General features: G+C 34.2%; 5 protein-coding genes and 3 pseudogenes across 12 annotated transcripts; 1 reads left to right on the forward strand and 7 right to left on the reverse strand.

Annotated features, from left to right (window-relative positions):
- Positions 1–1,263: 1,263 nt before the first annotated feature.
- LOC145638706 (ribonuclease S-1-like) lies at positions 1,264–6,734 on the forward strand. Of its 6 annotated transcripts, none has more exons than XM_081689703.1 (7): positions 1,264–1,513; positions 3,646–3,898; positions 4,051–4,244; positions 4,405–4,552; positions 5,808–6,031; positions 6,120–6,306; positions 6,388–6,734. In XM_081689703.1, exons 1-4 carry the CDS (start codon positions 1,461–1,463, stop codon positions 4,427–4,429), a joined length of 525 nt encoding a protein of 174 aa, XP_081545829.1. In that variant the 5' UTR covers positions 1,264–1,460; the 3' UTR covers positions 4,430–4,552; positions 5,808–6,031; positions 6,120–6,306; positions 6,388–6,734. The 6 variants fall into 6 exon arrangements, with proteins under 6 accessions (XP_081545829.1, XP_081545828.1, XP_081545830.1 ...); XM_081689702.1 differs by having other exon boundaries at positions 5,811–6,031; XM_081689704.1 differs by having other exon boundaries at positions 4,433–4,552; positions 5,811–6,031.
- A 724-nt stretch (positions 6,735–7,458) lies between these two features.
- LOC145639784 (putative F-box protein At1g47390) lies at positions 7,459–9,475 on the reverse strand. Of its 2 annotated transcripts, none has more exons than XM_081691108.1 (2): positions 9,315–9,475; positions 7,459–8,730 (listed from the first exon to the last, which is right to left on the reverse strand). In XM_081691108.1, the coding sequence occupies exon 2, from the start codon at positions 8,703–8,705 to the stop codon at positions 7,539–7,541; it is 1,167 nt and encodes a 388-aa protein (XP_081547234.1). In that variant the 5' UTR covers positions 8,706–8,730; positions 9,315–9,475; the 3' UTR covers positions 7,459–7,538. The 2 variants fall into 2 exon arrangements, with proteins under 2 accessions (XP_081547234.1, XP_081547233.1); XM_081691107.1 differs by having other exon boundaries at positions 7,459–8,796.
- A 426-nt stretch (positions 9,476–9,901) lies between these two features.
- On the reverse strand, positions 9,902–12,708 carry LOC145639783 (G-type lectin S-receptor-like serine/threonine-protein kinase At1g34300 pseudogene; annotated as a pseudogene).
- Positions 12,709–14,537: 1,829 nt separating this feature from the next.
- LOC145638708 (G-type lectin S-receptor-like serine/threonine-protein kinase At1g34300 pseudogene) lies at positions 14,538–17,192 on the reverse strand (annotated as a pseudogene).
- A 2,791-nt stretch (positions 17,193–19,983) lies between these two features.
- LOC145640730 (GDSL esterase/lipase At2g23540-like) lies at positions 19,984–25,599 on the reverse strand. The gene is made up of 7 exons (XM_081691958.1): positions 25,180–25,599; positions 24,019–24,246; positions 23,536–23,782; positions 23,071–23,272; positions 21,050–21,374; positions 20,635–20,862; positions 19,984–20,463 (listed from the first exon to the last, which is right to left on the reverse strand). Exons 1-7 carry the CDS (start codon positions 25,597–25,599, stop codon positions 19,984–19,986), a joined length of 2,130 nt encoding a protein of 709 aa, XP_081548084.1.
- A 656-nt stretch (positions 25,600–26,255) lies between these two features.
- On the reverse strand, positions 26,256–28,700 carry LOC145638709 (GDSL esterase/lipase At4g16230-like). Of its 2 annotated transcripts, none has more exons than XM_081689706.1 (4): positions 28,165–28,700; positions 27,077–27,139; positions 26,687–26,927; positions 26,256–26,572 (listed from the first exon to the last, which is right to left on the reverse strand). In XM_081689706.1, exons 1-4 carry the CDS (start codon positions 28,564–28,566, stop codon positions 26,346–26,348), a joined length of 933 nt encoding a protein of 310 aa, XP_081545832.1. In that variant the 5' UTR covers positions 28,567–28,700; the 3' UTR covers positions 26,256–26,345. The 2 variants fall into 2 exon arrangements, with proteins under 2 accessions (XP_081545832.1, XP_081545833.1); XM_081689707.1 differs by having other exon boundaries at positions 27,077–27,307.
- Positions 28,701–29,940: 1,240 nt separating this feature from the next.
- On the reverse strand, positions 29,941–32,032 carry LOC145640731 (GDSL esterase/lipase At4g16230-like; annotated as a pseudogene).
- A 17,881-nt stretch (positions 32,033–49,913) lies between these two features.
- On the reverse strand, positions 49,914–52,238 carry LOC145638710 (GDSL esterase/lipase At5g08460-like). Its single transcript, XM_081689708.1, has 4 exons — positions 51,795–52,238; positions 51,086–51,316; positions 50,635–50,875; positions 49,914–50,284 (listed from the first exon to the last, which is right to left on the reverse strand). The coding sequence occupies exons 1-4, from the start codon at positions 52,203–52,205 to the stop codon at positions 50,049–50,051; spliced, it is 1,119 nt and encodes a 372-aa protein (XP_081545834.1). The 5' UTR covers positions 52,206–52,238; the 3' UTR covers positions 49,914–50,048.
- Positions 52,239–57,837: the final 5,599 nt, after the last annotated feature.

A 57,837-nucleotide genomic window follows, 5' to 3' on the forward strand; every position in this document is an offset into this window, starting at 1 on the left:
GGCTATTTTTCAATAGAAGTCTATGCGACATCATTAAAAGCCAAAAAAGTAGCTTATTTTATTTGACCTTGTAATTACCAAAATTATTTTAAACTCAACTTAAACTATTCGTAAGTCGTAACACGATAAACCTAACTACTAACCTAACAACTCTAACATGTTTATTTATTTGGTGTTTAGAGAGCCACAAGGACAGAGGTGAGAATCGATTTCAGGATCTCCTGAAACCGGGAAGGAAGCTCTAACCACTTGAGTTATTATTCACTTTCCAACTCATCTTGTTTATAATTTTGCTTTATTTTGCTTTTAACTTCAATACAAATTCACATACTTCATATTATTTGGTTTTAACCAATATATATTTATGTAATGTATTACATATATAGAGAGTATGTTGCTAGTGTTTTTTTTTTTTTTTTTTTTTTTTTTAAAAAAAAAACGAGTATGTTGCTAGTTTGGTGACTTTGGTCTCCATCTAAAAAAAAGTACTCAATATTATGAGCTTTGAATTAACAAGTACAGAGTACTACTTAATAGTAATACCAACTAACAAGTACAGAGTATTAATGCCCAGTTTACTTCACTTTATTTTTGCCGAACAAAAAATATTTTTACTGAAAAACTTAAATTAATTTTACTAAATCAAAATTATTTTTGCTGAACTGAAATTATTTTTACAGATTTTCTATTATAAAGGCCCTGTTCTCTTCACCTTAAAAAATTAATATTAAGTAAAAATAATTTCAGTTCAGTAAAAATAAGTTCAGTTCAGTAAAATTAATTTCAGTTCAGTAAAAATAATTTCAGTTCAGTAAAAATAAGTTCAGTTCAGTATAATTCAGTTTTCTTACAGAAGAACTATAATAGAAAATCAGTAAAAATAATTTCAGTTCAGCAAAAATAATTTCAGTTTAGTAAAATTAATTTAAATACAGTAAAAATAATTTAAGTTCAGCAAAAATAATTTCAGTTCAGTAAAAATAATTTCAGCTCAGCAAAATTAAGGTGAATAGAACGGGGCCTAATTTTTCTTTAAGAAAACTGAATTTTACTGAACTAAAATTATTTTTACTGAACTGAAATTATTTTTACTTAATATTATTTTTTTAAGGTGAAGAGAATAGGGCCTTAATATTATTTTTTTTTGTAAGGTGGAGTGAACAGAGCCTTAATACGGAGTAGTAATAACAACTTAACAAGTACAGAGTAATTATTTCAGATGGTTAATTTCTACATTATGAGCTTTGTGTAATAATAAAAAAAAAAAAAAAAAAAATGAATCCCAAAAAAGTATAGAGTAATACGAGTAAGAAAAAGATGAAAGCAAATTGCGGAGGAAGGTTTTTGTAATTTTGTTTGAACATTAGTCACCATCTCACCAACAATTTGAAAAAATTCGGAAACCTAACTAACATGGAACCTCGGCGACGGAGACTTCTCCCGGAGAATATTTTCCGGCGATGGTACCTCTGCTCCTCCGAATTCATTCATCATTTTCCGTCTATCAGCTAAGGTATCTCAATAATCTTAATTTCTTTCCTACTAATTTAGCAATTTTGATTATTGTTTTCAATTTTATTATTTTTATCGCGATAAAATCAACTTGTTGTGTAATTAGGTTGTTTTTCATGATAATTGTGACTGGTACTTTGATTTGTTGTATTAGATTTTTCAACTAATAATATTGCGAAAAAGTTGTTTTTTGTCGTTGACTTTTCGCAACAAAATGTAATTATGAAATTGAAATCTACTGGTAAACTGTAGAAATTAGGGGTTTACTTTGATGAAGTTGCATATAAATGATTAGATGGTTATTTGTGACTCAAGCTATGAAATTATGTACTGGATCCAAGAGCAATTGCTGGTCCAATGTCTGCTGTATTGGATAGTACATTTCACTGATTACAAGCGTATTAGCAAGGAGTGGACAACGAGACAAATAGATTTAAGGAGATAGTCGAGTTTTGAGTGGTTAATGCTCATCAAGAAAGGGAGTGGACACTTAGGCGACTAGATTAAGGAAGATGCTGAGTTTAATGTGATTAGTTCTGTTCAAGCAAGGGAGTGGACAGTGAGACGACTATATTATAGGACATTGTCGACTTTTGACTGATAAACGCTGTTAAAGACTTAAAGCAAGGAGTTTAGACACTGAGATGACTAGATAGATTATATGATATAGTTGTGTTATGAGTGACTAATGATTTTAAAGCAAAAAGCAAACAGTTTGACAACTAGATTATAATTGAATTTTGAGTGACTAATCCTGTTAAAGCAAGGAGTAAACAGCGAGACAACTATATTTTAGGATGTATTTGAGCTTTGAGTGACTAGTGCTGTTAAAGGGTGTATATAGTTTTGAGTAACTACAACTTGATAACCCATTTCTTTACTTGAAAACTAGAAATGGGTTATCAAGTTGTAGTTAATTGATTTGCGTTATTTTTGTATGAAATGTACTCTCTTTCACTTCCTTTGACGATGTTTTTCTGATGAACCATTTGTAACTTTGATCAAACTGCTGAATTATGTAACGTTCAACTTAATAATGACGGTTTGAGAAGATGAGGAGAATACAGGAATTTGATGGGGGGTGGTAATGCTTGTAATGGGAAATTGAGGTGCTTGGTTCTTCTGTTGCTAGGAGCCTAGGAGTAAGAGCTAAGAGGGCCTTGGTTTTTGTTAGAATGTTTCAGTAAGGAAATGGTTGAAGTTGAGGTTTGTGGTTTTAAGGGTGGTGGATGATGTGGTTTTAGATATTAGCGAGGGTGATTGTGGCTCTTGTTCGAGTTTGTCTAAAGATGGGGATGGTAATTCAGGTAGGATGGTTGGTTTTGGGGAGATGGTAGTCTAGGGCTTCTGAATTCTCATGATAAGCCCCTTAGGAGTTAGGACAACAAGAAAGTTTGAGGGTGACATGCTATATAAATTGGTGGGTGAAGAGGTGCATAAGGTGTATTATTTGAAGTGGCTTTGCGGCGAAACATAAGTTCTACGATTGTGATTATTTCTTGTTTGACATGTCGTGTAAGTACAGAATTGTGTGTGTAAAGCTCTATAAAATGTGCTTTAGGGCCCATCAGAACACCTTCTCAATAATTACATTGATTCAAGTAGTAAAATTCAGGGATCTGATAAGCTGGTCCCAAGGAGGGTCTTGGACTAGGAAGCAGTGCAGTTTCATACTTTTATTTATACAAGTAATAACCTGTACTAAGGCGCAGAATGTTAGTTTTCATAGTCAGGTTTCCCCTTTTGATGACTCTAGTACTAAGGCTATCGTGGATAACATTGGAGGTAAAGCTGTAAAGGCAAAAAATGAAGCATCAATTTAATCCATTTATTTCATCTAGAGTTTCTGGAAATCTTGGGACTGATTCTTCCTATGATACTGATGATTCTCTTTGTGTTAAGTGGATGATTGCTTCGTTGTTCATTGTTAGAAAAACTAAGATTCATACATGCCTCTGGAGCGCAATTGGTGACAATAATTCTGTAGTCAAGTTTCATGTGCAATTAATTTGGATTTTCCTTTAATTTTAGACTTGTAGCCTGTATGATTTTATGTTTTTTTCTTTACTTATCTGTAATGTTGCATGTCCTATGTGTTCCATCATCAACCTTATCTTTTGGGTTTGTTTGAAGGTCTTGTGTGAATCAGTGCATAAGCAATGGGAGTATTGGTGAGAAATGCTTTCCACAATGCAATTCTTCTGCAGATGGTGGTTCAGTCCATAATCCATGGTACATGCAAGAGCCTCTTTACTTGAAATGGAAACAATCTGATTGCCTCAGCGATTGCTGCTACTATTGCATGATTGATAGAGAAAGAGAAAGACAATCATTTGGTCTGGAACCTGTTAAATATCATGGAAAATGGCCTGGTCTGGGACTTCAGGTATGTCATACAGTCATACTGTTAAGTTTGTAGATAATCTTTGTATGAAATGTGCACTCAGTAAACCTGCTTGAACAACAAAAGTTCTGGTCAGAACTGGATTTTGCTCAGTTATGTCCGGCTTATCCATTGTCAGCAGTTAATTTTTGCAGGAACTTGTTTCAGTGGCTCTATCTATCCTCAACCTCTTAATGCATTTCATTGGTTGGCTTTCCTTTTACATCCTTCTACAATATAAGCTTCCCCTAAAGCAAGATGGAACTTATTATGAATACACCAATTTGTGGCATATCTATGGCTACCTATCCCTTAATTCTTGGTTCTGGAGTGCTGTTTTCCACAGTCGGTAAGCTTTTTTCTTAAAATTAATTCAAGCTATCTTTTTCAATTTGTTCATTGAACATATCTGTTTAGAGACATGATAATTATTAAGAAAAGTGGGAAGCAAAGGTCCTTTATTCCTGGTCATCTTCATCTTCAATTTGTCTAATGGTCTTTATCTGTAGCTTGAACGTGATGCTGATCGACTGACAGATTGCAGAACTAGGTTGAATTTCTGCCCTCTGGGTGCATGTGCATTGGCTGGCACCGGCCTACCAATCCATAGGTTGTGACTTCTGATGCTTTAGGATTCACTGCTCCCTTGACAAACAGGTAATTTTCAGTATTTGATAGCAAGTATTCATGAATTGTCAGAGTTGCTCAGCATTCTATTTACTAAACATGAAATCTGCTGTCTAGTCTTAACTCCTGAGGGGTCAACAGTGCTTTTCCCTGGACTATTCACCTCTTGTTTTGTTACCTTGTGTATGTCATGTTGTATGGACGTGGCTGGCTGAGCAGCTGAGGGTTTTGTTTTATATTTTGTATGCGATTAATCTAATCTATATATGCCATTATTCTATCTATGCTTGTATGATTAGCAACTTATTCGAATACAAACTGATGATGGGATCTGTTTATAGGTTTAAAACTTAAATAGTGGGCATGCAAATAAATCTAAGTGCATTGATAATGGCTATGTTGCTTGGCTAGTGTGGGACTAATAACAATTAAGATTCAAGATTGTCAACCCTCACGAAATACAGAGAAAAAAATGATGAACAAGTAATAAAAGAGAGAAACTGTCATAAACTTATTGAATCTAATGTATTGAACTATTATAAGGGTGTGTTATCTATTTCCCACCTTTCTCTTGAATCACTCTCCTACGAGCAAGATCTGTCAATCCTTACAATTATAAGGATGTGTTATCTACTGATCCTCAACTTATTTTGATTTGATTTAGAAAAAAAGAAGGTTTAAATCAGTAATTGATTGATTGATTTAGTCTTTGTTATACTCTCCTGCTGTACGTCAAGTTGGTTGATTTAGTCTTTGTTATTCAAATTGTCTGATTGATTGTTTGATGGAATCGATATGTTGTTTGTCAATTTGATTGAATTGAATGATTGTTTGTTTGATATAATTGAATATGATGGATTATTTAGGCTTATAATCAACTAGGAAATAGCAAGTCCACCAACATAGTTTCATTCATGCAATTTAGGTAATCCTTGCTTTAGAATTTTGCCCCATCTAATGCTCTGTGATGCACTATCATATTGCTTTGTCTGGCTGATTTTAGCATAAGATCTATTTCTGCATGAACTCTTTTTATTTAGCTAATGGTGTTATTAGCTTATAAGCTCACTAAGAAACTGCCTTTCCTAACCTTCAATAAAGTAGTTACAAATTGCTTTCAACTTAATAATATTTAGCATATTCAAATCACTTACTCTATATAAATTGAAAACACACATTGATTATATTCTCTAAGCTGAATCTAATCCTTTCCAAAACAAAATGAGGACTATTGTATATTCCTTATGCTTCCTAACATTTCTGATTGTCACCATCGCCCATGTAGCAGCAGCCCCTCCTCCTCCTCCGCCCCACACACCTCCTCCTCCCCCTAGCATTGCCTTTGCAATACTAGCTTTGCAATGGCCTCAGGGCCTATGCAAGGCTAGCACCTGCACTAAAGTACCCTCCTCTGCTCAGTTTACGATCCATGGTGTTTGGCCAATGGATGCAAATCATAAACAGATGCTCTCTTGCGGCTCATCACCTTATAACAACAAACCGTTACAGGTTAATTTTTGTGTTTATTGCTTCTCTAGTCATTTTTTTTTGAATGGTGCTTGGTTAGTTATTTCTTAAACATTTTTTTTCTTAACAGCCTATGCTCCACGACTTGACCACATTGTGGCCAAGTTTTAAGTTTCAAACTGACGATAAATTCTGGGACCATGAATGGACAAAGCATGGTAGTTGCTCAGGTCTAGGGATTGCTGATTATTTTTCTAGAACCATTAGTCTTGCAAAAAATAGTTGCTCTCAACTTCTGATCAATCTTGGTAAAGAAGGTATTGAATCCCTTGAAATATTGCCAACCCCCTTCACTTTTACCTTGAAATTTTCCATGTACTAATTGTTTTTCTTTTCAGGTGTGCATCCTTCTACCACCCAATCATATCCAATTGCAGATTATGAGAAGGGTATATCCATGCTAGCAGGTGGCAGCAACATCATTTACCAACTGCAATGCATGAAGCGTGCCTCCACATACCTTGTGGAGGTACGGTTATGTGTGGACAGCAGTCTGAAGAACTTCATAAACTGCCCTATAACAGCAACTCAAGGCTGCAAAAATTCGGCAGTTTTATATACATAGAATAGAATGTTACTAAAATGTATATGTACTCTAAATATGACCCCAGCAACTCAAGGTCATGTAATAAGTATGTAGGTTTTTGGATTAAGCAATCAAATCCTTCTCTTTTCTCTATCAAAATTCTTCTCTGATCTAAGAACAGATTTCCTCTGCTTTAAATACTTGATTATTGAATTCTACTAGTTATCAATATTACCAGCTAAAATGTATATGTACACCGTATTACACACAATTAGAAATATCACAATATCAAATCAATTATGCTCATCATTTCTGGCATAATTAGAGATGCATAGCAAGTTTACCACATCAAAAGATAGCCTAATATATAGAGTACATCTCTACATAACCACCAACTGTTTAATATCACTATTTGGGAAACATTGATATGAGTCCATTAATGCCAATTTTTAATGGTGTTTTAGTTGTATCACATATTTTATAAGATATTCATATTCTTTGCATTTTACATTTTTTTTTTGTCACATGATCATTTGCACAAGGTTATATAAGTGAAAAAAAGCAGAGAAAACAAATTATTGGATATTTTTGAATCTAGGTCAATAGAGCCTTACAATAGATATGTAAGTGAAAATTGTGTTTGAATAACATAAATAGAAATTCAGTTGTTTCATAAAAAAAAGTTAATGGCATACATTGATGATGGCAAACTTGTTAGGGGATTCAATGCCTTAGTGTTATAAGATCCCAATCCAACCTCCCTCAGTCTTGCACAGTGATCGAATTATGAAAAAGAAGGTATGGAGGAAGGACCAAATGCTACTTTGTTAAACAGAAAAACACACCAATATTATTACTAATTATAATAAAAAGAAGCCAATAATTTTGAGTAATACAATCCAAACCACAATTTAAAGCCACAAATTGTTCTAAGGATCCACCAACATACAACGATAAATGAGCTTAACTCTGGACAACCCTCCTTAATAAAGGGAACAAACTCACTACATATCTGTGACAACATTCAACGATTATACTAAAACTCGAGATATTGTCTGTTGCGGGTTTATATAGGCACAGATCACCATCAATGAGGAGCAGCAGATCACCATTCATACGTGCAGTCTTAACATTTATACCATAAAGTGTAGGAAATGGTCGGGAAGAGAACAAACACTGCCATGCCAATGGGACTCCAAAGTCATCATCAAATTCAGTGGCTACCCAGATGTAAAAACTACCCACTAACTCAGGACGAGATCTGCGGGTGACAAATATTGCAAGACATTCCTTGTACAACCCAATATCATATTTTGTGTCACTAGGGGCAGATAGAAAATCCCAATCCACTTGAGGAAGATCAGAAAATTTAAAAAGTTCGGTGCTCATATTAAATGATAGGACCCAATACAAGTGACGCTGAGCTAGCTTAGGGTGCAAATGACTTCCTATGACACGGGCAATCCAATAATAAACACCATTTATGCATGAATCCATAACAGAATGTTGAATATTGCCAAGACAACCCAATAACAATGGCGGCTCAAGTCTCTTCCAAGAGTTGGTGTTAAAAGAGTAAATATCGTATGCTAATCTTTTGTCAGAAGACACAACAACAGTTTTAGTCATAATCTTCAAATCATTAGACATTGAATGAAACATAAAACCAACTACCACAACATTGCGTCCATGTTGAAGATCAAGATCTGGTGCTTCAGGATAGGCAATCATCTTAAAATCTCTTGTGGCCGGATTCCATAAGCAACAACTAATACAAACCCTCGTCCATTCTTGATCGATGCACCAAAGTTCAAGACAAATGATGCCATTTGCACTGCCATTACAAATAACATAATCTTTTCTATAGGAGGGATCAATTGTGAAAACAGAATTTTTATCACGTTCTAAATCAGAATTCAAATTCAAAACAATGTCATCCCCTTGTTGTTTAGAGAGCAGATACCATTGGCTTGGAGGTAAAGTTGGGCTTACACTTATAGGTGCGCGCATCATAAGAAGGAGAGGCACATCCCCATTTTCTTTGCACATGGCATATTGAGCACGGTGGTGCATAGAAATGAAGCTAGAGTCGTCGATGAGGGCACACCATGACTTACTGACACATCGCATACGCAATAAGTCTTTCACTGGCAGCCTTGAAAGGATACCATCAAACAGATCATCAGGAAGAATGCAGTTTGTTTCCCCAGAATCCATTTTGCTACAAGTAAATAAATTAGGTGAATTTTAACTGTTTTTAACATTAACATACTTCTCCAATGTCTCCTAATTCCAAATTCTACAGATTCTTATCAAAAGTTATCATCTTGCAAGTAATAATATGTAATATGTTCTTCAACTGGATTATTATCAATCACATTGGAAGTAACAAATGTATTAAATTGGAGTGAATTAGTTGATTCCAATTAAAAACAAGCAGATTAAAATTTTGAATATTGAATGATCAATTTCATACGCCAGGGCCTAAATTACTGAGTATACAAGAACAAAACAAATTCTGAAAAAATTATGTAAAACAGGGAATTGAAAAACAATTATCAATTCAATCCAAAGACAACAAAACTCGTTAAAAGGCAATCAATAATATCACAGACAATCATGGTTTTGTAATGAGATTAAATCAGGGTGATACAAACGAAATTCTAAATTGAATAAAATTAACGATAAACCCTAGATTGAGAAATTGATATTCTATAATAAAAAATAAAGATATCTAACCTTAGAAGCTGCTTCAATGGAGAAATCGACCAAAAGTTTGGATGAAATGAGTCTCATTAATCTACAACCCAAACTAGAAAGGGTAGAGAGGAGAGAGAAAAGAGATGAAATTCAGAAACTTCAGGTTTTATGATGAAGGATGCAATTATATTACAAGATGAAATTATAGTGAATTAATACACTAGTTATTAAAGTGAATGCATGGGTTTATTAGAGAAGTGAATGACCCTCGTTTTTTTATTTTTATTTATTTTTTTATATTAAATAATGTGAATATCGCATAATTTTATGCAATTTAATTGACTTAAGTAAAATACTCATACAATTTAAGTGAAGTACTTGGTGTATTAGAAAAGTGTGAAAGAAAAATTGTGGGATAATAGTTTATTAAAAGTAATGATTGTGTTCTTAAAAAAAAAAAAAAAAGTAATGATTGTGGTAAAGAAAATTACGTTCACATTTGGTAATTGGTAAGTGTAACACGTAAATAGACATGAAGGGAGCACTACTTAAAAATTTGCACAACTGTTTTCAAGTTATAATGCATTACCCATAATTTGATATTGATCCCATTTACAACTTGGTAGTGTTCAAGATTTGCACAAAGCAAACAGAGCAATTAACTCGAAGGATAATTACAAAACTTCCATAATTTACAATAACTTGAGTTATAATGGGATTTTAACTACTGTCATACATCTTACATGAGTAACAAAAACACGTTGATTATGAGGTTGTCTCTCTAGAAATAAGGGATGAAGTATGCCTCTCCACACTCATAGAAGATTGAGCTAGCGGAGTTTGGAATGAGGATGATGACGAGGGACCAGGGGCTGAAGTGGCAAATGTGGAGAGAGCGCTAATACTGCCGCTCATATTCAAGCTAGTCCCGCTGATTGAACCTTCCGGGGCTGCCTTTGGGGCCGGAGGCTTTTCAATCGCCATAATCCCTTCTAACATCTGCACTACTTTACCCATCATAGGCCTTTGAGATGGCTGCTCTTGTATACACCAAAAGCTAACTTGAATTGCTCTTGTCACTTGATCCATATCCACATCAAAGTCAGCAAGCCTCCTGTCTAGTATATTTCCCACCTTTCCCTTCTCAAACTCCTCATATGCCCAAATAGAGAACTTCTTCCTGTCTGTTTCGTTTGACACTTCAAAGTTTCTTCTGCCACTCACTATCTCCAACAACACCATACCAAAACTATAAACATCAGATTTTGAAGTTATTGGAAGATTAGCAAGCCATTCAGGTGCCAAATATCCTCTTGTACCTCTTACACTTGTGAGGGTGCGGTATCTATGGTCTTTTGGGTTTACGAGCTTTGCAAGGCCAAAGTCTGAAACTTTGGCATTGTAGTTATCGTCTAAAAGAATGTTTTCTGGCTTTATATCACAGTGTACAATGCAATCCCGACATTCCTCATGAAGATAAGTAATTCCTCTAGCAGTTCCGAGGGCGATATTGAACCGATGCTCCCAACTTAAGAGTCTTCCTGATTCATCCTCTGTTGCAAAGAGGAAACTATCAAGAGAGCCATTTTTCATGAACTCGTAAACCAAAAGCCTATGTTTCCCCTCAGAGCAAAAGCCTATCAACCTAACCAAATTCAAATGGTGGGTGCTACTTATGGTAGCAACCTCCATTCTAAATTGCTTCTCCCCCTGTTCAATACCCTCGAGCTGCTTCACTGCAGCGACAGTTCTATTGGCAAGGATCCCCTTGTAAACTGCCCCAAAACCTCCTGCACCAAGCTTCTCCTTGAAGTTCCTTGTAGCTTGCTGGAGGTCTTTGTATGAAAACTGTACAGGTGCACCTGATGCATACTCGAGAAGGGCATATTGAGCTGACAAACCTCCAAACTTAGGACTCTTTCTACAGCACCACCACCACAGACTTCCTTCTAATAGTATCAATCCAACAAGGGTGCCTAGAACAACCACTGCAATGATCCAACCTTGCAGCTTCTCCTTTCCTCCTCCGTCCTCAGAGGAAGGAGGGGCATTTGGTTCAACTGGGGCACAAACCTTAACATACGAGGTGCTAGGTAGAGCTGCAGACTCATATCCACTCACAAACCTCGATGTCTTAATATAACACTGCCCCGATCCATCAGCTAAAGTAGTCGAAGCCACACAAGAACTACCCGAAAGACAATTACCCCTACAAGCCGAAATACCCACAAAGTAAACATCATTCAAAGTCTCAGGAGCATACGTCAGGAACTTAGTATGCTCCATCTGCAACATCGCGACACTCCCAGGACAATCCTTAATCTCCCTCTTCAACTTACACCCTTTCTTAATATCATTCGGATCAACCGAAACGAAATTCTCCGACGGACAACCACACACAGGACTAGTATCATTGTAACTACAAATTCCCATATTACCACAATAACCAAAAACCTGACATTGATCACTAACAGCAGTCCATCTCACAGTAGCACTCCCACTACCTTTACTAGAACTATAAATCCTCAGATTCCCATCATTATCCAACCTTAAAAACCTCAAAATATCCCCAGATTCAGCATAATCACTCCCATAAGCCATAATCACAGAACCAGTTAAATTGCCATCATAAAGTGACAAAATCCCAATTGATTGAAGCTGTAATCTAGGGTTACTCAAATTACTACTAACAGTATCATTCAACCCTAAACTCCAATAAACAATATCTTTATTCCACTGTAAAGTTAAATTCCCAGTTCTATTCAAAGTAAAAGAATACAACCCAGATGATAAAACCATCCCAACATTAAAATTCTGAGATGGGACAATAGTATCAGTGGGATGATCAAAAGTAGACCAAACAACCGAATTAGACCGATTTTTGAGGGAAAAATTACCAGAATCATCAAGGGTAGCATGGGAAACGCCGGAATTCGAAGTATTCGACTGCCACAACAGATTACCGGCGCCGGAAAGCAGTCGGAGATTCCCGTCGGCGAGAAACGAGAAAGTTGCGGCGGAGTCAGCGACGGCGGAAATAGACCAAATGGGAAGAGAATCATAGGTGATTGAGAGAGAGAAAGAGGAAGAATTTAATGGGAGAAATCGGAGAGAGAAAGAGTCGTTTGGAGAAGGCCATGTTTGATTTGGGGTTGAAGCTGAAAGAGTTGAACCCAGTGGAATATCTGCAGAAGCTGAAAGAGTGAAGAAGAAGATGAAGATGAATGTTGAAGAAATTGTAAGATTTTGCTTCATTTTTATTTGGGAAATTTAAGATTTTGTTCCAAATTGATTTGGGTATATAAGTATTTATTTAGATTTGGGTTTGGATTTGCAAATGAATTTCTGGGTTAATAAGTATTGAATTGAATTTGAGAGTTAGAGCATTTTTGACACGGTAAGTAGACCAGATAGTATGACTGTAGAAAGAACAAGTCAACAAATGCTGTCAAATATCTACTTGTATATTGGATGATTTTTCATAGGTGGAAGGTTTGTTGAATTGTTGTCCAAAACTTTTTGTGGAGTGGGGAACGCATATTAATGGATGCTACTAAAACTAATGTATACTCGTGAATAAACTCGGTCAAAACTTTAGAATTATTTTTAGTTACAGCGAATTAAGTTCTAATACTATTCGTAGTTGACTTATGTATAATACGATTGTTAGCAAATTTTCAATATTTATTTTTATGCTTGATAATTGTTCAAATTTGGTGTGTTAAAATGATTTGTATATTGATAATTGTATTATGATAAATAAAGAAAATTTTAAAACTAAGAGACATGGTCTTATGGAGTACAATATTTTAATTGAAGTATGAGAAAAGCTCATTCCAATTATGTGAGCTTACAGACTTGAGTATACTTTGAAGTCTTTAATGCATAAAATCAAATGAAAGTCTTCTCTATCAGATAAATTTAATCCTCATATTCCTCAAATATTACACTAACAATAGTCTTTTATATAAACCTCCCTTTCAACAAAATTTTTTGATCAATAATTGTATTTATTATCTGTTTAAAATTTTTAGTACCCCTTCCATTAAATTCGATACTAAAAAAGTGAGTAAAACTAACTATTTTCCACGAACTAGGACAAGCTAGTAGAACCATAATGACAAAAATTTTTAAGAGAGTTAATATGTTACTCCTTAGAGTACTTGGATATGTAAGTCGGCACTAATAGTTAGACGGATATAACTTATTAGACTTTTGAAACTTAGACATAAATTTGTAGACATATAAGTTTTTGAAAATTTCATACTCTAGTTAGTGGACATATGTACTCGGAAAGTCGGAATTAGTTTTTGAGTGGTAGAGACTCACGGTAAAACGGACTCACTTAAGATTTTGTGTACTTCGTACTCCGTATTTTGATTTTTTTTTTAATTATTATTTTTTTTACCCCAAATCAGGGCAAGCTGGTGGAGCCATATTTATTGACTTTATGCAAGAACGCCAACTGTGTATATGCAATTATGCATCACTTTCATCTTTTGATTAGCAACTTGACAACGTATTTACACATTTCACCAAACATCATATCACACATAAATTCATTACTTTCCCTTATTAATTATTTTCTTGGCCCCTAATTTATTACAGTACTTTCTCTTAACAATAATCAGTCGCAATTTCTTGTTGTTGGGACTGACTAGGAAGTTAGAAAAAGAAATTTCCAATGTTCTACATTTTCAATTTCTTCCTTCAAAATCTCAGAAATTCTGAATGTTCTTAGTTGATTTTTTAAGAATTACTGCAATTTCTGAAATTTTCAGTCAAAAGTGAAAAATATACGGTAGAAGTTCGTGGCTTATACGAAATACGGAGTATGAATAATTATTAACAGCTTTGTTACGTACTTAGATGTTAGTAAGATAATGACGGGTTAAAGTTTTTCAACTCTTCAAACACAGCCTAAAGCCAAAAAATGAAGAATATTCTTAGTCAAAGTGTATTGTTATAGGCTAATGCCAAAGTGCAGTGCAACAAGGCCAAGCTTCCATTCATCCTAACGTTCTATGTGACTTATGTGGGTAGCATTGTCCATTCTACAAGGACATGTCTCGTATCCAGCACGTACTTAGACCCACCTTAAATGCGTCGTGTACACATCTCAAAATTTCTATTGGTAATTTTTCGTAATTTTATGCTATTAACTAACTTGTTGAGGTTTCTTAATTCTATAACAAAACAAATACTACGTATATTGGTGGCCTGGCCGCCTGGTTAAGGTTGCGTGAAAGTGTAGGGGCAAAAGCGAAAAAACAATACAAACAATTAAATATTTGGTAAATACACTAATACATACATCATTAATCATGAATAATATAATCTACAAAATTTACAACAAACAAGGCTGCATCACCCTGTCATCAAACTGCATACATAGCTGCAAAGTCCTAGATAATGCGAAGTGTAATACTATGTAATTCATCTGTTCAAATCATTTTCTTCCTGTAGAAGGGAAGAGGAAGGACGTTCCAGATCTACTGCAGAGCCAAAGGATTTTTGCACTGATGAAGATGCACCAATGCTGGAACTAACACAAATGCTAGTACATAAATCCACTAAACCTTCCTCATTAGTACTCAAAGGAGGCGGATTTTCGACAGGTATAACTCCTTCAAGCATCTGCACCGCTTTCCCCATCACCAGCCTATGAGATGGTTGCTGTTGGATGCACCAAAAGCTTACTAGAAGAGCTCTCCTAGCTTGCTCCATATCGAACTCTTCACCTAGCCTCTTATCGACTATGTTCATTATATTACCCTTCTCGAGCTCTTCATAGGCCCAACTGGAAAATTTTGTCATGTTTGTGTCCACTGAAACTTCAAAGTTTCTCCTACCACTGACAATCTCTAATAAAACCATCCCAAAGCTGTAGACATCAGATTTCGATGTAATTGGCAGATTAGCAAGCCATTCTGGCCCCAAATATCCTCTTGTCCCTCTGAAGGTTGTAAGCTTGTGAGTTTGTTGATCTTTTTGGTTGATGAGCTTTGCAAGTCCAAAGTCGGAAACTTTGGCATTGAGATTATCATCTAAGAGAATGTTCTCCGGCTTTATGTCACAATGAACTATACAATCACGGCATTCTTCATGAAGGTAAGTAATCCCTCTTGCAGTGCCAACTGCAATGTTGAACCTTTGCTCCCAATTCAAGTTAAAGGATTGATTTTCCCCTACAAAAAGGAACTTATCTAGTGAACCATTTTTCATGAATTCGTAGACTAGCAGCCTGTGACGGCCTTCAGAGCAAAAACCAATCAGCCTCACCAGATTCAAGTGGTGAGTGCTACTGATAGTCGCGACTTCCATCCTAAACTGCTTTTCTCCCTGCTCGATACCCTCAAGTTGCTTCACCGCAACAGCCATGTTGTTGTAAAGACTTCCTTTGTAAACAGCTCCGAATCCCCCAGCCCCAAGTTTCTCCTTGAACCCTTTGGTTACCCTTTTAAGATCCTTGTATGAAAGTTGCACAGGAGTCCCAGATGCATACTCAAGGAGTGCATAATGAGGAGAAAACCCACCAAACTTGGGATTATTCCTAAAATACGTCCACCAAATGACACCACCTAATATGAATAACCCAACCAATGTACCTAAAGAAGCAAGAACAACAATTATCCAAGAATGCAGCTTCCAACTAGTAGAAGTGCCTGATCCCTCTAGTGTCATAGGCGGGTTTGGCTCAATCGGTCCACAAACCTTCACGAATGAACTTCCAGGGATCGTAGGAGACTGATATCCGCTAACAAAACCTGATGTTTTGATATAACAGTATCCTGTACCATCAGCCATGACAGAAGAGGCAACACAACCACTGCCAGAAAGACAATTCAACCTACAAGCTGTAGTACCTAAAATATATTGTTCAGTAGATGATTCCGGGGGATAGGTCAAGAATCGAGTATGATTCATAGGTAACACTGTCTCAGTCCCGGGACAATCTTTGATCTCAACCTTCCTCTTACAGCCTTTCCTACTATCAGTAGGATCAACGAAAAGGAAGTTCTTTGACGGACAAGAACAAGTAGGATCACCAGTCACATTGTAAGTGCAAATTCCCATATTACCACAGTACCCAAAAACCTCACATTGATCACTAATTCCAGTCCATTTAACAGTAGTAATTCCATTGCTAACACTATAAGTTCTTACATTTCCATCACTATCCAACTTAAAGAATCTAAATTCATTACCATCATCAAAATCACTACTGTAAGCCATGTTAACTGGACTAGACAAATTAGGATCATAAAGAGACAAAATCCCATTTTGCTTAATTGATAAACTAGGGTTTGTCAAATTGGAAATAACAGAATTATTCAATTTCACCCCATAATTCCAATATAAAATACTGTTATTCCACTTCAAAGTTAAATTCCCACTTCTATCAAGACTAAAAGAGTACAGCCCAGAAGTTAAAACATCAGAAACAGTGAAATTTTGAGAAGGAACAAGAGTGTCCTTAAGGTGTTCGAAAGAATGCCACACTGAAACAGAACCATTTTTAAGGACGAAATTACCAGAATCTTCAAGGGTAGCATGAGTAATTCCGAGATGGGTAGTGTTTGATTGCCATAAAACTTTGCCGGAGCCGTTGACTAGCCGGAGATTTCCATCGGAAAGGAAATTAAAAGAGGAATTTCCGTCTGTTATTCCGGCGGGTTCCCAGATTGAAACGGATCCTCCATATGCAATGCAGAGAGAGAAAGTGGTCGGAGTAATCGGAAGAAAGAGGAGAGAGAAAGTATTTCTGGGTGATGACCATTTTTGGTTTTTATTTGAAGCATAAAGAGAAGAGCCTGGAAGAACATCAGCTGCAAAAACAGAGGATGATGATAATAATGGAGTGAAAAACAGAGGATAAAAAATCAGAAATTTTCTAATATTCATTTTTATGTTTTTGAAAAGTTGGTTCCTCAATCACAAGAAGCATCAATTCAGCATTTAATCTTGCATTAATGAGCCCAGCTGTTTTTTTTATGTATATAGAGCTACTCGTACAAGGAGCGATAGTAACAGTAATGTAGACGGGATTTGATCTAAGGGTCTCGACAGCGACATTTGCCAAAATATATCCTGTTGTTGGAGTTGAAGGGAAAAAAGGGTGGTAGTACTCGAGGGCTCGAGGCCAAGGGAAATCAAGCCATAAAAAAGAACTAAAAAGACTAAAATGTTTTGTTTGTTTTCTCAGATATTCTGTTTATTTTGTTGACAAATATAGCGGGAAATGGAAATCAGAGTAAGAAGAAGGTGATGGAATTTTAGAAGTGAGACTTTTCAAGACCGTGGGGAACCTTCTTTTGACTATTCTAAATTTCTAAATATCCTTGTGTTCCTTTCTTTGATTTTTTTTACTAGTAGTACAATAATTTCAATATCGTGACCCAATTATATATTAATTTAATTGTGCAATGTACGATTAATTTAATTGTGCAATATTAAGTATTAAACTGAGAGTATTATACCTTGTTTTAAGGAAAAGTAATTGAGTTATTAGTGATTGTGTTAGATATTATAGAATAAGATAAATGTTGTCATTCTTTGATTTTTAATTATTTCTCAATCATCTCAAATACATTTTCTATATAATAAAGAACCAAAGAAGGCATAATTTGCTAAAGAAAATCAAACTCTTAGGCCTTGTTTAGTTCACCTTATTTTTACTTATTTCAGAAAAAATAAGTTCAGATCAGAAAAAATAAGTTCAGATCAGATCAGATCAGGAAAAATAAGTTCAGATCAGGTCAGATCAGAAAAATTAAGTTTAGATCAGATCATATCAGAAAAAATAAGTTCATATCAGATCAGATAAGTTCAAATTAAATACAAATTATTATTATTATTATTATTATTATTATTATTATTATTATTATTATTATTATTATTATTATTACATATTATTATTATTATTATTATTACTATTATTAGTATTATTATTATTATTTTATCATTATTATTATTATTATTATTATTATTATTATTATTATTATTCAAACAATAAACGATAATAATTAAATTTTCATTATAAGCTCCAAATCATAAACGTTTACAAATATAATTTCCATCATAAGAAGTTCCAAATTTCCTTCGCTATATTAAGTTGTACTTCGTTCATTACAGCATTACGATTCTTGTTAAACAAATCATAATCTGCTCTTGGTTCGATTTTTATACCACTATCAATGAGTATATCCAACTTATGTAATCGAATAAAATTGTGAAGTATGAATGCAGCAACCATAATCACCAATTGATGTTTAGTGTCCATATTTGGCATCATTGTGAGTATTTTCCATTGAGATTTGAATTGTCCAAAACATCTCAAATCATTCCAATGATTTGTTACTAGTTTGATATTGAATTGCTTTTCACATTTTACGATCAAAGTACTCACTATTCTATCCCAATTAAGCTTTAAATATCCAAATTCTTTCATCTTCAAGCATATGTCCAACAATATATATCTCCGTACATTCTTCAGACCAAGCTACCCTACCAGCCATTACACTATGATAAAGAGCACTTTGGAATCAATATTTCATGCATAAATGATAGACATTAATGTTGAATTGGCACCAGGATTATAATCAAAAGGATTCTTTTGAAATAAATGAACTGAAGATAAAATATTAATTGTGCTTTACATTTTCATCGATATTACTTGCATTAGGTCAAATGTAAAATTCATGAAATCAAATAAATGTATATTTTCCTACATTATAAAAAAAAACAATGGACAAATGAAAAAATTAATGACATAGAGTATTGAAGTATTTACCTATGATGGAGATAAAAGACAAACAACCTATTGAACAAATGAATAGAAAAATATTTTAGGAGATTGATTTAGAGTGTGAAAATTATGACACTAAGATGTTGTTTTATATAGGAAAATAGAGGTGTTACCCATAGTTGTACGGAATATTGAAATATGAAATGATAATTTTCAATTCAATTTAGTCAACCATTTTACATTACCAAAAATTTGTAAAATTCCCTATAAAGCTATGACAAATTTAATCTGCAATTTAGGTTTTTTAAGATCCCATTTTAATACTTTCTTATAAACAAATTCATTTATGATGTTGGATATTGTAAATAATAAAATTATCAAATATTACAAGTATATTACCTTGTACTATATGATAATATTAATACTTTTAGGTTTCTTTTAAAATATTTGTAAGGGATTCAAAATATTTTATAATAATAATAATAATTTTCCTAACAATAATAAATAATAATAATAATAATAATAATAATAATAATAATAATAATAAAAACATTAATATGTTTTAAAAAAAACATTAATATTGATTAAAATAAAAGTAGAATATTGAAATAATTAAAATAAGTTCAGATCAGAAAAAATAAGTTCAGATCAGATCAGATCAGAAAAGATAAGTTCAGATCAGATCAGATCAGAAAAAATAAGTATTGTTCAGATCAGAAAAAATAAGTTCAGATAAGATAAGATAAGATCAGATCAGATCAAACCAGAACAGATCAGCTAAAATCAGGTGAACTAAACAGGGCCTTATTCCAAAATTGATCATGTACAAACTACTTCTTAGAACAAAATTGCTTAGGAAAAAAACATAAAGCAAAAAAAACGAACAAAAAGGAAAGTTTAAGCTAAAAAAGATAGTCTCTGATCCTAAATCTTGATATAGGTCTAAGATAAAGTCTCCTCCTAATTACGGTTCTTGCCTGAGATCAACGCCTTAACATTAACCGGACTAACTTCGGCAGTGTTAGCCGAGTCGAAAGCCTTGCTAGCTAAGTAACAATTTGCTGCTTCAGTAAGATGAATTCCATCATAGTACAAATACTCATTTCTGTTTAGACATGTTTTACCAGCCTTCTTACAAGTATCTCCTAGGTTGGTATCACAACACGCGCAATTACAATTCTTGAATCCTGTCGCGGCTGCTGTTGCATTGTTAGTTATGACTTCTGAGAGAAGCTGGAACGAGTTGAGGACTGAAAATTCAGCATCAAGAAAGTTTTGTTGCTGATGCTTAAGCGCGATTTGTAGTTGGTCATAGAACATTTCTGAGGCATCGTTTAGGAATTTGACGCATTCTTTTCTCTCCTGTACAATGCCCGGACCACATCCTAGTGGATATGTTGAGATCAATAGGAATTTTCGAGCTCCCAATTTGTACAAGTCCTGCAATATTAATTTCATAATTCACGTACAACCATATGATAAATTGTAACAAAATTAAACTTGTAACTGTAACGAACAAGTCCTAAGTTTATATGTTAAGTATTACATGCGTACATGTGTGTATATATATATACGAAGTATATGTGTATTATCTAGGATATCGATGCTTACTGTGATGTATTCAACGTATTGCTTGACGAGATTGGCAGCAAAAACTTCGGGAGTTATGAATAAGTATTGCTTCAATATGTAATACGAAGAGTAATCGTTGTTTCCTGCTCCAATCACAAACAAATACTGAGGAAGTATGATTTGTCCACTGCATCCTAGCATATCCTTTAACTTTGGCAGAATATCGTTCTTAAATCTGTTTATTTGTTGGTCCATATGTTGAACTCCCTATATTATTAGATGACAATGTATATAATAAGATGAGTGTATGGATCATAGTTTAATATAATTAGTAACAAGAATTAGTCAAAGATATGTCTTGACCAGGCCATCGAACTAAATTAGTTGACATTTGTATGACCAAATAAATTAAATGAATAAAAACGTGTTATCATATTGAAATGTTGAAACTTACTATTAAGAGTCCACCGGTAATAGCGAAAATGCCAGTGCCAGAGGAGCCAAAGTTAATACCATCAAGAAGAGGGGTACCCTTGTGGAAAAAATCCGGGTAAGGAGGAGGAGAATGAAGTTTAAGGTTATCGGCGACACAATCAACAATGGTGTTGCCATTGCTAAACCTGCCCGTAGGACCATATGGGAAATCAACACCATAGGGCATGTAATTGCTCTTTAGGTGAATTGTAGGAATGTTATTGTTGTTCCCATTGTCAACGACGTCGTCTCCAAATGCAAATATCCCCTTTAAATCAGTGATGTTATCACAAGCTGATGAGCACCTTACTACAAGCAAAAAAATAAAGAGAATGATGCACAAAGCCGAACTTTTAGCCATGGTACGTACGTATTTTTTCGCTTTTTCGAGTGCTCTTAAGGGGATACTAGAGAAATGGAGAACGGGGAGACGATGTATGTAACACTAGCTATTGAGCAGACGTGATTGTGTGATTTGTGAAAGCAAATAAGGTATGATTTTATAGTGTTGCATGGTAACTAATTTGAGATTGTCTTGGATCTTTAACTCATCACTTGAAATTGTCTTCCTAGTAATTTGTTGTACAATTGCTATCCTAACCATAAAATTGTCCCACGTATGTTTACTTATTATTAAAGATTTTTTGCCACAAGAAGTGCTAGAATTTCAGAATTGAGATCTTGATTTAAGGACATGATATTAGAATATTGAATAATAAAGAAAAATATACATCGTTAATAAGGTTGTCTCTTGTCTGAAACTTAGGAGTCAGCCAAAATATGAGCATGCAGGCAAATTGATGAAGATCCTTCTTACAAATCCAACCAGCCATCCACAATATGATCATAACTAATAAATTTTCCTTAAAAAAAAAAGCTTTAGCAAAAATAATTTTATCACGGAGTATATTATTTTCTAACTCGTTCAATTCCCATGAGACATGCAGGTTAATAGTTAAGCTTTAACTTAGAAAGTTATAAGTGTTAATTTAGTACTCCTTCCGTCCCTTAATACAATGCCTCTATTGAGCATTTATTCCTCACATAAGAAAGAGACAGAAAATCTTGCGTGGACCTGGTCCACAATAATGTTATTGTGGACCCGAGGTTTATACACACGCAACTGACATTATATTGAACATAGTGACCCTTAATTTTGACATAGTAACCTTATTTTTAACATAGTAACCTTTATTAAAACTAGTATAACGTTTAATATTATTGTGAACTTAAAGTACAACGTTATGACCCTAATTTTAACATAGTGACCTTTATTATTCAAATTAACCAGTATATAAAATATTTCATTAAAAAAATTAACCTTTTATAGCATATATATTATCAAAATGACTTTTATTTCAACATAGAGACCTTTTTTCTATTATAGTGACCGTTTTTTTTTTAATAAAACAACCATAGTTTCCCTAATGTTAGTGGTCCACAATAAATTAGTGTGAACCAGGTCTATTTAAGAATTTGTAAGAAAGAGAAAGACATTGTATTAAGGGACGGAGGGAGTACTCTAGTAGCATCACTAATGTTCGGAAAAAAAAAAAAAAAAAAAGTATTTTCCTTGTTATATCGTCTCATTATATGGTTTCAAAATATCAAATTTTAATAGTAATGTTTTCAAATTAAAAAATAATGATATTAAGAGTTAAAACCATGCAATATCGCATGCTTATTATGACACTAGTTAAGCAATTAATACATTTATTCTAAGATCGGTCTCTTTTTTAACAAAGTTATAATTAAATTTTGTTCTTGGGATACCAGTGCACTATCTTGCCAACCACAAAAAACGGTTTACTTTACATGATCACACATTTAAAAAAAAATGGGGGGAAATGCTACTATTGTTGCAAAATTTCCAATATGTACAAACTCTTATATTATTCAAGTTCATCATGCATAACAATATCATGAAATAATGATTAGAAGAAAAAAAAAAAAAAAATTCAAGAGCGCAAAGGCAAAGATTGGTCTTAAAGTTGGACCAACTTTTCAAGATTAACAGGAAAAACTTGAGAGCTATCAATGGAATTGTAAGCTTTAGTTGCAAGGATAGCATTGGCAGCTTCGGTAAGGTGCAAGCCATCAAAGTAAACGTATTCATCCCTCTTTGGGCAAACTTTACCCTTCTTCTTGCAAAGACCTCCCAGCATGCTTGTATCACAACAAGTAAAATCCACATTTGTGAAACCTGCGCGTATTAATTCACCTAGTTACAACTTATTACAACTATAGCCTACTCAAAACTCAATTTTAGAAGTATGATATAGATGTGCACGCGCACACTTTGGTATGTAGTAGTTTAATACGTATTACTTTAATTATCCTATCACGTATATATTAAAGTTTGATTAAGAAGGTAGATGTTGTTAAAATCTGAATTGATATATGTATGTACTCGTAATATATACACGAAATGTATATGATTCCTTAAAGGCATAGATAGATAAGTACCTGATGCGTTTGCATTTTGTATCATGCCATTGATGATTTTGGCCGAATTGACGACAGAAAATTGAGCAGCAGGCATATGTAGGTCGTTCTTATGTTTAACCATAACCAACAATTGATCATAATATAAATTTACAGCTGCATTCAGTTCTTTCACGCAAATTTTTTTGTTTTTGGCTAAAACAGGATTGCACCCAACTGGATACACCGATAATAACAAGAATTTCCTAGCTCCCAAATCATATAACTCCTGTGATAATATGAATAATTACACACCAACATATTACCTACTTAGTCATCATAATAAGATACATAAAATTTTTAGATGTAACAACTAAGTCGAAGAGTAGATATTTTATCTTGTACTCAGTATGTTACTTTTATAGAGACTCTATATTATGTAGTCAAAGATATCTATTACAGAATACTCATTTGGCAGGTAATAATAAATGATCGTGTATATATATGTTAACGAACAATTCATACCTTGAGTTGGGCAAACAAGTTACTGATAAGCTTAGCAGCAAAGACTTCGGGAGTCCAAATGATGTTTTCGTGCAAGAGGTAATAGGAAGAGTAATCGTTATTTCCAGCTCCCACCAAAAACAAGTATTCAGGAAGTATTTTGTGTGCTTTACGCCCAATTTCGGTCTCCAATTGAGGCAAAATCTTGTTCTTAAAATTCTTAATTTGATTGTTCATACTCGTAACACCCTGTATTTAAAGCAGAGATATATTTGTAAAACAGAGGAAATACAGGGTCCATCAATATTATTAACTCAAAGTACGTCCCATGCAAAAAGTTTACAAAATGATACATGAGTAAATGTCATAATGTAATTAAATGACTCACAAGTCACAACCATCACAAGAGTCATGTCATAATGTAACTACTTATATGTACGGTACGGTACTTTTAAAATTTAGGTTGTTACTTAAGTTATTACTTAATGTATTTAAAAATACATTTTGATTTTTTTCAAAATAATGATTTTTTTTCACTATTACTATATGTAATACATTGGTCTTTAATTATGATTAGCTTACTCAACAATCAATTTCTTCATTAATTAATTAGCCCCGTCTTAAAAATGAATTTTAAATATGATCAACATACATTTTTTACTCTAAGCTACTTAAAAATCATCGCGTGATAAATGGGTCAAATAAAATATATACTCCGTAACTTACGAATAAATATTAATCAATCATAAGATGGACAAAGAAATAAATAATTAAAGTCGACTTCTACATTTTCATTCAATCTAAACCTGAATAAGGAACAACCAATTACAAGTCGATTTTGTGTTTCTACATTTTCATACGAATTCCAAAATTACTTTTTTTTTGGCAAAAACAATGAAATAGGTTCAAACAATATAATTTTAATTTAGATCTTACACACCAAGAGTATATATATTATTGTGGTGAATCAATGCAATATAATTTCCATTATAATTTCAAATCATTTGATAGCTAAAATACACAAAACTTGAAGAATTCCAATAAAGGAAATAATGTAATTAAGCTCATTATTAGAACCTAGTATGTGCCCTAATGTGTTCTTTTATTGGTGGGAGTGCAATGCAAGAATTAAACCATGATAAATCAAACATCCTTTAAAAAGAAATTATAATGTATGTTTACCAGTAAAACACCGGTTACATCAAGGATGCCCGAACCACCGGACCCGAAATTAACACCATGAACAATAGATTGACCCTTAGTATTAGGATCAGAGAAGGGTGGAACAAGAGGAAGCTTAAGGTGATCGGCAATAAGATCGGCTACATTCTTTCCATTCGAAAATCGGCCGGTTGGACCCAATGCAAGATCAATACCATATGGTAGATAATTGGCCTTTGCAAAATTACCAAACAAATTGTTGTTGTTTCCATTATCAACAATTGAGCTCCCAAAAATAAACATTCCCCGCAAACTACTTCCGTTGTTTAAATTTGTTGGCGAGGCATAGACGACGACATTGCTATAGCTAGCTAATACAAAGAAAGAAAGGGTGATGAAGAGATTTATGGAAATGGAATTGCTATTTGGAGTTCTAGACATTCTATAAATGTTCCTTTTTTTTTTTGTGTGAAAAAAAAAAATGTGTTTAGGATTGTTGATTCATGTTTAAAAAAATGATCATGCAAAAATTAAATGATAATGAGCGTATGAGTCGTCGAGAATTGGTAGAGTGAACCTTTGCATTTCCCTATTATAGGCACAATTTACATTTGCATGGTTGGATTTTTGTAAGCATTTAGTACATTTATTCTAAAATTGGTCTCTTTAATTAATGTTTGTCTGGATTTTAACTTTAACTTTGAAGATACATTTCTCTCAAACAAATTGTAATATATAATAAGGAAAAAAAATATTGTAACATAATTATAAAAATTAATACTACTATATGTTTTTTACTTCCTTATTGGGATCAAGTCTAGTAAATTATTTGCAATGTACAATGGTTGAATAGAAAACAACGATAAAGATGGAACCTAGCTTACAACTATTTAGAGACGGAGAAAAATGTTTAAAAATGATTGTATCAATATATCATGTTTGTTTGGTAGATTTAAATGACTGTATCAATATATCATGTAATTTTCTGGCTTTTGTCACCGGTATAAGAAAAATATTACGAGTATACATACAAAACAAGGAAGTCAATTCATAAATTTTCCACCAAATACCTCCTTTACTTATGAAAATAAAAAATAAATTAATTACTTTATAATGTGAAGGGACTATTTGATGATTATAATTGAAAAGATACAAAAGCCCTAAATTGTGGAGTTTTTGTACATAGATTAGTTGAGGTGGGTTTGAGCAAGTTGATGAAGATTGATAGGATAGGCTTCGGACTGGTCGCGAGAAGTATAAGCCTTAGTTGCTAAGGCAGCGCTTAGAGATTCTGTGTTGTGTTGGCCATCAAAGTAAACATAGCTTCTCCTGTCTTCACATACATTGCCATTTTCTTTGCAAGACAACCCATTTAATGAAACTTCACAGCAAGGCCCACTCACATTACTGAAACCTACACATATAGAATATGTATAACACTCATCTATCAATATTCGAGCTTATTATTATAAGCCATGTTCGGCAAAATTAATTGTTATCACTTATTTATTTGAGATAGAAATTGTACCTATTGAATTCGCGTTGTTTATGATGTCTGTAATGATTTTCACTGAATTGATGACAATGAAATTTGAACCAGGCAATTGGGGTTTGACCTGGTTGACCATAGATATCAACTGATCATAAAATATAGTAATGACAGCATTTGGTCCTGGTAAGCATCCTTGGCCTTTGCTCACAACAGGGCTGCATCCTAAGGGATACACTGATAGCAGTAAAAAATTTCTTGCTCCCAAGTTGTATAATCTCTATTAAACATCAAACGTTAGTAGTACAACAAAATCAACATAATTAGCCAATTTTCGACATATACTCCTTCCATCTGGAATCAGTTGTCACGTTTAAAGTATAATACGGAGTATGGACTTGTAAGGTGCTACGCGGTATGATGGTTTACCTTGAGTTGAGCAGAATAAGCAGAGATAAGTTTTGCAGCAAAGGCTTGGGGAGATTGAGTAAGCTGTCCTAGTAAAAAGTAATTTAGAAGGTAGTCATTGTTTCCAGCAGCAAGAAGAAACAAATAATCAGGGAGTATCTCCTTTCTTTGACATCCAAGCTGGCTTTCTAATTTTGGCAAGGTCACTGCTTCGAAGTTTGTAAGTTGCTCATTCAAGCTGATCACCCTCCCCTGTATTATTTCAGAGTTTGTGACTTCACTCATTTGTTTGTGTAATAAACTAACTACTTCGTTTTATTGACTGTTATTTGCATGTATTGATGATACTAAGTTTTCTTGGATTATTTATTTTTGATAAGTTAGGATATAATATTGTTGTATGGAGACTTGAGAAAATACTTTCAAACTATTATTTATGTTTCTTTGTACAAATTTGATGGAAGAGCATAGGCAAATTGAAAGTTTTCATAAGCATATCAAATTTTGGTAAAAAAAAGGTTACATAGAGATCAGGTTGCTGCTTGTCATCTGTTACCGTAACACCCTGACCCCAAACAAGTTAGAAGACTACTCCCAGGCTCCCAGCCAAGCACGTTTAATTGTGGAGTATCTTAGCATATAAACTCCCTAAAAGAAAGATGCATCTTATTGATATGAGTAGTATACCAAATCCTTTTAAAGCAATAATGAGGGGTTTGATTTTACAGTTACAACCTTTAAACTTAATTGATGTAACATGTGAAATCGACATGTTGCTATAGTTCTTATCATGTGCATATTATTGAAACATGGAAAATGAGGTATTTAAAACAGAATAGTTAGTTGGATAAACAGACAATTTCCTACTTTTCCTCTTAAAAAATAAAGTGACGCGAAACAATTCAAATACAGTTAACTTTTTTATGGGGTGCGTGTTGTTGCTTAATACAAGTAGATGGCTAGCACATTATCAAACACACTAGCACACGCATTACGTCATTACGTGACTATAACTTAGATAAATACTCTGTAATTGAATAATTCTTCCATATATAGAAATAGTATAGAACTTTATTTGATCTAGTAAAATGAGAGTTAATTATATTTACCGCAACTAGGCCAGATTCATCTAGGATGCCGGAGCCGCCGGAGCCGAAGTTGACACCGTAAAGGATAGAATCCCCTTGAGTTTGAGTATCAGCAAAGCTTGGAATCAAAGGAAGCTTAAGATAATCACCTATAAAATCAGCAAAATTCTTCCCATTTGAGAATCGGCCCGTCGTTTTTGTTGCACCGTCTATGCGAAAATCGATACCATATGGTAGATAATTGGCCTTGGCTAAGGTACCAAAAACATTGTTATTGTTTCCATTGTCAACTACTGAACTACCAAAAATGAACATTCCCTTAAAACCGCCTCCTTTTTTAGGCATGTTTTTTGCATTGCAAAAACAAGCCAATGCAAAGAAACAAAGGGAGATAATTCTTATGCAATTGCTATAAATGGCCATGAAATTTTATTACTTAAAGTAGCGATAATTTGATGTACTATATTTTGATGAAATGTAAGGGGTATATGTAGGAAAATTGATCTTTAAATCTTGGAAAGTGGACAAATCAATGGTCTAATTTTAATAAAGATTTAATGCTTTAGATATTAATGGGGCCTAGCCCTGCCCTCTCCTTCACCAAAAAAACAAATGCTCAGATAATAATAAAAATAAAATAAAATAAATAAATAAAATATAACGATGTGTTGAAATTAATTAATGATCAAAACATTCATTGGAAAAGACAATATTTGGGTAGTACTTCGTCATATTAAATGGAGTAATTAATATACTGTTATATTCTATATTATGCTTCGCTAAGCTAGTATGTATGACAGGAAAGAGGTCCTAAATATAACCTTAAATAAATTGGCAAGTCGTAAGAATTAGGCGGATTATTTTTTTTATTAAATTTTGGAGATTTAGTAGTTGGGATTTCTTACGAAATTATGAAGAAAAAAAATATTGATCCCATCTGTTATTCATAATGGATAATTTGAATAATGTATTAGATTATTAGCTAATTATCTAATACAAGTTGGGCGCAATTGGCTATATCTAAATATTTTATGTATTTATGGTATAACTGATTGCATGTGATGATGTTTCTTTGTAAATTGTAATTACAAGCAAACTAATAATAAATTTTACTGACATAGAGAATATATATCCTAAACTAATGACATAGATTATTTATCATGCATTCCTAACTTAATATCATTTAAACCAATATAATTATTCATTATCTAACGCCCCGGGGCGCTCGTTAGCAAGATCCAATCAATTTATAACACTCCAAATATGTCATATCTCATATGAGGATTAATTATATACTAGGTTGTTATCGTCTCATCGATCGATAGAGTATTGTATAACATCCTAATTTAAGATCTCTTATGCAGTGAAACAAATTGCTAGCATTGCACGATATGTTAATGTTGCTTTGTTGTGCCTAATGATACACAACTTGATACAGAGTACGTGCATCCAAGCAGTCATTTATTTGTTAGTGTGATAATATTGTGTTAGCAATATTTTTAAAGAAAAGATACACGCGTACAAATTACTATTAAGTCGGTCTTTAGACATAGTAGCTAGTATAAATGCATGCCCTGCATCTATTTTCACTAGATAAGCACAAATTGTAGCTGATTGGTAAATCCATTAGCTTGTTCGAAACATAAGTTTTTTATTTATTTCATGAAAAACATGGGAATTTTAATTGTTTAGCCCATATCGATCAATATAGATCATTGAGCCAATAATGTCAAATAAAAAAGAGGAACATCGATGAATCTCAAATCAAACAAATGGCATAATTTGTTGAGTTTAGAACTAGTGCAAATTGGAGTGTTGGCGATGAGAAAATCGGTGAAGATTAACCGGAAAAACTTCGGACTTGTCACTAGAGCCATAAATCTTAGCTGCGATGGCAGCGCATGCGGATTCTGAGTAATGATTGAGATCAAAAAAGGCATAGCGTCTCCGATCATCGCAGGGGGTGCCATTAACCTTGCATGACGATTCACTTGTTGGAGATTCACTTGATGTAAGTTCACAGCAAGGATCATTCATTCACATTGCTCAAACCTACGCACAATCATTTCGATTTTCGAATTACCAAAACAGTACAACTCATCAAGTATGTATAACCTTGTAACATACGGAGTAGTACATAGTGCATGCAATACAAGATAAGAAAAAATTGTACTAGGCCAAATATTTCTTCAAAAGCTACATTTTTTAGGTTTTTGTAAAGGCTATTTCCAATGCTATACGTCACAAATTAATTGTTAACATTTGACTTTTTATGGTCAATATTATAAAGTTTGAGCATCATTTGTATCTAGTCTCCATTCTCCAAGTTAGCTAGAGTATAAGTGGCATAAAAAATTAATAACATAAGGCAATACTACGTCATAACATCATTGTTTAGAAGAAATGAGATTTATTTGAGACAGAGATTATACTACCTGTTGAATTCCCGTTGTTTAGAATATCCGTGATGACTTTAACAGAATTGAGAATAATAAAGTCTGAACCAGGCAATTCGTGTTTCATCTGTTTAACCTTGGAAATCAACTTATCATAAAATACAGAAATGTAGGCATTTATTTCTGGTAAGCATCCTTTGCCTTTGCTTATTGGAGGGATGCATCCTAGGGGATATGCTGATAGCAATAGAAAATTCCTAGCTCCGGCCTTGTATAATCTCTATCAAATATCAAATAACATATGAAAAAACGACAATTAGACAGTAATTAATTGACAAATACTCCTCCCTTCCAAAATTAATTGTCATACACAAAACACAATATGTGAAGTATATATATAGCTCACGAGTATGAACTAGTAATGTAACAGTTAAATTCTGCGTATACAAGCAGATGGATAGTATACAATTTTATGGTTTATAGACGTTTTACGTACCTTGAGTTGAACAGAATAAAAATCGATAAGCTTTGCAGCAAAGGCTTGGGCAGATTGATGAGAAGCGTTTTGGGAGGAAAGTAATAATTGAAAAGTGTAGTCATTGTTTCCAGCAGCTACCAAAAATAGATAATCAGGGAGTATCTTATCTCTTTGACTTCTCAACCGGCTTTCTAATTTTGGCAAGGTCACCCCTTCAAAGTTTGTAATTTGCTCATGTAAAGAGATCACCTTTCCCTGTTTTATTAATAAGACAACGGAGAATTGAAGTGAGTTTGTGAGTTCTGTTTGTGTAATTACTATTCCTAAGTTGACCCGACGCTTACTTACACCGTTAAACCCAATCCTAAAAAAAAAAAGACTACGAGTACAATATAATTCATCTCAAATTAATTAACCTGACCTAAACAAACTCGTTTGCCTAGTCTAGGCACGCCATATATTTTATAGAAAGATATACGAATTGAAATATAAATATATATATATATATATATATATATATATATATATATATATATATATATATATATATATATATATTTTGATAATATTACAACATATAATAAAAACGCGTAAGTTTAATTATATTTACCCAAATTGTGCCGGTTTCATTAAAAATGCCGGAGCCACCAGAAGCGAAGTTGACACCGTAAAGGATAGAATCGCCTTGAGTTTGAGTATTAGCAAAAGAAGGAATCAAAGGAAGCTTAAGATGATCACCAATTAAATCAGCAACATTCTTCCCATTTGAGAATCTGCCTGTTGCTTTTATTGGACCAACATTAAAATCAATACCATATGGTAAAAAATTGGCTTTGGACGTGCTACCTTTAAGGTTGTTATTGTTTCCATTGTCGACTACTGAGCTACCAAAGATGAACATTCCCTTAAACCCGCCTCCGTTTCTAGGCTTGTTATTTGCACTGCAAAAACAAGCAAATGCAAAGAAACAAAGGGAGACGATGATACGTAAGTGATTACTTAAATTTATAGCCATGTTTGAAGTGTTTCTATATTGTGATGAAATGAAATTAAAGGGGGGTATATATGTAGCCAATATATATAATGTAGGAGGAATAATTGATTGATACATCTTTGAAAGTGCACGTTTTAAATGATTCAACTAGTATTATTTGGCGCGAGTGATATAGGATTATTAATATATGTTTTAATTTATGATTCAATTTTCTTGTAATTAAATTTGTTATTCATATTGTCAATTAATTAGCTTGTACTATAAAGCTTAAATGAATTAGCATGTACTATAAAACTTGAATTAATAAGCTGGTACTCCAACACTTTAACTTGAATTGATTAGCTTGTAGTAAAATTAAATTTGAGTATTTTAGTCTTGGTTTAAATTAAATGTTTTTTAGTCTTGGTTTAAAATAAATGATAGATTAACATCCCATTTCTTTTTCTATCACATATTCATTTGTTTTAATTTTGTATCAAGTTACCAAAGAATTTTACTCCGTAATGTTTAGGGTTTAAATCTTACCAAATGTAAATAATTGAAGGTTGAAATCCGGCCCTCATTTTAGCTTAACCATACTTTTTCTAAGCATATGACCAGTAAATAATTGGATTAAAAAAAATAAAAAAAAATGAGAGTACTGGTCATTTTCGTACCCACCTCAAATCCATGTTTTATTATGTATCGTAACATGCATGGTAGCAAGGTGCCCTTGGCCCGTTCTGCCAAAAATACCTCCATGATTTCCACGAGTGTTGCGAGGCTACGTCCCGCGTGGGATAAGTAATTGATGGAATGACGATGATTTCCACGGGTATTGCTTATGGAGTACTGGTATAACATACTTGCATATCATGACGATGCTATTTGAGATATACTATCTTTGTTACATATTATTTTGCAACGATTTGATATATAAAATAGAGAGGAAAAATGTCTAACCGTTGCTGCGTTGCAATTAATATGTAACGGAGGTAGTACCTTTTAATACTTTCTCTGTATTTTTTTAGTTGCAACACTTTTATTTTCATAGTCTCCTGAACAATTACTTTCTACGATTCTATTTAGTTGTCACGCTCAATTTAGGCACACATATTAAAGAGAAGCGGGTGAGTGAGAGAGAATGATAAAGCAAGTGGGGTACTTTTAAAACGCAAGGTATAAAACTTACCCAAAAAGAAAATGTGTCAACTAAATAAAAACTTCCTAAAAAGGAATATGTGTCAACTAATAAAAAACGGAGGTAAATATTAAAGAGGAGAGAAATAAAGAAAAAATAAATAAAAGGGACACTTATGGGTAGAAGAGAGATAGAGAGAAAAAAATGGCAAAAATAGAAAGTGTTGTAAATAATTAACAATTTCCATAATAGAAAAGTATTGCAAGTAATTAGATAGTCCGCCTTTAGATATAGTAGTAGTATATATGTAAATAGAGCTGTCAATTTAGGTAAACGGGTCGGGTTTGGGTCGGTAAGAGTGAGTCGGGTCAACTCGGGTCAGGTCAATTCAGATTAATTCCATAACCTATGCGGGTTAGGTTTGGGTTGGGTCATGCTTAAGTCGGGTCACGTCGGATCTAACTTCTTATCAGGTTTGGGTTGGGTTTAGGTCGGATTACATTCGGGTCGGGTGAACAACAGGTCGGGTTTAATTTGAGTTTTCACGGGTTAAAAGGGTTAGGGTAATTATCGGGTTCGAGTCGAGCTTGGTTCAAGTCAATAATTTGCGGGTTAGAATCAGGTCGGGTCATTCTCGGGTTTGAGTCGGGTTCAGTTCAAGTCAATAATTTGCGGATTATAATCAGGTCGGGTCATTTTCAAGTCGGGTCATTCTCGGGTTTAAGTCGGGTTCGGTTCAAGTCAATAATTTGTGGGTTATTATAATCAGGTTGTGTCATTTCCAAGTCAGGTCATTCTCGGATTCAAGTCGGGTTATGTTCAAGTCAATAATTTGCAGGTTACAATCAGGTTGGGTTATTTCCAAGTGATGTCATATTCGGGTTCAACTAAGTATAAATAGATAATTATAAGTTTTATCAAGCTAACTATTTCCTTTGACTATAATATATATGGCAATATACTAGAGAATTATAGTCTATAATTTAGGAATATGATGATCTCCTTTGACCAATTAACAAATATATATTATATTTAACTCATAAATTTGATGATGATGATGCTCCTTTCTTTTACTAGCCTGGACTGACTTGGTCTCCCAAGACAAAATGCTATTATCAACAATAATAAGGTGGTCTGAATTGCATTTAAGGTGATTTGAAATCGGGTCGGGAACAGTTTGGGTTTAATTTAGGTCGGGTCAATAACAAGTCGTGTTAATTTCGAGTCGGGTTAGTAATAGATCGGGTTGAATTTTTAGGTTGGGTAAGTAATAGGTATGGTAAAATTCAGGTCGGGTCAATAACAAGTCGGGTTGAATTGGGTTAGGTCAATAACAAGTCGGTTTAATTTCGGGTCGGGTTTGTAACAGGTGAGGTTAAATTCGGGTAGGGTTAGGAACATGTCGGTTGAATTTAGGTAAACTTAGTAAAAAGTCGGGTTAAATTATGTCTTTGACGGGTAAAAATGGGTTTGGGTCAATTTCAGTTCAAGTCGGGTTTGGTGCAAGTCAATTAAATTGGTCGTTGTAAACCGGTAAATCGGTGCAAGTTGTAAACCAGTAAATTGGCCGTTTCAAAGCAAATTGAATGGTTCCACACACCAAATTGGTCTCCTGGGGGGTATTAGGGATCATGGTACACATTTCGGCAATTTTTATTTTCAGGCGAAAAAAAGTCAAAAAGTTCCAAAATTAAAGGCTAATATCAACGCTTTTTGAGAAATTTTGGGCCCGGTGTCGAAAAGTCTTGAAATTTTATGGGATACATCTTGGGGTCATATAATGCTGTTTGGAACCATATATGATCATATATTTGTTGTCATAAATGTTCGTGGTAAGCTTGAATTAATAAAATCGGTGCAATTTGTAAATCGGTAAATTGGTTGTTTACAGGAAAAATTAGATGGTTCCATCCACCCAATTGGACTCCCGGAGGATATTAGGGACCATGGTAAACATTTCTGCAATTTTTTTTTTCGGGCGAAAAAAAATCAAAAAATTTCAAAATTGAAGGCTAATATCCACGCTTTTTGAGGAATTTTTGAGGTTAAGGGGCCCGGTGGCGAAAAGTGTTAAGACCCTAGGGGATACATTTTACGGTCATATAATGCCGTTTGGAAGCAAATATGACCATTATATGATGTCTTAAATGTGTGTGGTAGGCTTGAGTTCACAAAATCGGTGCAAGTTGCGAATTGGTAAATTGACTGTTTTAAGGCAAATTGGTTGGTTCCACCCACCTAATTGGACTCCCGGAGGATATTAGGGACCATGGTAAACATCTCGACAATTTTTATTTCTTGTCAAAAAAAGGTCAAAAAATTCCAAAATTGAAGGCTATAATCCACGCTTTTTGAGGTATTTTTGAAGTTATAAGGGCCGGTTGCGAAAAGTGTTGAGACCCTAGTGGGTACATCTTAGGGTAATATAATGCCGTTTGGAACCATATATGACCATTAAATGATGTCATAGATGTCTGTGGTAGGCTTGAGTTCACAAAATCGGTGCAAGTTGCGAATTGGTAAATTGACCGTTTTAAGGCAAATTGGATAGTTCCATCCACTTAATTGGACTCCCGGAGGATATTAGGGATCATGGTAAACATCTCGGCAATTTTTATTTCTTGTCAAAAAAGGTCAAAAAATTCCAAAATTGAAGGTTATTATCCACGTTTTTTGATGAATTTTTGAGGTTACGGGGCCCGGTGTTTAAAAGTGTCAAGACTTTAGGGAATACATCTTAGGGTCATATAATGTCGTTTGGAACCATATATGACCATTAAATGATGTCATAAATGTCAATGGTAGGCTTGAGTTCACAAAATCGGTGCAAGTTGCGGATTGGTAAATTGATCGTTTTAAGGCAAATTGGATGGTTCCACCCACCTAATCGGACTCCCGGAGGGTATTATGGACCATGTTAAACATCTCGGCAATTTTTATTTCCGGGCGAAAAAAAGTAAAAAAATTCCAAAATTGAAGGCTATTATCCACGCTTTTTGAGTAATTTTTGAGGTTAAGGGGCCTGGTGGAGAAAAGTGTTAAGACCCTATGGGATACATCTTAGGGTCATATAATGCCGTTTGGAACCAAACATTATAGATGTCTTAAATGTGCGTGGTAGGCCTGAGTTCAAAAAATCGGTAAGAGTTGCGAATTGGTAAATTGATCGATTTAAGGCAAATTGGATGGATCTACCCACTCAATTGGACTCCCGGAGGATATTAGGGTCCATAGTAAACATCTCGGCAATTTTTATTTCCGGGCGAAAAAGGGTCAAAAAATTCCAAAATTGAAGGCTATTATCCACGCTTTTTGATGAATTTTTGAGGTTACAGGGCCCGGTGGCAAAAAGTGTTGAGACTCTAGGGAATACATATTAGGGTCATATAATGTCGTTGGAACCATATATGACCATTAAATTATGTCATAAATGTACATGGTTGGTTTGAGTTCACAAAATTAGTGCAAGTTGCGAATTGATAAATTGACTGTTTTATGGCAAATTGGATGGTTCCACCCACCTAATTGTACTACCGGAGGATATTAGGGACCATGGTAAACTTTTCAGAAATTTTTATTTTTTGTCAAAAAAAGGTCAAAAATTTCCAAAATTGAGAGTTATTATCCACGCTTATTAAGGTATTTTTGAAGTTATAAGGCCAGTGGCGAAAAGTGTTGAGACCCTATGGGGTACATCTTAGGGTCATATAATGCCGTTTGGAACCATATATGACCATTAAATGATGTCATAGATGTCTTTGGTAGGCTTGAGTACACAAAATCGGTGCAAGTTGCGAATTTGTAAATTGACCGTTTTAAGGCAAATTGGTTAGTTCCACTCTCTTAATTGGACTCCCGGAGGATATTAGGGACCATGGTAAACATCTCGACAATTTTTATTTCTTGTCAAAAAAAAGTTCAAAAAAGTCCAAAATTGAAGGCTATATATTATCCACGCTTTTTGATGTATTTTTGAAGTTATAAGGGCCAGTGGCGAAAAGTGTTGAGACTCTAGAGAATACATCTTAGGGTCATATAATGTCGTTTGGAACCAAATATGACCATTATATGATGTCTTAAATGTGCGTGGTAGGCTTGAGTTCACAAAATCGGTGAGAGTTGCGAATTGGTAAATCGATAGATTTAAGGCAAATTGGATGGTTCCACCCACTCAATTGGACTTCCGGAGGATATTAGGGTCCATAGTAAACATCTCTGCAATTTTTATTTCCGGGCAAAAAAAGGTCAAAAAATTCCGAAATTGAAGACTTATTATCCACGCTTTTTGAGGAATTTTTGAGGTTATAGGGCTCGGTGGCAAAAAATGTTGAGACTCTAGGGAACACTTCTTAGGGTCATATAATTTCGTTTGGAATTATATATGACCATTAAATGAGATCATAAATGTCCATGGTAGGCTTGAGTTCACAAAATAAGTGCAAGTTGCGAATTGGTAAATTGACCGTTTTAAGGCAAATTGGATGGTTCCACCCACTTAATTGGACTCCTGGAGGATATTAGGGACCATGGTAAACATCTTGGACATTTTTTTTTCTTGTCAAAAAAAGGTCAAAAAATTCCAAAATTGAAGGCTATTATCCACGCTTTTTGGTAAATTTTTTAGGTTACGGGGCCCGGTGTTTAAAAGTGTTGAGACTTTAGGGAATACATCTTAGGGTCATATAATGTCGTTTCAAGGCAAATTGGATAGTTCCACCCACCTAATTGGACTCCGGGAGGGTATTATGGACCATGTTAAACATCTCAGCAATTTTTATTTCCGGGCGAAAAAAAGTAAAAAAATTCCAAAATTGAAGGCTAGTATCCACGCTTTTTGAGGAATTTTTGAGGTTAAGGGCCCGGTGGCCAAAAGTGTTAAGACCCTAAGGGATACATCTTATGTTCATATAATGCCGTTTGGAACCAAATATGACCATTATATGATGTCTTAAATGTGCTTGGTAGGCTTGAATTCACAAAATCGGTGAGAGTTGCGAATTGGTAAATTGATCGTATTAAGGCAAATTGGATGGTTCCACCTACTCAATTGGACTCTCGTAATATATTAGGGTCCATAGTAAACATCTCGGCACTTTTTATTTCCGGGCGAAAAAAGGTCAAAAAATTCCAAAATTGTTGAAGTTATAAGGGCCGGTGGCGAAAAGTGTTGAGACCCTAGGAGGTACATCTTAGAGTCATATAATGCCGTTTGGAACCATATATGACCATTAAATGATGTCATAGATGTCTGTGGTAGGCTTGAGTTCAAAAAATCGGTGCAAGTTGCGAATTGATAAATTGACTGTTTCAAGGCAAATTGGATGGTTCCACCCAATGAATTGGACTCCCGGAGGATATTAGGGGCCATGGAAAACATCTCGGCAATTTTTATTTCTTGTAAAAAAAAAGGTCAAAAAATTCCAAAATTGTAGGCTAGGGGTACATCCACGCTTTTGAGGTATTATTGAAGTTATAAGGCCCGGTGGAGAAAAGTGTTGAGACCCTAGGGGGTACATCTTAGGGTCATATAATGCCGTTTGGAACCATATATGACAATTAAATGATGTCATAAATGTCTGTGGAGGCTGGAGTTCACAAAATCAGTGCAAGTTGCGAATTGGTAAATTGACAGTTTTAAGACAAATTTGATGGTTCCACCCACTTAATTGGACTCTCGGAGGATATTAGCGACCATAGAAAACATCTCGGCAATTTTTATTTCTTGTCAAAAAAAAGAACAAAAAATTTCAAAATTGAAGACTATTATCCACGCTTTTTGAGATATTTTTGAAGTTATAAGGGCCGGTGGCGAAAAGTGTTGAAACCCTAGGGAGTATATCTTAGGATCATATAATGCTGTTTGGAACCATATATGACCATTAAATGATGTCATAGATGTCTGTGGTAGGCTTGAGTTCACAAAATCGGTGAGATTGCGAATTGGTAAATTGAACGTTTTAAGGCAAATTGGATGGTTCCATCCACTCAATTAAACTCCCGGAGGATATTAGGGTCCATAGTAAACATCTCGGCAATTTTTATTTCCGGGCGAAAAAAGGTCAAAAAATTCCAAAATTGAAGGCTATTATCCACGCTTTTTGAGGTATTTTTGAAGTTATAAGGGCCGGTGGCGAAAAGTGTTGAGACTCTAGAGGGTACATCTTAGGGTCATATAATGCTGTTTGGAACCATATATGACCATTAAATGATGTCATAAATGTCCATGGTAGGCTTGAGTTCACTAAATCGATGCAAGTTGCGAATTGGTAAATTGACTGTTTTAAGGCAAATTGGGTGGTTCCACTCACCTAATTGGACTCCCAGAGGATTTTAGGGGCCAAGGTAAACATCTCGGCGATTTTTATTTCTTGTCAAAAAATGGTCGAAAAATTCCAAAATTAAAGGCTATTATCCACACTTTTTGAGGAATTTTTGAAGTTATAAGGGCCGGTGGCGAAAAGTGTTGAGACCTTAGGGGGTACATCTTAGGGTCTAATGCCGTTTGGAACCATATATGACAATTAAATGATGTCATAAATGTCTGTGGTAGGCTTAAGTTCACAAAATCGGTGCAAGTTGCCAATTGGTAAATTGACCGTTTTAAGTGAAATTGGTTGATTTCACCCACTTAATTAGACTCTCGAAGGATATTAGGGACCATGGTAAATATCTCGGCAATTTTTATTTCTTGTCAAAAAAAGGTCAAAAAATTAAAAAATTAAAGGCTATTATCAACGTTTTTTGATGAATTTTTGAGGTTACGGGGCCTGATGTTGAAAAGTGTCGAGACTTTAAGGAATACATCTTAGGGTCATATAATGTCATTTGGAACCATATATGAACATTAAATGATTTCATAGATGTCTGTGGTAGGCTTGAGTTCACAAAATCGGTGCAAGTTGCGAATTGGTAAATTGACCGTTTTAAGGCAAATTGGATGGTTTCACCTACTTAATTGGACTCCCGGAGGATATTAGGGACCATGGTAAACATCTCAAAAAAATTTATTTCTTGTCAAAAAAAGGTCAAAAAATTCCAAAATTGAATATTCACGCTTTTTGATAAATTTTTGAGGTTTTAGGGCCCGGTGGAAAAAAGTGTAGAGACTCTAGGGAATACATCTTAGGGTCATATAATGTCGTTTGGAACCATATATGACCATTAAATGATGTCATAAATGTCCATGGTAGGCTTGAGTTCACAAAATCAGTGCAAGTTGCGAATTGGTAAATTAACTGTTTTAAGGCAAATTGGATGGTTCCACCCACCTAATTGGAATCCTGGAGGATATTAGGGACCATGGTAAACATCTCGCCAATTTTTATTTTTGTCAAAAAAAATCTCAAAAAATTCAAAAATTGAAGGCTTTTTGTTGTATTTTTGTAGTTATAAGGGCCAGTGGAAAAAAGTTATGAGACCCTAGGGGGTACACCTTAGGGTAATATAATGCCGTTTGGAACCATATATGACCATTTAATGATGTCATAAATGTCTGTGGAAGGCTTGAGTTCACAAAATCGATGCAAGTTGCGAATTGGTAAATTGACCGTTTTAAGGCAAATTGGATGGTTCCACCCACTTAATTGGACTCCCAAAGGATATTAGGGACCATGGTAAATATCTTGGAAATATTTATTTATTGTCCAAAACAGGTCTAAAAAAATTTCAAAATTGAAGGCTTTATCCACGCTTTTTGATGAATTTTTGAGGTTACGGGGCCCGGTGTTGAAAAGTGTCGAGACTTTAGGGAATACATCTTAGGATCATATAATGTCGTTTGGTACTATATATGACCATTAAATGATGTCATAAATGTCCATGGTAGGCTTGAGTTCACAAAATCGGTGCAAGTTGCGGATTGGTAATTTTATCGTTTTAAGGCAAATTGGATGGTTCCACCCACCTAATTGGACTCCCGGAGGGTATTATGGACCATGTTAAAAATCTCGGCTATTTTAATTTTCGGGCGAAAAAAAGTCAAAAAATTCTAAAATTGAAGGCTATTATCCACGCTTTTTGAGGAAATTTTGAGGTTAAGGGGCCCGGTGGCGAAAATTGTTAAGACCCTAGGGGATACATATTAGGGTCATATAATGCCGTTTAGAACAAAATATGACCATTATATGATGTCTTAAATGTACGTGGTAGGCTTGAGTTCACAAAATCTGTGAAAGTTGCGAATTTGTAAATTGATCGTTTTAAGGCAAATTGAATGGTTCCATCCACTTAATTTGACTCCCGGAGGATACTAGGGACCATGGTAAACATCTCGCCAATTTTTATTTCTTATCAAAAAAAGATCAAAAAATTCCAAAATTGAAGGCTATTATCCACGCTTTTTGAGGAAATTTTTGAGGTCACAGGGCCCGATGGCAAAAAGGGTCGAGACTCTAGGGAATACATCTTAGGGTCATATAATGTTGTTTAGAACCATGTATGACCATTAAATGATGTCATAAAAGTCCATGGTAGGCTGGAGTTCACAAAATCGGTGCAAGTTGCGAATTGGTAAATTAACTGTTTTAAGGCAAATTGGATGGTTCCACCCACCTAATTGGAATCCTGAAGGATATTAGGGACCATGGTAAACATCTCGGCAATTTTTATTTCTTGTCAAAAAAAGCTCAAAAAATTCCAAAATTGAAGGCTTTTTGTTGTATTTTTGTAGTTATAAGGGCCAGTGGAAAAAAGTTATGACACCCTAGGGGGTACACCTTAGGGTAATATAATGCCGTTTGGAACCATATATGACCATTAAATGATGTCATAAATGTCTGTGGTAGGGGTGAAAGTAATTCATATTAAACCCGAACCGAACCGAAAACCAAACCGAATTTGTAATTCGGTTTGGATTTTTTTTAATTCGAATTGGATCGGATTGGAAAAATTAAAAAATATGGATTACGGATTGGATTCGGTTTGGGGTTTAAAAAAACCGAAAACCGAATTACAAACCGAATTTCGACCCAATACTTTAAGCCTATTTTTTTTTTCAAAGTATCCAACCACTTTCCCCTTTCATATATAAAATTTAAAAAAAATCCTAATTCTCAATTTTCCTTTCTCAATATCTTACTCTCTCACAAAGAATGTAGTTAACAAGAAATGATTTTAGGAATTTTCAGGGTGAAGTTCGAGTTTCGGATTTGAATGTTGCAAAAGAAGGGAACAAATTTCGGTTTGGATTGGATTTTAATTTGAAAAACCGAATTAATTCGGTTTGGATTGGATTGGAACGAATCTCAATTCGTTTTGGATTCGAATTGAGATTACGAAACCTAATTAATTCGGTTTGGATTCGGTTTTGGCTATAATCCAAACCGCAAACCGAACGTTCACCCCTAGTCTGTGGAAGGCTTGAGTTCACAAAATCGGTGCAAGTTGCAAATTGGTAAATTGACCGTTTTAAGGCAAATTGGATGGTTCCACCAACTTAATTAGACTCCCAAAAGATATTAGGGACCATGGTAAACATCTTGGCAATATTTATTTATTGTCCAAAAAAGTTCTAAAAAAATTTCAAAATTGAAGGCTATTATCCACACTTTTTGATGAATTTTTGAGGTTACGAGGCCCGGTGTTGACAAGTGTCGAGACTTTAGGGAATACATCTTAGGATCATATAGTGTCGTTTGAAACCATATATGACCATTAAATGATGTCATAAATGTCCATGGTAGGCTTGAGTTCACAAAATCGGTGCAAGTTGCGGATTGGTAATTTGATCGTTTAAAGGCAAATTGATGGTTCCACCCACCTAATTGGACTCCCGGAGGGTATTATGGACCATGTTAAAAATCTCGGCTATTTAAATTAACGGGCGAAAAAATGTCAAAAAATTCCAAAATTGAAGGCTATTATCCACGCTTTTTGAGGAAATTTTTGAGGTTACGTGGCCCGGTGGCAAAAAGGGTCGAGACTCTAGGGAATACATCTTAGGGTCATATAATGTTGTTTAGAACCATATATGACCATTAAATGATGTCATAAAAGTCCATGGTAGGCTTGAGTTCACAAAATCGGTGCAAGTTGCGAATTGGTAAATTAACTGTTTTAAGGCAAATTGGATGGTTCCACCAACCTAATTGAACTCCTAGAGGATATTAGGGACCATGGTAAACATCTCGGCAATTTTTATTGCTTGTAAAAAAAAAGGTCAAAAAATTCCACAATTGAAGGCTATTATCCATGCTTTTTGAGGAATTTTTGAGGTTACAGGGCCTGGTGGCAAAAAGTGTTGAGACTCTAGGGAATACATCTTAGGGTCATATAATGTTGTTTAGAACCATATATGACCATTAAATGGTGTCATAGATGTCTGTGGTAGGCTTGAGTTCACAAAATCGGTGCAAGTTGCGAATTGGTAAATTGACCGTTTTAAGTCAAATTGGATGGTTCCACCCACTTAATTGGACTCCCGGAGGATATTAGGGACCATGGTACACATCTCGACAATTTTTATTTCTTGTCAAAAATAGGTCAAAAAATTCTAAAATTAAAGGCTATTATCCACTCTTTTTGAGGAATTTTTGAGGTTACAGGGCCCGGTGGCAAAAAGGATCGAGACTCTAGGGAGTACATCTTAGGGTCATATAATGTCGTTTGGAACCATATATGACCATTAAATGATGTCATAAATGTTCATGGTAGGCTTGAGCTCACAAAATTAGTGCAAGTTGCGAATTGGTAAATTGACTGTTTTAAGGCAAATTGGATGGTTCCACCAACCTAACTGGACTCCCGGAGGATATTAGGGACCATGGTAAACATCTCAGCAATTTTTATTTCTTGTCAAAAAAAGGTCATAAAAATCCAAAATTGAAGGCTATTATCCACGCTTTTTGAGTTATTTTTGAAGTTATAAGGGTCGGTGGGGAAAAGTGTTGAGACCCTATGGGGTACATCTTAGAGTCATATAATGTCGTTTGGAACCATATATGACAATTAAATGATTTCATAAATGTTTGTGGTAGGCTTGAGTTCACAAAATCGGTGCAAGTTGCGAATTGGTAAATTGACTGTTTTAAGGCTAATTGGATGGTTCCACCCACCTAATTGGAGTCCCGGAGGATATTAGGGACCATGGTAAATATCTCGGCAATTTTTATTTCTTGTCAAAAAAATATCAAAAAAATCCAAAATCGAAGGCTATTATCCACGCTTTTTGAGATATTTTTGAAGTTATAAGGGCCGGTGGCAAAAAGTGTTGAGACCCTAGGGGGTACATCTTAGGTTCATATAATGTCGTTTGGAATAATATATGACAATTGAATGATGTCATAAATGTCTGTGGTAGGCTTAAGTTCACAAAATCAGTGCATGTTGCGAATTGGTAAATTGACCGTTTTAAAACAAATTGGATGGTTCCACCCACTTAATTAGAATCCCGGAGAATATTAGGGACCATGGTAAAAATCTCGGCAATTCTTATTTCTTATCCAAAAAATTTCAAAAAATTCCTAAATTGATCCACGCTTTTTGATGAATTTTTTAGGTTATAGGCCCCGGTAGCAAAAAGTGTTGAGACTCTAAGGAATACATCTTAGGGTCATATAATGTTGTTTGGAACCATATATGACCATTAAATGATGTCATAAATGTCCATGGTAGGCTTGAGTTCACAAAATCGGTGCAAGTTGCGAATTGGTAAATTGATCGTTTTAAGGCCAATTGGGTGGTTCCACCCACCAAATTGGACTCCCGGAGAGTATTAGGGACCATGGTAAACATCTGGGAAATTTTTGATTCTGGGCAAAAAAAGTTAAAAAAATTCCAAAATTGAAGGCTATTATCCACGTTTTTTGTGGAATTTTTGACGTTACGGGCCCGGTGGCGAAAAGTTTTGAGACCCTAGGGGATACATCATTAGGTCATATAATGTCGTTTGGATTCATATATGACCATTAATTGATGTCATAAATGTCCGTGGTAGGCTTGAGTTCACAAAATCGGTGTAAGTTGCGAATTGGTGAATTGACCGTTTTAAGGCATATTGGATGGTTCCACCTACCCAATTGGACTCCCGGATGGTATTAGGGACCATGTTAAACTTCTCGACAATTTTTATTTCCGAGCGAAAATTGGTCAAAAAATTCCAAAATTGAAGGCTATCCACGCTTTTTGAGGAATTTTTGAGGTTACGAGCCCGGTGGCGAAAAGTGTTGAAACTCTAAGGGATACATTTTAGGGTCATATAATGCCCTTTGAAACCATATATGACTATTCAATGATGTCATTAATGTCCGTGGTAGGCTTGAGTTCACAAAATCAGTGCAAGTTGCAAATTGGTAAATTGACCGTTTTAAGGCAAATTGGATGATTCCACCCACCCTATTGGAATCCCGGAGGGTATTAGGGACCTTGGTAAACATCTCTGCAATTTTTATTTCCGGGCGTAAAAAGTGAAAAAAATTCCAAAATTGAAGGCTATTATCCATGCTTAAGGAATACATCTTAGGGTCATATTGGATGGTTCCACCCAACTAATTGGACTTCTGGAGGATTTTAGGGACCATGGTAAATATCTCGGCAATTTTTATTTCTTGTCAAAAAATTCTAAAATTGAAGGCTATTATCCACGCTTTTTGAGGTATTTTTGAAGTTGTAAGGGCCAGTAGCAAAAAGTGTTGAGGCCCTAGGGGGTACATCTTAGGATCATGAAATGCCGTTTGGAACCATATATTACCATTAAATGATGTCATAGATGTCCGTGGTAGGCTTGAGTTCACAAAATCGGTGAGAGTTGCGAAATGGAAAATTGATCGTTTTAAGGCAAATTGGATGGTTCCACCCACTCAATTGGAATCCCAGAGGATATTAGGGTCCATAGTAAACATCTCGGAAATTTTAATTTCCAGGCGAAAAAAGGTCAAAAATTTCCATAATTGAAGACTTATTATCCACGTTTTTTGAGGAATTTTTGAGGTTATAGGGCTCAGTGGCAAAAAGTGTTGAGACTCTAGGGAACACTTCTTAGGGTCATATAATGTCGTTTGGAATTATATATGACCATTAAATGATGTCATAAATGTCCATGGTAGGCTTGACTTCACAAAATCAATGCAAGTTGCGAATTGGTAAATTGACCGTTTTAAGGCAAATTGGATGGTTCCACCCACATAATTGGACTCCTGGAGGATATGAGGGACCATGGTAAACATCTTGTCAATTTTTATTTCTTGTAAAAAAAAGGTCAAAAAATTCCAAAATTGAAGGCTATTATCCACGCTTTTTGAGATACTTTTGAAGTTATAAGGGCCTGTGGCGAAAAGTGTTGATACTCTAGGGGGTACATCTTAGGGTCATATAATGCCGTTTGGAACCGTATATGACCATTTAATGAGGTCATAGACGTCTGTGGTAGGCTTCAGTTCACAAAATCGGCGCAAGTTGTTAATTGGTAAATTGACTGTTTTAACGCAAATTAGATGGTTCCACCCAACGAATTGGACTCCCGGAGGATATTAGGGACCATGGGAAACATCTTGGCAATTTTTATTTCTTGTAAAAAAAAGGTCAAAAAATTCCAAAATTGAAGGCTATTATCCACGCTTTTTGAGGTATTATTGAAGTTATAAGGCCCGGTGGCGAAAAGTGTTGAGACCCTAGGGGGTACATCTTAGGGTCATATAATGCCGTTTGGAACCATATATGACAATTAAATGATGTCATAAATGTCTGTGGTAGGCTTGAGTTCACAAAATCGGTGCAAGTTGCGAATTGGTAAATTGACAGTTTTAAGACAAATTCGATGGTTCAACCCACTTAATTGGACTCCCGGAGGATATTAGCGACCATGGAAAACATCTCGGCAATTTTTATATCTTGTCAAAAAAAGAACAAAAAATTTCAAAATTGAAGGCTATTATCCACGCTTTTTGAGGTATTTTTAAAGTTATAAGGGCCGGTGGCGAAAAGTGTTGAGACCCTAGGGAGTACATCTTAAGATCATATAATGCTGTTTGGAACCATATATGACCATTAAATAATGTCATAGATGTCTGTGGTAGGCTTGAATTCACAAAATCGGTGAGAGTTGCGAATTGGTAAATTGACCGTTTTAAGGCAAATTGGATGGTTCCTCCTACTTAATTGGACTCCCGGAGGGTATTAGGGACCATGGTAAACATCTCAAAAAATTTTATTTCTTGTCAAAAAAAGGTCAAAAAATTCCAAAATTGAAGGCTATTATCCACACTTTTTGATGAATTTTTGAGGTTACTGGGCCCGGTGTTGAAAAGTTTCGAGACTTTAGGAAATACATCTTAGGGTCATATAATGTCATTTGGAACCATATATGAACATTAAATGATTTCATAGATGTTTGTGGTAGGCTTGAGTTCACAAAATCGGTGCAAGTTGCGAATTGGTAAATTGACCGTTTTAAGGCAAATTAGATAGTTTCACCTACTTAATTGGACTCCCGGAGGATATTAGTGACCATGGTAAACATCTCAAAAAAATTTATTTCTTGTCAAAAAAAGGTCAAAAAATTCCAAAATTGAATATTCATGCTTTTTGATGAATTTTTGAGGTTTTAGGGCCCGGTGGAAAAAAGTGTAGAGACTCTAGGGAATACATCTTAGGGTCATATAATGTCGTTTGGAACCATATATGACCATTAAATGATGTCATAAATGTCCATGGTAGGCTTGAGTTCACAAAATCAGTGCAAGTTGCGAATTGGTAAATTAACTGTTTTAAAGCAAATTGGATGGTTCCACCCATCTAATTGGAATCCTGGAGAATATTAGAGACCATGGTAAACATCTCGCCAATTTTTATTTTTGTCAAAAAAAATCTCAAAAAATTCAAAAATTGAAGGCTTTTTGTTGTATTTTTGTAGTTATAAGGGCCAGTGGAAAAAAGTTATGAGACCCTAGGGGGTACATCTTAGGGTAATATAATGCTGTTTGGGACCATATATGACCATTTAATGATGTCATAAATGTCTGTGAAAGGCTTGAGTTCACAAAATCCGTGCAAGTTGCGAATTGGTAAATTGACCGTTTTAAGGCAAATTGGATGGTTCCACCCACTTAATTGGACTTCCAAAGGAGATTAGGGACCATGGTAAACATCTTGGCAATATTTATTTATTGTCAAAAACAGGTCTAAAAAAATTTCAAAATTGAAGGCTTTATCCACGCTTTTTGATGAATTTTTGAGGTTACGGGGCCCGGTGTTGAAAAGTGTCGAGACTTTAGGGAATACATCTTAGGATCATATAATGTCGTTTGGAACCATATATGACCATTAAATGATGTCATAAATGTCCATGGTAGGCTTGAGTTCACAAAATCGGTGCAAGTTGCGGATTGGTAATTTGATCGTTTTAAGGCAAATTGGATGGTTCCACCCACCTAATTGGACTCCCAGAGGGTATTATGGACCATGTTAAAAATCTCGGCTATTTTAATTTTCGGGCGAAAAAAATTCAAAAAATTCTGAAACTGAAGGCTATTATCCACGCTTTTTGAGGAAATTTTGAGGTTAAGGGATACATCTTAGGGTCATATAATGCCGTTTAGAACAAAATATGACCATTACATGATGTCTTAAATGTACGTGGTAGGCTTGAGTTCACAAAATCAGTGAGAGTTGCGAATTTGTAATTTGATCGTTTTAAGGCAAATTGATGGTTCCACCCACCTAATTGGACTCCCGGAGGGTATTATGGACCATGTTAAACATCTCGCCAATTTTTATTTCTTGTAAAAAAAAAATCAAAAAATTCCGAAATTGAAGGCTTTTATCCATGCTTTTTTAGGAATTTTTGAAATTACGGCGCTTGATGGCGAAAAGTGTTGAGATCCTAGGGGATACATCTTAGGGTCATATAATGCCATTTGGATTCATATATGACCAATAATTGATGTCATAAATGTCCGTGGTAGGCTTGAGTTCACAAAATCGGTGCAAGTTGCGAATTGGTTAATTGACCGTTTTAAGGCAAATTGGATGGTTCCACCTACCCAATTGGACTCCCGGATGGTATTAGGAACCATGTTAAACTTCTCGACAATTTTTATTTCCGAGCGAAAATTGGTCAAAAAATTCCAAAATTGAAGGCTATCCACGATTTTTGAGGAATTTTTGAAGTTACGAGGCCCGGTGGCGGAAAGTGTTTACACCCTAAGGGATACATTTTAGGGTCATTTAATGTCGTTTGGAACCATATATGACCATTAAATGATGTCAGAAATGTCTGTGGTAGGCTTGAGTTCACAAAATCGTTGCAAATTGCGAATTGGTAAATTGATCGTTTTAAGGCAAATTGGATGGTTACACCCACTCAATTGGACTCCCGGAGAATATTAGAGACCATGGTAAACATCTCAGCAATTTTTATTTCCGGGCGAAAAAAAGTCAAAAACTTCCAAAATTGAAGGCTATTATCCACGCTTTTTGAGGAATTTTTGAGGTTAAGGTGCCCGGTGGCGAAAAGTGTTAAGGCCCTAGGGGATACATCTTAGGGTCATATAATGCTGTTTGGAACCATATATGACCGTCTTAGGTGCAAGTTGCGAACGGGTAAATTGACCGTTTAAAGGCATATTGGATGGTTGCACCCACCGAAATGAACTCCCGAGGTGTATTAGGGTCCATGGTAAGTATCTCGGCAATTATTTTTTTCGGATCAAAATAAGTGGAAAATTGTCCAAAATTGAAGGTTATAATACACGATTTTGGGTGAGTTTTGATATTTTTCAAAAAATGAACTGAATGTGTTGGATGACTTCATGGGGTCATATAAAGAGGTTTGTATCCATAAAACACCGATAAAGATGTCCATAAAGTATCAAGAATGAGTTTTGACTCTATTTTGAAATTCATGAAATATAGTGATGTCAAATATAAAGAACATCATCGATGAATCTCAAATCCAACAAAAGGCATACTTTATAGAGTTTAGAACTAGTGTAAATTGGAGTGTTGGCGATGAGAAAGTCGGTAAAGATTAACCGGAAAGACTTCGGTGATGTGACGAGAACCATAAACCTTAGCTGCTATCATAGCACTTGCATATTCTGTGTAGTGAATGAGATCAAAAAATGCATAGCGTTTCCGGTCATCGCAGGTGGTGCCATTAGGCATGCATGACGATCCATTTGATGTAAGTTCACAACAAGGATCCTTCACATTGCTCAAACCTACGCACAATTATTTCGAATTACCAAAACAACAAACTCAGATCATCAATTAAAGTGTGTATAATCTTGTAACATTAGTGATAAGAAAAAAATTGTACTAGGCCAAATGTTTCTTCAAAAGCTACATTTTTCAGGTTTTCTAAAGGATATTTTATAAGTCCCAAATTAATTATTAAATTAACATTTGACATTTTAAGGTCAATATTATAAATTTGACCTGCATATTTTATAAGTCTCCAAGCTAGCTAGAGTATACGTAGTATAATGAATTAATTACATAAGACTATATTACGTAACATCATTGTTTAGAAGAAATTAGACTTATTTGAGACGGAGATTGTACTAATTACCTTTCGAATTCCCGTTGTTTAGAATGTCCGTGATGACTTTGATAGAATTGAGGATTATAAATTCTGACCCAGGCAATTCGTGTTTCATCTGTTTGACCTTGGAAATCAACTGAACATAAAATACAGAAATGTAGGCATTTACTTTCGGTAAGCACCCTCTGCCTTTGCTTACTACAGGGGTGCATCCTAGGGGATATGCTGATAGCAATAGAAAATTCCTAGCTCCGGCCTTGTATAACCTCTATCGAATATCAAATCACCAAATTACATAAGGAAAAAATGACAATTAGACAATAATCAACAAATCCCTTCCAAAATTAATTGTCATAATTAAAGTTTAACACGATATATATATCTCACATGTATGAACTAGTAATGTAACAATTAAATTCAGCGCATACAAGCCGATTGAATATTATACAATTTTATGGTTTATGGACATTTTATGTACCTTGAGTTGAGCAGAATAAACCGCGATAAGATTTGCAGCAAAGGCTTGGGCAGATTGAGAAGCGTTTCCGGAGGAAAGTAATTGAGAAGAGTAGTCATTGTTTCCAGCAGCTACTAAAAATAGATAATCAGGGAGTATTTTATTTCTTTGACGTCTCAATTGGCTTTCTAATTTTGGCAAGATCGCCCCTTCAAAGTTTGTAATTTGCTCATGTAAAGAGATAACCTTTCCCTGTTTTATTCAGAAGACAAAAGGATAATAGAAATGAGTTTAATTTGTTAGTTCTTTTTGTGAGATACTATTCCTAAATTGATCCGACGATGCTTACGTAACTCCAATTCACAAAGAAAGACAGACTACAATTAATTTGTCTCAAATTAATTAACTTCACAACCATTTGCCTAGTCTAAGCCCACTATATACTTAATGCAAAACCCAAACCAAAAAGAAAGATAGACTACAAATATATGATTCATCTCAAATTAATTAATCTAAATTAAACAATTCGCTTGCCTAGTATAAGACCATGTTCACCTCATCTTAATTTCAATTTAGTAAAATTAATTTAACTTTAAAATTCAGTAAAAAAAAATTCAATTAAGCACAAATAAGATGGAGTGAATATGGCCTAGATTTTTTTTTTTTTTTTTTTTTTTTTAAAATAGTACAACAAATAATAAAATGAGGGAGTTTGATTATATAATATTACCAAAAATGCGCCGGTTTCATTAAGGATGCCGGAGCCAGCAGAAGCGAAGTTGACACCATAAAGGATTGAATCCCCTTGAGTTTGAGTATTAGCAAAAGAAGGAATTAAAGGAAGCTTAAGATGATCACCAATTTTATCAGCAACATTCTTCCCATTTGAGAATCTTCCTGTTGCTTTTGTTGGACCAATATTAAAATCAATACCATATGGTAAAAAATTGGCTTTGGCCGTGCTACCATTAAAGTTGTTCTTGTTTCCATTGTCGACTACTGAGCTACCAAAGATGAACATTCCCTTAAACCCACCGTCACCTCCTTTTTTAGGCTTGTTATTTGCACTGCAAAAACAAGCAAGTGGAAAGAAGCAAAGGGAGACGATGATACGTAAGTGATTGCTTAATTTTATAGCCATATTTGTAGTGTTTGTATATTTTGATAGAATGAAAGGGGTATATGTAGAGGTAGCAAATATAGGAGTGATTGATAATTAATGATTCACTTTTAAGAATTTGAATGCTTAACTTTGAAATAGTAAAACTTTTATTGATTAAAAACATAAATGAATTGAAATAGCTTGTACTATAAAACTAAATTAATTAAATGGTATTCCAACACGTTAACTATACTTTAATAATATTAGTACGAGTATCTTCTTTTTGAAACACATCCGTAGTAAAATGGATTTGAGGTGAGTGCAAGAATAACGAGTGTCTTCTCACGTTTTTTTATTATTTTTTTTTTTTTATTATATATATAGATAGAATTAGATAGAATTAAAATATATATATATATATATATATATATATATATATATATATATATATATATATATATATATATATATATATATATATATATATATTAATTCTATCTAATTCTATCTAATATATTTAGTATGTCGTTTTGGCACTCAGAGGGGGACACGCAATGAAGTGGTGAGTTTGGATGGAAAGGATTTGACCATGAGTGAATGTTTTAAGTACCTAGGGTCGATCATCCAGAAGAATGGTGACATTGATCAAGACGTGACCCACAGGATTAAGTCAGGGTGGCTTAAATGGAGAGCGGCCACGGGAGTGTTATGCGACCGCAGCATTCCCTTAAAGTTGAAGGGAAAATTCTACAGGACTGCCATACGACCAGTGTTGCTCTATGGTACAGAATGTTGGGCTTCTAAGAAAGAGCATATTAAAAAGATGGAGGTTACGGAAATGCGCATGTTAAGGTGGATGTGTGGAAACACTTTAAGAGATAGAATCAGAAATGAGGTTATTCGCAAGAAAGTAGGTGTGGCGGGCATTGTAGATAAACTAAGGGAAAATCGTCTGCGTTGGTTTGGACATGTAAGACGGAGACCCGAGGGTGCACCGGTGCGAAGAGTGGAAGAGTGGGACCATGGAGGGATTAAACGAGGAAGAGGGAGACCAAAGATGACTTGGTTGGAAGGAGTGAGGAAGGATATGAAGTGCATGGATTTACGTGAGGATGAAGTTTTGGATCGTAAGGGATGGAGGAGAAAGATTTATGTTGATGACTACACGGAATAATCAAACTTGGTTCATGTTAGCCGACCCCACTTTTGGGATTAAGGCTTTGATTGATTGATTGATTGATACTAGATGTAAGCCCGTGCGATGCATGGTTTTTAAATATTTCATTTTGTATTTTTTTTTTTGTAATTTCTTCATATTTTTTGTTTTTATTTTCTATTCTATTAATTTAACATTAATTTAAGGTAAAATATTTTGTTAAGTTTTAAATTATTCTTATTCAAATTTTACGTATATAAAGAACTTGAATTTATAAATTGAAATAAATATTATCTCATTCATCGGATAGTTAGATAAAATCATTAAATCAAAATATATTTTTTAATTTCTAATTATTTGTTAAAATAACATAAATCCTAATGTAAAAGATAATATAAAAGATATTTTTTTATTCATAATTTAAATCTTAAATTACTATTTTTTGTTTTTAATTCTCAAATTTCATTTTTTAATTTTTTCTTAAATGGCGACTGAAAATTAAAATTCTAAATTAATATATAAATATAATTTTTCATTGGTTGAAATATTACTTTTGCTTATGTGGCGTGCGATGCACGAATTTTTATTTACATTTTGTATATAAATATATTTTGGTGATCTCTTAATTAACATCAAATGATAATTTATATTTTTTAAATATCAAAATATAATTTTTAGTTTTTTAAATAATATAAATCCTAATATCTAAAGATAATTTTTAGTCTTGTAACAAATAAAAATGATAAAATTTAGTGTTCTCAAATAATTAAAATCCTAATAAATTACTATTCGTTGTTTTTACCTACATGGCAAAAATTTAAAATTTCATTCGTCATTTTTGTTTAGGTGGAGAGTGATTTTTTAAATTCTAAATAAAAATAGAAATCTAATTTTTAATTGGTCAAAAATATGTGTTTTCTTATGTGGCGCTCCCAATGCTCTCCAAAAATGCCTACTTTATATATATATATATATATATATATATATATATATATATATATATATATTAGATTTTGACTTTTTCATTGTTTATATAAGGAATGTGATAAACATAACCTTTAGGGCTATGTAATATGTATAAGAAACTAAAAAAAAAAAAAACTTTAAGCATAGATTAACATTAATTTCACCATATGCAAGTGATTTTTTCATAAATTTTCAACATAATTCCATTTTAAGAAGTATATTTAATATTTATATATAGCCTTTAGGGCTATATATATCATAACCCATTATTTTATAGTCTAAAATTACTTTGCATATTGAGTAATAATCTATGGTTGCTAAAGACTTTATTTTGTGAGAATAATCTTATACTTTGTATACTTTGTTTGTAAAATTGCTTTAAAAAAGTATTCATAGTTCAAATATATATATATATATATATATATATTTGAACTATGAATTAATCCTAATTTATTTGAACTTATAACCCGAGTATATTGTTTGAAGAAGACACAATAAGTGGAACAACTAATAAACGGAGTAGGTCTTAAGAATAATATATATTTAAGATTTACTATTTCAATATTATATTATATATAATAGATCAAAACTAAATTAATTCAAGTATACCAAATATTGTCTTTAAAAAAAAAAACAAAGTAATACTCGTACCAAATATTGATTTTGACACACCTTTATGTGGAAGAAGGGGAAGAGCATTGAAAATTGTGCTCTAAAAGTAATGGATGTGTCGAAATCGATGATTCTGATCACATAATTCAACAACTACATGGAAATTTTAATATAGCTTACCTCCAACAATGAAATTTATTGTTTTAAATTAGAAATTAAATGTGTATTGTAAGGACGTGGCTTGCATAAACGAGTGATTGACATATATAGCTAACCATTAATTATAAACCAATTAACTTGATACATATAGCTAACCATTAAAAAAAATGCTATCCTTTTCCTTGCCTTGGTTTATTCTATATGCAAAATGAGAATCTCATCCTATCTAATGGATCCAAGGTAAATTGCAATGATTGTCGAATTATAAACCTAGCTACCGGACTATATTGCATGATCAAACCCAATCAATGCTATTTCCAATGCATTGTACATTATACAACTTTTTTTTTTTTTTTTTGGTGTTTAGAGAGCCACAAGGGCGGGGTGAGAATCGATCCTAGGATTTCCCGAAACCAGGAGGGAAGCTCTAACCATTTGAGCTATCCCTCACTCTCACATATACAAGTTTGTATTAGACAATAGACATAATAACGCATTAACGCTACCTTATTTAGCACTTTTTTTCCTTTATTTTCGTATAGTCAATTAAAATGCGTATGTCACCTCTCATAACCAGAGCATTCGTTTAATCAACTTTATTTTACGTTTATCTTTTCAATCTAAATCTAATTTTAAACATGATTAGTATTCTTGATAAGACTTTATTAATATTACCCTAAAATAGCAACAATTTAACCCATACAAAGAATCCCAAAATCACACCTTGAAGATTCTTTTCTGGTATTATTATTCATCCACCCAGAAATTAACTGCAGTTTCACAATTAATCATCATTATTACTTACTTCTTTCCCCCACAAATTCAATACGCAGAATAGGAGAGAGAAAATCACTGAGATACCCAGAAAAATAAAGGTTCGTTACTTTCTATCTTCGATCTCAATTTTTATTTTTAATTTGAATCTTTCATCTTCTTCAATTTGTACTTTTATTGTAGTAGTACTGTAGTATTAATTAGTTCAATCAATGCAATGTTGCAAATTCCCTTTATTTATTTCTTTGTGATTATTACTTTTTTTGTGATTAATTACTTTTTTCATCATGATTGAATAATTTATGCATTGATTACAATACCCCAGATCTGATAAATATCCTGCTTTTCGTTTTATTGTGATATTATTATCGCTGATTTCTCGCAATTTTTGAATCGCACTCTTGTTTTTTATCTTCAATTTGAGTATAATTTTTGTTGATTTATGATGAATTTTTCGAATTGGAGAGTTATATGTTCATTGTCGAATTGTTTCAATTGATTCTGAATTCATGTTCCCCAAATTTTAAAAATTGATCGATTATTAGGGTTTCAGGGCATGAAATTTCCGATGGAATTGGTGGTGTGTGAATTTCTGAGAAAATTATTGTAGTTTGTTTGGGTGATTTAATTTACTGCGTCATTCTGACAAATTATTGTTTAGAATCAGCATTCCTATTAAGAGTCAGTCAATCAGTCAATCACATGGAAAAGTCAATAAATTCCATGTAGTAGTATGGATAGATTTAGAGGTTAGACAGTGCAATTGGAACTTTGGAGCTTGTTTCCAAATATGGAGTTTTAAATGGTTGGGGAAGAGTAGACTTTTGACTTTTTCGCCTAGTAGATATTAAGCATTTTGTTGCGTCGAAAAGGAGTTGTGTTCCTTGCTGCAATAATCATTTTTTTCCATTGGTAAACTTACAACAAAGCCATATTTATCGATAATTCATCATGATCTTGGACCGTTGATTCCTTTTATTTCACAGCAGAATGGTTTCTAAAGATTTTATAGTAGCGAGGAGTGGGACTAATGGCCCTGAACAATGCATAATTTTTACGATAAATGGTAGAGGTGATTGAATCAGGGCCAAATTCCTGGAAACCAAATATGCACGCCGGCTTAGCAACCTTTACTTCCTTCTAAAGTTGTGTGTTTATGGCCAAATGGGTCAAAATATGTAGCTCTTCATGCATTGCTTTGTCTGTCAAAGCTCTGTTTTTTTTCTAACCTCCTGTGAAAATCGAAGTACTATTTCTACAGTCCTAATTGAGACCCTGGATACAAAAATTTGGTTCCAGTTATGAAATCTGTTTGTCAAAGCTCATCTCAGTGTTTTTTTTTTTTTTTTTTTTTTGGCTGCTAATCATGACTTAATTGATCTGCCAGTGACCATCTTTTTCAGATTTTTCAGCTTTTTGCATTGCTTGATATTTGGTATGATAATTAGCAAGACAAAGTTATGTCAAAATTTTATCCTTGTATTTCTGAGAAAGTAGATTACTTGTTACCTGCTGTTTATACAGTTGTGAAATTCCAGATCTAGTTTGTTTAGCTGGCTTCTTGAGATGGTACATTTGCCTAGCAGCAAGATGTTTATGCTGATATATATAATGTTCTTTTTCGGCAGGTTAGTTACATTTTGGTTAGTGACTGAATATGAGTCTCGCCTGTCTTGTGTGCCACAGTGTAGAAAGCCCATCACATTCGTTCAGAAGTTACTCTGTGTCTAGTTCAGACAATGATGGGAGATGTTCGGCAATGGCTAACTGCTTGAGTCGGAAGCTTGCAATTCCTCCACCTAGGGGAAACCCAGTCACATCATCGTCTAAAGTGACTCCACAGCCAGATTTATCAAATCGGGGTGATATTTCAGGTCCTCCGCGTCTAGTTAGAAGTCGTGCAGTCAGAAGGGACCAAGTCAGAAACTGGAACTTCGAGGTTATTGAGCTAGAGCAGTAGTTTAGCTAATATGACCAAGAGAATAGACTGCTTCTCTGGGTATT

The sequence above is a fragment of the Chenopodium album genome, chromosome 7 (genome assembly GCF_948465745.1).
Source record: "Chenopodium album chromosome 7, dcCheAlbu1.1, whole genome shotgun sequence".
Lineage (NCBI taxonomy): Eukaryota > Viridiplantae > Streptophyta > Magnoliopsida > Caryophyllales > Amaranthaceae > Chenopodium > Chenopodium album.

Excerpts from the sequence above, each read along its gene's own strand:
- LOC145638706 (XM_081689699.1), top strand. The coding sequence starts at position 5,744 with ATGAGGACTATTGTATATTCCTTATGCTTCCTAACATTTCTGATTGTC. Across the intron at positions 6,032-6,119 it reads ATAACAACAAACCGTTACAG|CCTATGCTCCACGACTTGAC; the intron begins GTTAATTTTTGT and ends TTTTCTTAACAG. Across the intron at positions 6,307-6,387 it reads GATCAATCTTGGTAAAGAAG|GTGTGCATCCTTCTACCACC; the intron begins GTATTGAATCCC and ends TTTTCTTTTCAG.
- LOC145639784 (XM_081691107.1), bottom strand. The coding sequence starts at position 8,792 with ATGGATTCTGGGGAAACAAACTGCATTCTTCCTGATGATCTGTTTGAT.
- LOC145640730 (XM_081691958.1), bottom strand. The coding sequence starts at position 25,599 with ATGTCTAGAACTCCAAATAGCAATTCCATTTCCATAAATCTCTTCATC. Across the intron at positions 21,375-23,070 it reads TTTCCTGTTAATCTTGAAAA|GTGCTCATCAGCTTGTGATA; the intron begins GTTGGTCCAACT and ends GCTTGTAGTAAG. Across the intron at positions 20,863-21,049 it reads TTACCGGTGGACTCTTAATA|GGAGTTCAACATATGGACCA; the intron begins GTAAGTTTCAAC and ends CTAATAATATAG.
- LOC145638709 (XM_081689707.1), bottom strand. The coding sequence starts at position 28,566 with ATGGCCATTTATAGCAATTGCATAAGAATTATCTCCCTTTGTTTCTTT. Across the intron at positions 27,308-28,164 it reads ATGAATCTGGCCTAGTTGCG|GGGAGGGTGATCAGCTTGAA; the intron begins GTAAATATAATT and ends GAAATAATACAG. Across the intron at positions 26,573-26,686 it reads AAACAACGCGAATTCAATAG|GTTTCAGTAATGTGAGTGGG; the intron begins GTACAATTTCTA and ends CTATATGTGTAG.
- LOC145638710 (XM_081689708.1), bottom strand. The coding sequence starts at position 52,205 with ATGGCTATAAAATTAAGCAATCACTTACGTATCATCGTCTCCCTTTGC. Across the intron at positions 50,876-51,085 it reads TTTATTCTGCTCAACTCAAG|AGGTTATACAAGGCCGGAGC; the intron begins GTACATAAAATG and ends GATATTCGATAG. Across the intron at positions 50,285-50,634 it reads AAACAACGGGAATTCGAAAG|GTTTGAGCAATGTGAAGGAT; the intron begins GTAATTAGTACA and ends AATTGTGCGTAG.